The sequence below is a fragment of the Akebia trifoliata genome, chromosome 12, assembly GCF_017979445.1.
Source record: "Akebia trifoliata isolate Shusen 1 chromosome 12, ASM1797944v1, whole genome shotgun sequence".
Lineage (NCBI taxonomy): Eukaryota > Viridiplantae > Streptophyta > Magnoliopsida > Ranunculales > Lardizabalaceae > Akebia > Akebia trifoliata.
Window position 1 is genome coordinate 29,613,994 of NC_141386.1, and position 63,117 is coordinate 29,677,110.

Below are 63,117 nucleotides of genomic sequence, written 5' to 3' on the forward strand. Positions count from 1 at the left end.
CACTAGATGGGCCTGTCTCCCAAGCACAAACCCATCATTAAACATAATAACCAAACCTAACTCAAAAAGGCCAGATAACTAAACGGACCAATTTACATTTATCCATGCTAGGACAATTTTGGCATTGACAGCCCTAACCTGTAGGGTTGTCGATTGATTAGATCCAGATTTTATTAGGGTTGATCTAAGCCCAATCCGATAATTATAATTATCGGATTGGACTTGAAACCAATCTAATAAGAATCGGACTGGACCCTGGGTCGGATTGCAGAACCTCATCAATTCAAGACATGGTTGATCCAAAAACCAGTACAATAGACAATCAAATTGGATCCTTTTAGTTACCATTTCGGGGGGTCTCATCCGATCCATCGACAGCCCTACTTGGCCCAAAAAGTGTTGCTGTGACACAAATAATCAAGTTTGTCTGCTATTAAGGTTATTCCGACACTATGAGAGAGAGATCCATTGTTTAAGAGGTCAATGAGCTAGTAATTTCTCCATGAAATACCTACAAAACCCAATCAGCTCGTAAAGGACTACAAACCACACCAATAATGTCATAAGATGGTAAGTTTGACACACTCATAAGACTCCAAAGCCCTTAAACTATGAGCTAACAAATGCTTTAATAATAATAAATAGCTTACATTAAGCATTTAATCATTATCAAAATGCCTAATCCCAATTATTGGGGACGAGACAACAAATCCCAAAAAAATGGAGCAAGAACTAAAAATTGACAAAGAAATAAATGAATAGATAGAACCCACGCATCAAGTCTAAAAATTATAAGCAGTAACACGACACATTTTTCATCTTTGAGACGACGGACATTCCTACAAGACCCATATATCATTTTCTATTGAAAACAGAATCAGAACCAAAAGCAATTCTTAATAGGTTCAGAAGCAGAAAACTTTGTAGTAAATGCAATACATTTCAAGAAAGCCGAAAAGTAAAGTAATTAAAATGCCCCAACCATCCCTAAGAGTCCTCAACATTTCTACATGTCAAGTCTCTTGAGCTTTCAATTTACTTCCCTCTTTTAGTTGTTGATTTTGATGTGTTGCCCCAAACCATTTCAAGGAAAAAATGGTAGCTCTTTTATACAAAGTGTCGCCGACATTAACAAGTCTCGTGAAATTTCATATGTTTTGAGTAGCACACAAAACACACTTGAGAATATACAAAATGACCATGTAACTCATTTCCTCTATATTAAGGTATTAAATTTCTATTTCTATTTCTATTTTAATCAGTGTGGAAATTAAAACAGTTTCCATGAAAATGATGCAAAAAAAAAAAAAATCACCCAAACCATAAGAAATGATAAAAATGTATTAAAATACACTCAAATTAAATAAATAACCATATAGAGTGTAGAAATATTTGAAATTTCGACAGTAGAAAACAACAATATTCTATATGGAAGTAAGAACAGCAATAACATATTAACTCCATATATCTTAATAGGTAAAACACTTACATAAATAAACTATTACATACCACATTCACATGAATTATTATATTATTTTTAATTTTAAATACATTGTATAATTTCCGTTCTTTCTTCAAGTAATTACATTTTTTTGTAATTTTTATAAGTTTTATTTGAATAATTTTTTCAGTAAATAATATATCAGACATTAATGTTTATTTTGATTCAGATATTCTCACTGAAATCTTGCAATTTTATCCTAACATTTCATAAAATTTGCTGAAAATGTAAATGGAAATAACATGAGAAAGCAATAAATTCAGAACCTGTTTGGATCACCACTTTTTTCTTTATCAATAACTAGCTTTCAAAAAAAATCTATTTGGTATAAGAATGAAGATCCAAACAAACAGCCCCATAGATTCCTCACAAACATAACAATGTTCACTGAAATTCCTTGAAAAAAGAATAAGAGGAGAAGAATCACAAACAAATGTATTTCATCTTAAAGAGATTGTATCAGAATTCTAAACAAAACCCAAAAAAAAAAAAAAAACATCAAAATTGAAATTTACACAATTCAGATTTCAGCTCTTTATCCCTGACCTTCCATCTATCTTCCAAATTCCTCTAGATCAAACCTTTATCCCTGAAAACCCGATTCAGATTTCAGCCCAGATAACTCAAATTAGTATAAAATTTTAAGGAAAAAATGGCAAGAATTAGAGTGGGAAAAAAAACAATTTTAGGGAAAATGGGAGGAATTAGGAAAATTTAAAGGCACAAACTACGTCTGCTTGGAGGGGACACGGTTGATCCGAAACATCATGTATCCGACGGGTAGAACGATTCCAATCATCATGATTGCTGCACCTATAATGTACCTAAGTGGGCTTGGTGGTTCAACCTCTAATTGCATCCTGAGCTGCAATGCACAAAGTGGGGAAAAACAATATGAAATCAATCACGAAACCCTAACCCTAGAATTCTGATTTTGATAAGGGAAACTTACAGGCATCTTTGGCGACAGTTGCTCTGGAGTGTGAGAGAGAGAGTTTCTTCTTTTTGGATGCATTAATATAGGGCTGGACTAATTGCACCCACCTTTAGCTGACCCGCTTACTACTTTAACCCCCCTAAAAGTGGGTGCAGCTAGAAATCCTACCTTTACAAGTACACTTACCTTCCCAACTAGGGCATAAAATGGATCGGATTTTATCTTAAATTCGAGTGATCCGAATTCAAATTTAGCAGGGTTTGATTTTATCAAGTATATCCGAATAAAAAAAATGGGTTAGACATGGTTAGTTATCTCTTGACCCAAGTCGGATCTAGGTTGAATACATATTCATCCTTATATCCGCCTAGATCCAAATTATATATTACTTTGAAAATTATATTTTTATATTTTTCAATATATATATTTCTTCAATAAATAAATATTGGGCATAGTGACTAAGATCTCCCTCCAAGATGAGAAAGGCCTTAAGTTCGAGTCTTATTTTGGTCACACCCTTAGAGATTTTCCTTTAAGGGTATGTTTGATTGCATGGAAAGTCACTTTCCATGGAATTTGAAATCCATGGAAAATTAGTTGTGGAAAAGGGTAGGGTTGGAAAATCAAATTCCATTGTTTGATTTCACTTGGATAAAATCATGGAAAAAATATGAGAAAAAATAAGAAGAGGAGAAGGAGGATGTGGCGACGACGAGGGCGACGGTGGTGGTGGTTGCTACGACGACGATGGTGGAGGCGGTGGCGGCGACGACGACGATGGCGACTGCGACGACGACGACGATGAAGGTAAGTGAGGAAAATGGGGGGAGAACTTGGTGGTGGTGGTGGCGGAGGAGGTGAGGGATGGAGAAGAAGAAAAATAAGAAGAGAGAGAGAAGGTGGTCGGAGACGGAGCCGACGACGACGGCGATGGTGACGAAGGCGATGACGACGATGGCAAGGTTAGTGTAATGGTGGTGGTGGTGGTGGTAGGGAATAATTGATGATGGAAAACATGGGTGGATTTCATTTTCCCACCCATTTGGGTGGGAAAGTGAAATCCATGATTTAGTGGACTTTTTGAATGGGGTGTGTAGACACCCGAATTTGAGCGGGCCCTCGACGTAAGATACCCCCAAAAATCGAAAATTGGAATGGGCCCTGAAACCCAAACCTACACAAAACCCATTGCATTTTCCATTAATAAATGTTCGAGGCCATTTACATAGCCCATGGACCCGCACACCTCACCACTCTCATATATCCTTAAAATCAACCCAAATTATTTTCCTACACCCAATTCAACGTAAACCCAACCCAATCCATTATCTAAGCCCACAACCCTACCCAATCCATTATCTAAGTCCACAACCCTACCCAATCCATCACTAAAGCCCAAAGCCCAATCCACTACCCAAACCCAACCCAACCTATCAATCTCATCAAACCAATCACCAAGAAATGACACAGTCATCATCCCCTTCCACCTCCCTCATCTAATCAACTCAACCCATAACCCTACCCTAACCTAACCTATTCCCCATCCTCTCATCATCAACAACCCATAACTCAACCCATAACCCTACCCTAACCTAACCTATTCCCCATCCTCTCATCATCAACAACCCACAACTCAACCCATACCCTATACACCCTAATCTATCCCTCATTCTTTAACCACCCACATCACAACCCATACCTATCCATCACTTTCCCTTAAAACACTCCCATAAAATCACCTCAACCCATACCTCCCATACTCTTCTCTTTAATCATCTAACCACCATCACCAATCAACTAATCTCTCCATCCCTCCATTTGCCACATGTCATCATCCCTTCAATCCTCTAAAAATCAAACCAATCACCACTCATCTCTCCAATCAAACACCATACTTCTTCAACCATCTCAACACTTCTTCTCCAAACAACTCCCTTACACCACCACTCCTCCCATCAACCATCACTCATCTCACCCCACCAAACACTCTACCCAAATGGATTTGGGTAAGATTCGAACCATTTGGGTTAAAACACAACCCATTTCCATCGTTACAAAAATACCCTCATTTTCATCTCAAATTTCATACCCTTTTCCTCTCAAACCCATGCCATTAACCACTACTCTCATCCTTCACCCCATTATACCCTTAAAAAACCTCTCAACCTCTATAAAAACCCCACCATTCTCCCCATACACCACCTAATGAAAATTTGAGAAAAAAAAATCTTAAAAATACTACAACTCTCTACTTTACTCTCTTCACTACACTCAACCCTCTCTCATCTCATCTCAACACTCTACTCTCAACACCTCACTCTCAACTCCATTCAATCTTCCACAACTTCAAGCAAGTCCAAGTCAACTCAAGGGAAGCACATTTGAAGATCAACTCGAGGACAAGGTGGGTTCAACAAAAGGAACACCCCCTCCACCTCCCCTCTTCTACCTTCCCCTTTCTTACACATTTGCACCCACCACCATGGGCTAGATCACCAAAGGGCCCCTTCTACATAAGGGTGCCCTTAATGATTGAAGTCAACATTGAAAGTCCCTCACACTTGAGGGCACACATCGAACTTTCCTTCGATTCTATTTTTCTTTATTTTAAAAAATGACCGAATCCGAGGTTACCACGTTACGTGGATGGAGTAAGGTGCCTAACACCTTCCCTACTCCATAAATGGACCCCCTTACCTTGAATCAAAGGTTGGACCATGTGCATTATCCTACGAGAGTCATCACATCAAAAATAATTTAATTTTCAAAAAATGAGACATTGGGTGACCATTCACACCCAATTCCATATTTGAATGGTGGCGACTCCAAAACACCCTAAAGTGGAGGGATGTTTGAAAAACATTCAAAATCCCGTGTCCACAGGGTGGAAAATGAATTCCATTTCCATGTGCAATCAAACATTTGAAAAATGTCATTTTCCATGGAAATTGATTTTCCACCTTATTTTCCATGTGCAATCAAACATACCCTAAATAACTTCTCGAATGAGTTGTAGCAACTACTTTAGATGGGTTGGATTTAGATAAAATGATTCAGATATAATTTTAAGTAATAAGATTTGAGTTGGATTCAGATTCAGATAAAATTTTGAATAGGAATATACTCACATCTGGCCCAAACCCGACCCATTTTAAGCCCTAATCCCAACCAATTCTAATTTAGTCACTTTTTCTCTCATTTTTCTTCTTTTGTGTACCTACGAAAGTTTCAACAAGGAATTCGTAGTACAAGAAGTAATACCCTTAGACTTGTAAAGTAAGTTAGAAATGACAGTGGAAACCTCAACTCTTAAATTTAGGTGTTATTCGAAAATCTTGACTACAAAAAAAAATCAAATGATCATTTCAGGTGATTTTGATAGGATCATATTGAGTCACAATGAATGCTGTCATTAGCTTCATACCAAACAAAATGTTAGCCAATTTTTAAGTGGGTGTGATGAGAAATTTCAAATGGATATTATCATCATTTCCTTATTTATTAAGATAGCGTTTAATTAGTTGGGTCGAGTAAAAAGGTAGGTGCAAATAATCCATCCCATAAAAACATATGATAAGTTTATGTCGTTTTAGCTTCACAATCTTCTTAAAACTATGGTTAAAATAAATGTATATCTTTTTATGTAGATTGGTTGATGTAAGATATTTTTCCTTGTTCTTTACTACTCCTCTATCAAATCCATTTCAACATTTTTTTTTAATCTTAATTTCTATTTATTTTTTCTTCCTTCATTTTAGTTTTCTACCTTTATTACTCCCTTCATTTTTTCAAATTAGGAAAAGAAAAAGAAAAACTCCTTTAAAGCAAGAAATGAATTTTCTCCCTCATAAAAAAATTCAATTAAGGTTTGATTTCATTTTCCCGTCACACTTAATGGAAAAATAAAATACATCCCCATAAAAATACTACTTCTTCTTCTTCTTCCCCTTTGCTTTCATATAATCATTGTTGCCATCATCAACGTTGCCGTTAAGGTCTTCTTTTTCTCTCTCTCTCTCTTTTCTTTTTCTCTTCTCCACCTTCACCATGCCCCTCTCTGTCTCTCTCTTCTTTGTTCTTCTTCTTCCTCTTTCTTTTAGATGCAATCAAACACAATTTTTTTTTCTATTTTCTACCCTATTGATTTTCTATCATCAATTTTCCATGGATTTCAATTTCCATGCAATCAAATAGACCCTAAGTGGTCAAAAATTTATTTATATAATAACCAAACGTTGTATCTTTGTTGGTTGGAATCTCGTAAAATCATTGATTACCTTTCAGAAAAAAAATCCATTATTGGTAATGATACCAACGTATGAATGTTCCCCCAATGATTCGAAGCATGTTGAGCTCCGCATATTCTTGTACCCAAATAAAAGGGGATTTTCTTTTTTCAAAGATAAGATTAGTACATGGAAATTCTCTTATATTTCCTCTTTGTAGGATTGTCCATTTATATATCTCAAAACAAGGACAGATCTAACGTTGTAGCCAAACACGACGCAAAATAACTAATTAACTGTCTTAGTTATTACTATTCAGGCGAAGTACTGGAGACAGAACAAGGTACCGTATGTCCGTATCATATTCGATCTTTCTATTAAGATAAACCTATCATATTCTTCCACGTGTCTAGCAGTTAGATTCACTAAAAATTCTACTTCTCTTCGTTAGCTAATAATATATGGCAAGGAACAGAGGAGAGACTAGAGAGAGAGAGAGAAGGTATCCATGACCCTGCTCAGAAGGGCATCTTCCAGATTCCCTCAAGTTTTGGGATTCACAAGCAAGCCCTTCAACTCATGGAAATTCCCTGGGGAGTCCCTCTTCTCCTCTTTGTCCTCCACCACCCCGCTTACCCACGGAGTTCACGTCTTTTATTGCCCTGTACGCTCTCTCTCTCTCTCTCTCTCTCTGTAAACCCTAGATTCATTTTTCATTAAAGGATTTCTAGGGTTTCTTTAGATTCAGTTTTTTGCTAAAATTATCTTATTTTTATTAATTTTCTGAAATGGGGTTTGATTCATTAAATTGGATTTTTACGAATAGGATGGAGTTGGGATCGTTGCGAAGCTATCAGAGTGTATTGCTTCAAGAGGGGGAAATATATCGAGTGTCGACGTCTTTGTCCCTGAAAACAAGCAGGTCTTCTATTCTAGAAGGTCTCCTTCTTGTTCCTTTTAATTGCAAATTAACTAATTTTTATGCTTAATGTTTAAGTTAATTCAATTCTGGTTTGTATTTTATAACTCAATAGTGATTGGAGGATTGAAATGATATTTTATCATTCTAAAATTCCAAATTTAACGCATTTTGGACGAAACAGATTAATGGGACTTCAAAGCATGGAAAAGGGTTCACCAAAATAGTGATAGGCTTATTGCTATTGTTCAACATTTGGGGGTTTGTTATTATCATTTGATAATTCAAGAATAATTCGAGGTTTTGCATGGTATTTAGTCTTGGACTGATTGATTGATTGATTCATCGATTCATCATTATTGCCATCTTAAATTAGAATACATTTTGAGATAAAGACTTAATGGACCTTAGAAATTCCGAAAAGGGTTTCCCCAAATAGTTATAGGTTTAGTGGTCATGTTTGGAAATTGGGTGTTATTTCCTTATCTCTCAAACATAAACGACGTGTGCTATCAAAAATTCCAAAAACCCGTAGCCAAGAAATTGAAGAAATCAATATGTAATAAAATTAGAATCTGTCCTTTGGATAGATTTCACTCCCCACAAAGATATATTTTTGGTGATGCCAGGGATCACAACATCTAACCGCCACGATTTAATAGTCAAGGGATCCAAGAACTTTCTAGGTTTATATACCCTCCTCTTTATACTCAATCAAAATTAGAAGAAAAAAAAATGTAAGAAAGTAGAAAAATATGTTTTCCTTTGTATTTAGATAACACATCTCTAGATTTTTTTGTTGTGTTTAGACTTTAGAGGAGTAAACGAATGTCTTGCATAGACATTGAGACACATTTTCCTTGAGGTTTATGTCTATTCAAATGTGTGTCAAAAAATAGCTTGTAGAGAAAAGTTGCAAACAATAGGCTTCCATTTGTGCCTTTTGAACTTAAAATGATTTGAATAAAAGTCACATATAAAGGCACCAAACAATAAGTGTTCAGCATTTACATTTAGTTACCACAACCATTGATAGATAACATTTAAAAAATCAATCTATGAAAAAATTCAATACAAAGGTTAACAATTTGAACATAAAGTTGTAACTAGGAGCACCACTTCTTGGTGATCCCAATGCACAAAACTTTCAATATTAAAAATATTTATTGCAACTTTGGATTTTGATTTAACATTTGGCCACAGAATGAGAATTGAGGGGTATTAAAATCTGGAAAACTTGGCAGTGAGTTTGTCTTCGACCCCGTGAGATGGCCACGGGTGGAGATGGATGAAGATTTCCTGAAACTGAAGAAATCGTTCAATGCTATGAAATCCGTTGTCCGGGTGCCTAATATGGACCCCAAATATAAGATTGCTGTTCTCGTTTCAAAGCAAGTAAGTCCTTGTTTGCAATTGATGACAAGTTCAAGTTGAATCTTTGCATAGTAAATTTGTTTCACTTAATAAAGATATTATTATGTTGTTGCAGGACCATTGTTTGGTGGATTTGTTACATGGATGGCAAGATGGGAGACTCCCCGTAGATATAACTTGTGTAATAAGGTGGGATTTGAGGGTTGTTCTATTTTCACTAGATTTTTCGGCCTCTTAACATGCTAACACGTTCGCCTCAATATACTCTTACAGTAATCATGAAAGAGGTCCAAATACCCACATAATTCGATTTCTCGAAAGGCATGGCATTCCATACCATTATTTGCGCACGACTAATGGGAATAAAAGAGAAGGAGAGATCCTGAATTTGGTTCAAAATACTGATTTTCTAGTGCTCGCCAGATATATGCAGGTAATTTGATTCTCACTATGTTCACCGTATGTGGTTGTTCTCAGTTTTTTCCTTTTTGAGGTGTCCGTGTTGCCTTATATGGGGAGCTGTGTTACAGGGCGATTGATAAAAATCACTCAAAAATTCAACCATACAATTCCTGGGTCTATAGTCTTATTGTTATGCTTTATAGCTTGATGGACATATCATTGACGTAATAAAATCACATTTTTGATCTGTGAAATCTAAAAACTTGTACTTGTTTGCAGATATTGTCAGGAAAATTTTTAGGGAGCTATGGGAAGGATATTATTAACATTCACCATGGACTTTTACCATCTTTCAAGGGTGGGAATCCTTCTAAACAGGTAAAATATTCCTTCCTTTCTTCCTAAATCATATGAATTTGAACAAATTATCATTATCATTATTGTTAGGTAGTGGAATTGTTCACTATTTTTAATGAAAGTGCATGCTTGTAATTGTAGTTGTTTGATTGCAAAACAATTTTGTCAGGCATTTGATGCTGGTGTGAAGTTGATTGGTGCAACAAGTCACTTCGTAACTGAAGAACTTGATTCGGGGCCGATTATCGAACAGTTGGTATTATTTTCCCTAGTTATTATTGTTTCGAACTTCATTTCTATGTAGTCTATATTGGATTATAGGTTGATGATGCTGTAGTGGTAAAACTTTGTTCTAGGAGATCTCCTAGGACCAGTGAATTAGTGGGTGGGCATACCCCCTTGATCCTATATAACAGATTTCTAACAAACAAGTATAGTTTAAAAGAGATTCAAGCGAAAGTCGGGATAATGAAGAATTTGGAGGGAACTACTTGTTGTGAAAACGAAGATGTTATATGAGATTTTGACAATGCACATTGATATAAATAAGACGGAATAAAGCTAAACACTGAATCGATAGCAAATTTTCTTGTTTTGTGGCAATTTAGGCTTCCAAGAGAACAAGAGTGATTTGTGACTGAAACTCAGGCAGATTGCCGATTTTAGTGTTGTGCGATCAATGGAAATCGTAGCGGCTTCAACTGTTGTAACCCTTTGGATGCCTTATTTCAAAGTTCTTTTCAAGTAATTTAGAGGGACTAATTTTCTTAGTTTAGTTCATCATGTTGTGCTAGTTTTAAGAGGATGAGATGTTGTGGTTGACATACTAGATTTTTTTGGGGGACAAGGCTTCGGCGATGATGACTAGTAATCGCAACCTACTGAAACTTTGGTGGGAACCTTTTTTTTTTCCTTCTTGTGTAATTTGTATATCGAAAAAGGTTGGAATCAAATGTATGCCTTTCCATTACTAGAAGTATGTTTTGGTGAGGGATGGATGCATTCAGTCTGGATTTGGTTGGCCTAGTCCATACTTTTCCTTTGGTGGTACCGACTACCGTCTCAGATTCTTTCACGTTCAATTGTTTACTTATACTATTCATCCTCGAGTTTAAATTAAATTTATGAAAATATAGTCCTAAGTAATGTAATTGTTGCGTTCAATAAAGTGTGTTCTTTTGCATTGTGCAGGTCGAGAGAGTTTCTCACCGAGATAACTTACAGAGTTTTGTGCAGAAATCGGAGAACCTCGAGAAACAATGTTTGGCAAAAGCAATAAAATCATACTGTGAGCTACGAGTGCTACCTTACGAGGAAATGAGGACTGTTGTATTTTGAGGGAAGAAAGCAAATGAGGAAAGAATAAAAAAAGTTTATAATCTTTATGTATTTACTGTCTACAGAGCAATAAATGATCTCATTTCTCAGTGTTTCACCTAAATCACCAATTATATGTGTGCATTTCATTGCCTGGTGTGCTTCTTATATCTCAAATCTCCCTCTGAATTTCAGAAAATTATGGATGCAATAGTAAAACCTTTTATATACCTGGACTTACAATTAAAGAAATAGATTCAAAACCCGACTTCATCTCCTTATCTATCTTTAAAATTATATATGTTTTTTAACCCTTTCAGTACCAACTGGATTATTAACTGTACCCTTTTTGGAGAATGTTAATAAATTCCAAGACCCATTTCATTGTTCAATAGAGAAACGGGATTTATTTAGCCAACCTCAAATCTTTGGGATAAGGCATTGTTGCCAAGAAAATAAACAAAACTGTTTTTCGTTGTGTAAATAAACCCATATCAGGGATAATTTGGCTGCAAGTTTAATATTGTTCTAATCAAACCCAACACAGTTATAGACCAAATACTCATTTTTCTGCATCCTGGGACAGGTTTCTATTATTAAAAATCTTGCAGCCAAGCATGCCCATTGCATGTATTCCACCACCAATAGAGATTTTGTCATCTACAACAGAAATCTCAAACTCAAAAGCTTAGAAAAACAAACATATATCTACACTTCTTATTCAATTTAAGAACAAACCAAAGCTTACAACAACATGAAAAGGATCCTATCTTAAGCATAATCTTCAGAGGCTGGGAGAGGAGCATAGCACGTAATGAAAACCCCACCATAGACTAATCCAGCTAACCCACCTCCAATGAGTGGGCCAACCCAATAGATCCAATTGTCAGAAAAGTCACCACTAGCAACGGCCGGTCCAAATGAGCGAGCCGGGTTCATTGAACCACCACTGAATGGACCAGCAGCCAAGATGTTTGCACCCACAATGAACCCAATTGCAATTGGAGCAATGGTTCCCAATGCTTTTCTTTCGGGATCTACTGCGGTGGCATAGACCGTGTACACTAGAGCAAAGGTGATGATGATCTCCATGACCACTCCCTCGAGAGCTGACATGCCCGCAGCGACACCATGAGTCGGGATGGCCTGTCAAAACCCGGGTCAAGAAAACCCATTTTTTTTTTAAGTAACAACCAATGATAGGATAAAAAAATTTCAAATTGATCAAACCATGGTTCGGAACCTGATTTGATTTGGTTGGACCAATTTACATTTATTAGAAAAAAAAAATAGAAGTATAATGTGATTTTTAGACCAAATCAACTTGATTGATGATTCCTAGTTATTTGATTTGATGCCTCAATGTTTTGTACCCACTTTTGATGATTTGTAATGTAGGCTCCATTTGAAAATTTGAAATTCAGGTTTTAAATAAATATATTTGAATTTTTTTTTCAAAAATATGTAGTTTAAAAGAAGATTTGCTAAATAATATGGTACTACTATTAAATGTTATTACCAGGCCATTAGTAACAAACTTGAGGAGCAGACATGCTACAATGGAGCCGAGCAATTGAGCCACCCAGTAGAAGATGCCAGTTAGGATGGTGATCTGTCCACCGAGGGCCAATCCAAAGGTGACAGCTGGATTCAAGTGGCCACCTGAGATGTTGGCAGCCATTGAGACTCCAACAAATAGTGCAAATGCATGTGCTACCGCCACAGCAACGAGTCCCGCAGGGTCCAAAGGGGCATCCGTTGTAAGCTTATCTGCACATAAAGCAATTATGTTGCCACTTCAGGGAAATGTTTAATTTCAAAATTCTTTTTTAATTTAAGTAATTATGTTTCTTTTCTTATTACAAGGTAAATTACTAATGCTAAGCCACAAAATCTTATTTTCTAGGTAACAAACATTTAAATCACTGAAAAAAAATCATTTTAAATAAAAAACCCAAAAATTAATTTGACTTGGCCGAGTTTTAATTAACTCAATCGATATTTTCAAAATAAGGGACTAATCATCTCAGTCTCGACCGAGTTTTAAAATCATGTTCATATCTACTCTTATTGTCTCAATCTACAAATAAAGGATATCTTAACCCAAATCCTAAAGGTCACGTAAAGTAAAATGCTCCATTGCACCGTAATACTATTGGTATTAGGCAAGAAAGATTAGTGATCAATAATTAGTAGGTGAAGATGGATTTTAAACCTAATAACTTCAAAAGATATGCTACCTTCACCACGGGTCCAAATAAACAACCATACCCCTTTAAAACAAAAATATACTTAGCAATCCCTTCGACGCCTTTTTTATTCTAAGGCAGGAGAGATTAGTGATCAATAATTAGTAGGTGAAAGCGGGTTTTGAACTAAAATGATCTGCTAAGCCTCACAAAATTTAACCAAATTAACAAACTGACACTTTCAAGTTTCATGTTAACTTGACAACTCAAGACTAGACAAATGATATAAATTTATATATTTTACATATTTAAAAATAATTATTTTCAAAAATTTTAAAATATTTTTCAAACAAGTTCAATTAGTACTATATATGTATGTATATATACTTACTGAATGCTATTGCAGATCCTACACCAGCAAAAACAAAAAGAAGGGTTGCGATGAACTCAGCCAAATAGGCCTTGAGGGACACAACACTGAAAGAATCACCAAGACTTCCAAATGTTATCTTCACCATTTTTTATCACTTAGAGAGAGAGAGAGTGAGAGAGATGACAAGAAACTTTGAACGTCAGCTCGTGAGTGTTGGAAGAACAAGGCCCATGTAGCATGGCTTATATAGAGAGAGACCCTATAAGCTTAAGAAGAGTGAGCTAATAAGGGCCATAGCCGGCACCGCCCATGGGACCCACTAGAGAATACAAAGTGCGTGATTAGAACATGTGTGTATGGTGACCGTCCAATTGGCTGCCGACCCACCGCCCATCATTTGATTTAATATACATTATGATCATCAATATAACCAATTATTAGTAATTAACGGTCGACAAACAAACCAAAAACCCTAATAGTATTTTTTTTTTTTTTTTTTTAATTTTATAAAATGTAATTGGGTTGATCATATCCATTGTTTGACTCATATTTGGTTAAGGGGTTTGGAAGAACTTCATCGATTCGTCATCACCATCGTATTATCTATCTAATATGCCTTGTAATATACATCAATGGTAAGGTGACTTGACCCCAAAACTCAATAGAACCAATTCAACTTGACCAAGTAAGCCTAAAATGCATTGTGTCAGATCAAAACTTGATTGAGTTATTAGACTATGTATGATATTTTTGTTGGAGGTCGAAAAGTAAATATTTTTATTCATTTTAAAATATTTAAAAAATATACTTTTTTTTTTTATTTGACTCGTCTTGTTCGGGTGAGTTTTGACTTGGTTCAACTCGTGGAGTTTAAAAAGCTATGATTTGTATTAGTCGGTAATAGAAAATCATTTTATCGCTATGCATCAGTACCATTGATTGGATGATAATGGTAATGATAGGTTATTTTATTCCAATTAAAGGTCATCAGATTGGATTGTTTAAACATTAATCTCTATACAGCTTAGGTATCCACTAAGAATTATTCAAAAGTATTATATTTTTGATTCCTTTGAGATTGATGAAAGAAGTATAGCTTATCTATAGATGAGATGACAAACTCATTATAAATTATTTGATTAGTTTAGACATATAGATAATTATTGTTACAATTAAGCGATAAATACATATGGCTATGCTGGATTGCTGGTATGTCTGCCTCATTAAAAATGTTAGAGAAACATGATCATTTGGATTACACTTGTAGTGGACTAGTGGTGGGGGAGGTGGCCAGTTTGGTTGATCCATATAATGTAATTTGTTGGATTTTGTCCCGGATAGGTCGATCTCGATCCAAAAACAACAACAACATGGAAGTTTATCCTGAAAATTTTGGGTTGGTTGGATGAATTTTGTTCCACTGAACAATTTTGCACAAAGTTGTCACTCGCTAGGTTTAGTGTTTTGGGTGAATTACTATTTTGTGAGCTGAAAATGAGTTATCTACGATTTCGTTAACTAGTCATTTTAATTACTAAGATGTGAATGATCTAGTTTTCGCTAAAAAAAATTCAGAATGATAATGAATTCGATGGTTTTAAAATGCCTATTTCGTAGGTTTAAAGTGACTATTTCCAATTAGTCACTTTAAATCTGCAAAATTGTCACTTTATATATGTGAATTCTTATCGTTCGCGTTTTGGTAATTAAAATGAAGAGTGAACTAGAATCGTAAATTCGTCAAAAGTTGATCACTTTTTCTCTTATTTTTCCAGGTATACGAATTTTGAAGTCCAAGTCGATTAAGCCACAATTATTTATGCAGTCCACAAAGCCACATGATTGAGATGGTGAGTACATGTGCCAGCGTTCTTTTCTATTGAGCATGTGATTGCATTGAAGTCGCCAATCAGCATCCATGGTCCTTGTCATTGGTTTGTCACTTGCTGAAGTTTATTCCTAAGTCTACGTCTTTGGAATGCTTGAGAATAATGTGTTTCATATCTACTCTTACGAATTCAATTCATGTTTTTTTTTACTTATTACACCCCAATTAAAAATAAAGAAAATAAGTAAATTGGTAATAAGTAAAATTTGGAGTGCCAATAGAAATACTCTCATTTTTTTTCTCTTTTATATATATATTTATATATGGGTGGGGTTCCGTAGACACATAAAGCTACTCATAAAACTATAACGTTTTTGTCTCATATTGTTAAAAAGATTCGGAATGGGCTGATTTTTTGTGAGGATGATCTTTGTGGTGAGGGGATCATCCTTGCAAAAAATCATTTCATTCCAAAACTTCTAACCCCATCAAAAGTGATTTACAAAAATTGGACAGTCTAAAATTTTTCAACTTGTAAACATAGAGCTAGAAGTTTCATAATGAGCTGATTTTTTGTGAGGATGATCTCTGGTGAGGAGATCATCCTCACAAAAAATCAGCTCATTCCAAATATTTTTGTCCATATAAGACAAAATACGTTGTAGCTTTATGAGTAGCTTTGTGTGTATACGGATCCTAATCCTATATATATATATATAATTGTATATGAGCATAATCATAATTGTAAACAACTACTAAAATTGTTTGAACAAGTGTCCTAATTTTTTGTAATGTTGAAACTATAATTTGAGTTAAACCTTTGTAGTGTTTGAAGAGTATGGTGATCTTTAATGGGGGGAGGGAAGAAATTGAAGTGTAATAAGTAAAATTTGGAGTGCAAATAGCAACTCTCTTCCTTCTAGAGAGAAGTTGAACAAAAGAAAAGAAGAGATATGAAGCATGAGAGAGAATTAGGGGGCTTATAGAGATAAAGAGAAATGTTGGACTTTATTTAAAAATTAAGAAAAAAAAATGTTAGGTACAAGATGGTGATGGCATCCTCATTTGGAGAGGAGCATACCAAATCATACTCATTAAGCCTTTTAGGATTTGGTGCATGTGATATTTTCAAAGAAAGGTTTGAATAAATGGTGAAAAGAGGTTTAGTTCCAATAAAAATGGAGGAAGAATAAAAATGAAACGCTAATGATTTTTTGACTCAAAAATTTTCACTCGGTCTGTACTTGATTGACGTGGCAAGGGCATAGAACCGTTGTTCTTTTTCCTTGTGTATCCCGAAGAAAAATATCTATGGTTATGTTCCATTGCCATGTCAATTACGTATATACTTAGTGAAAATTTTCGAGTAAAAAAATCATGACTCAAAACAAAAAGGTCAAATGGGATCAACGACACCTCTTATCAGACAACTCCAAGATCTTCAGGATAAATCAGAAAATCAATAGCTTTGATACGATGTTGGAGAAGTAATTTCTACTAAATTAATTAATTATTACTTGAGCTCGAATAAGATTTTATAGACCTAAATCAACTAAAAGTATAGAAATCATAATTGAAAAGATCCTAATTAATTAACTAGTTCGTATTTTTAAATAGATGATCCTAAATATGATCTTAATTTGATCGTGAAATATAACTTTCTAATTCTAATAACATATATCATAATGATCGATGTATTTTATGCACATTCATTCAATATATCTCATAATCTAATACCATGTATACGTTGGGTTTGCATCATTTGTTTTCTATATATTATTTAAAGAGAAGTTGGGTTAGGTAGGAAAATGGTTGTTTTAGTGGTTGAAGCTTTCTTTTTCTATTTTCAAGTATGCACTTACTCCGTTATAAAAATCATATAAACGCGCGCGATGACATAAAATATTTCCAAAGGTAGATCCTCTTTTTAATATTTTTAATTCTTACAAAATAAATAATTGTTTTCCTCTTCATAACTTTTAATGTTCATAACTTTTCATCATAAATCAATTTATTAAAAAAAGAAACAATCATTAGAGAACCCTTTTTAGTCCTTCGACAAGACCATGGTCTATGGATTGGACAAAGCCCAGAAAGAGGTCTAATCCATGGTCCACAGGGACACTGGTTATCAAAAAAAAAAAAAAGTTTAACCATTAATGTATTTTTGAGAAAAGTAGCACACTATTGAAAATATATATAACATTAAGCATTATCATCAAATCCTTCATTAAACAATGAATCAAAGCACAAACAATCATAAGGTTCTAGAAATTAACCATAGACATGCAAAAAAAAAAGGATTATTTTTGTTTTTAATTTTTTTAAAATAACGTATTTAAAATGTAAAAAAACAAAGTCATGTTTAAAATGATATGTTTGGGGTCCAATTCAAAATCAATTGACAATAAGTGGAAAGGCCCAAGAACTTACAAAGAGAGAGACAAGACAATGAGTGTCCGATGTGGGACTAAACTTAACATGCCTCCTTACATATAAGCCAGACTAGACAGAAGCAAATGAAAATATGAATTAAATAACGTGGAGGAGAGAAAAGTCAATTCTGATACCATGATAAATTTAGGGTCTAACTCAAAACCAATTAACGAGCGAAGAGGCTTAAGAACTTATAAGGAGAGAGATAAGGCAATGAGTGTTTAACGAGGGACTAAACTCAACATAAAACATTAAAACACATTTTTTTTAGGTTAATTTTTTTTTATTGTTAGAGGTACTGGACGCGTTTTAAATGAAACTTTAAATAATAAAAAAAACAAATTTTTTTTAGTTACTATGATCACACGTGCCAAGGTTCCTATTCCCTGGTGAGACATGTGTGAGGGGAATGGTGAGAAAAAAATATTTTTTTTTTCTCAAATACTTAGTATTTTATTCAGCAGCCAAAAGAACGTGATTGGTCAGGTAGACAATCAATAGCACACCAAATCATTCCAATATTCGCACACAACTCCCCCAGAGTATAGGATCTTCATACACCATAACATTGGACAACAATCAATTATTAATAGAAAATGACTTATATACCCTCACCTTCAACCTCTCCCTTCAAACTAGTTATTTTCGAGCTCATTTTTCTTCCCAAACCCAATCATTTTCAATGTAGAATTTTTCATCATTTTTAAAAGCCAATCATCTTCAAGGATGAGGTTTTCATCTCAAAAATCAGTTATCTCCAATGTTCACACTTACAAAAATTGACAATTTTCTACAAAGGGTTAACATTATTTTGATAAAAATGGATTCAACATAATGTCGAATGGGGGTTTTGATTAGAGATAGATGATGAGGGTATTTAAGTCATTTGACATTAATAGATAAGAGAAGAAAGAAGTAGATTCGAGAACATGGGTGACGACGATAACAACTCAATTTCATCATTAAGTGATAATGATCGATAATGACATTATAATTTTCATATGTAAAAAAGGCATTTAAGATGCTTAAGAATCACTACATTTTTCAAGTCAATGGTCGAATAAATAGACAATGTCGAGGTCAACTAGTTTATACACTATGATTTATGTCACAAATTATTTACTAATTTTGACATTCAAATTAAAGGTTGCGAATACTTTGTAGTATTTTTATCCTACAATTATCTGTAGTGAATTTTGACGAATGAGAAATTGCCACATCATACAAAAAGAATAATCCACTCGTCAAAAACTGGAAGTTCAGGAACTGTCCATTTCAAAACCTTAGATCATGCTTAAAAAATGTTATTTTTTTCTCATATATATATTTTTTTAAAGATTTGATCTACCTAACATGGTTGTGATGCTAGATCTCATTTTTAACACCTCATTCTCTATTATTTTAAATTCATTACAAACAAATGCAAGAAAAAGTACTGCAAAGGGTCCCTTTCGAAATTAAAATTCGATTTTAGAGGAGAAATATGAAAATAAGAAATCAACACATCAAGTGAGGACACAAGGAAAACGATCACTATTTAATTCACACAAGTTTCTCTGAGTTGCTCATTTTAATTAAGAGCCTAGTGTGCCTCAACATTGTATAATTTAACTTCAAGAATTTGGGATTACATTTATCTAGTCATATTAGATAAGAATCTCGAATTATACTTATTTCAAGGTGACACATGTTGTTCACGGAAAAATTGATCTTTTACCCGCAAATACTATAAAAAGCATTTATGGAGACTAAAGTGAGTTATTCGTAACAAGCATTCTTCTTAGATCACACGGAAATTTTGGGGTTGAGACTTGAGCATAATAAATTTTACTTCACCTGGGCGAAAAAAGTTTCTCTTAATAAACTCTCTTTTTGTCAAGTGTGAAAAAAATCAAAATAGTAGAGATAACACAATCGCACAAAACTAAAAGATTTACATGATTCTTCAATGTGCCTACGTCCACAAAATAAAGCAAGAACGATCATTATTTTCTCATTTGTTTTACAGTCTCAGAGATCTCTATTTATAATACTGAAAGTTATCAAAATATGTAAACCCCCCCTCAAAAAAAAAAAAAAAAAAAACCTTTAAGAAAATCTTATACGATTACCCTTTTTGTATCCCTTGCCCCCTGCATCCCGTAACTCTACATAGCACAACAGAATACCAGATATGCTCTTCAAGGAATTGTTGTGTGATTTTGCGATGATGATTAATAAAACTTTAGGTTGGCTATTCAGTTAGATTTTTTCTAATTCAATTAATCCTTTTTCTTATGATTTTATATTCTCCCTCCTCATAGCCTCTCTTTTAGCTGCAAGTCTAGTAAAAGTGTGCAAACCAAATTGATTTACTAAAGTGGGAAATTGATCAAATTCTCTATGAAAAATGTAAAAAAAACTAAGTCATTGTGGTTGTGAGTTTCTTTTGAAACCGACTGACTGTTGATTTATGTACACTATGGGGTGTTGGGTACCAACTATTTAATGACACTGGGCCTCTTTCCAATTATATAAAAAAATTCCTAGTTTTGTCCCAAATTAATTTCTAATTATTTTCAACAGGGCGTCAATGGATCGGATCAACTCCGAAATCTGATATGTTCCAATACAATAACTACAGGTCCAAATCAAGGATTTTGATTCCAATAAGAACCTAACCTAATCAGTTTTGGATCAGTCATCTTCTATTTCAATAGGGACCCAATCTCATAATTTGTTTGAAGTATATAAATGATGTATATTTATATTTTATTTGAAAACGCGGGAGGTATCTCAAATTTTCACCAAAACTTGAAGGGTACCTCTAAAGGATTTTTTATTTTATTTTATTTTTTCCTTGGGGAATTTAAAAAAAAAAAAAATTGTGATGTATAATTTACATTAAATTAGATTGGTAATATAACAGCCAAAAAATTTTAAAAAGAAAACAAGAAAGGACAAGATATGTTTAGAAATTGAGTGTGGATCTATTTCTAGCTTTTACTGTGCTTCCAAGAAGCTTCAATCATTCATGTCTACTGGGAAACTAACAAGGTGGCGGATCATCTTGTCTCTTTTATTAGTATTGTGAATTGTTTAAAAATTAGTGTGGGTCTATTCTAGCTCTCTAGTTTCTTTTATTTTTCAGGATTAAAAAGATTTCCTCTTCCCTGGGTTGTAATTAGTCTAGGTCTAACTTAACTTTGTTGACCTTTCAAAAAAGAAAAAAAAAAAAGAACAAGATTTGAAAATTTGGTGATTTTGATTTGTATACAAATTTTATACAATAAGAGAACTTGTTAACAATAATACTGATGGGATAGGAGGGTTCTGCTGAGCTGTAAATTTTTATTATAAAAAAAATAATAATAATAATTTATTATAATGGGGGTGTCTAGACGTAAACTAGAGGGACCGGATGAACCAGAGCCAGAACCAAAACATTGGGGACCCTCCCTTGGGCACATGCAACGCCTGCACATAACATGCACCGAGTGAGGGAACGCCCTTACGGATGGCCCTGAAGAAATATTGTTAATATTGGGTATCGAACACACAACCTACGGACTCTCACCGCTTATTGGATTCGAAATTGCCATTGAGATTTGAGCCAACCCCCCTTGGTGTTCCAATGAACCGTAATTGAACTCGAATTCATCTATAAGCATCAACCATCGGATTCACATTGAACATTTATTCCAAATATGTTTCTTCTACCTTTTCATTAAAAGATATGGTCCCTCCATTGCAACATGTGTGGACAAAATTAGGCAAGAAGTGAGAGGGGATGGGAATGTAGTAAAAAATGAAAGAAATTACCATTACATAATTCAAATAATGGAATTAAATTTAATGCATATAATGCAGTTGTGGTCGTTTAATCTTTTTAATTACTTCTCTTAAAAGTTTTACAATTTGGATTTCTACAAACGCTAACATAACTATTAATAAGATTGAACTTAATCATCTAAGAAGTAGAAAGCGTGCAATTGATGTTGTTATATTTTGTGAAGCCCAGTGGTCCTAGTCTATAGGGATGCATTATTAATCAAGCCACAACTTCCTTCTATCGAATTTTTGATGTCTATGTCCCCATTTGGTGTATTATGTATCTAATTTCTTGAAGTGGTGTCTCATTGAGAGAGAGATTCCATTGCTACACCAACTTTTGCTAATGCCACCCCAATTCATAGGTAAATCATTAGCATACATCTTGAGGTGGCATTAGCAAAAGTTGGGGTGGCAATAGATCTTAAAAAATAATGTAGGGAAAGAGGGATTATATTGCCACATCATCTTTTACTAACAGCACCTCAATTCATATAACACCGAAAAAGAAAGAATTAAGACTATTTTGTGGAGTCCTCTAAGTAAAAAAAGTTGGTGCAGCAATGGCCTGGTTGCTTGAACCAGGATTGGTGTGTTATAAGTAAAAATGGGGTGCCAATAGAATCTCTCTAAAAACCTCTTCCTAGTTCCAACTGCAAAATGTGAAATTCAATTCAAATTTCTTTCATCTTGGACTTATAAACCGTTTTTTTTTTTTTTTTTCCAGAGAGAGAGAGGCTGTCAGGTGGATTAAATTCTCTCATTTAATGTTCTCAACGACACAGTGGACCTCAAATTCAATTCTTGCAGCAACCTGGTTATTTTGGGTGAATGTAGTAATTACTTTCATCACATTCTGTCTTTTATAATTCTCTCTTAAATTCGAATTCATCTTTATTTTTTATTTAATTTTTTTTTTCCAGAGAAAGCAAACCCATTAAAGAAATCTGATCTTACATCAAATTCCTTTTTTTTTTTTTTCTGATACCCATCACTTAATAATCTGTCTGTTTATCTCTCAAGTTGATAATGTTCTAAAAGAAGAATATGAGATTTTTTCCATCTTGAAGAGATTGAGAAATGGATGGTTTCACTGTAGATGATGATGAAGACATAGCTATCAAGAGAGATTATGGGGAATCTCGGTCTTGTGCACATGTTCATTCCCAACATAAACGCTCTAAGAGGTGCAAACTTTAAGCCTTTTTTCTTTTCTTCTTTCTGTCTTTTTTTTAAAAATCTGTTTTTGTTGACTTTATTTAATTTGGGTTGGTGTTCATGGAAAGAGATGTAATATAAAATGTTGGGTTTTTTTTTTTTTAATTATTATTTTCAGCATTTTGTGGGTTTAGAGTGGTATTTATCTGTGACTAGTGTTGTATTATGAAATGGGTATGAGTTTTTTTTTTTTTTTTTAATTATTATTATTTTCACATGTTCGAGGTTTTATGGGAGTTCAAAACTCAATTCCCTTTAATATGAATGAAATAACATTATGGCTTTGTTGAATTTGGGTTTGGTGCTCATGGAAAGAAATGTAATATAGAATGTGGGTGTTTTTTTTATTTATTATTATTTTCAGCATTTGTGAGTTTAGAGTGATCTGTGTGTTTTTTTCCTTTTTAAATTTCAATTGGATCTCAAATAGTATTTGGGATTTTGATTCACAAATTAAAAAAAAAAAAAAAAAATCTTCATAAGAGTAATTGAGTGTGATTAACGAAGATTTCACGATGTAGGTTAAATCCACCTGTGTTGTTCATTAGATTTTCAGCTAGGTTCTTGTCTTTTTTTCAGTTGTGGGTTTTCATTAACTCCCTCGTCGTTTGACATTTGGTCCTTATAAATTATTTTGGCCATGTTTTGTCTACTCCTAATAGTGAACATGGATTATGAATGTGGCTTACTGATCTTATTATTCTCTTTATATAAGTCGACCAATTGTCAATAAAATGTTGCACACAATTCCTACATCGTAGATTAGTACAAATTTTGTAGGCCTTGGGGTAATATATGTTTGAGAGATGGAATGGTTTATATTACGATAGAGTACCATGGCACCTCTATCACTGCCAATTGGTCAAAGAACCTACAACTCAATGCATGTCACAACCAATCAACAGCAACAGAGGTGCCACAGTAAAATTTTAAAAAAAATGTGGCTTACTGATCTGATTATTCTCTTTATATAAGTCGACCAATTGTCACTAAAATGTTGCACACAATTCCTACATCATGGATTAGTACAAATTTTGTAATATATGTTTGAGAGATGGAATGGTTTATATTACGATAGAGTACCGTGGCACCTCTATCACTGCCAATTGGTCAAGAACATATAACTCGATGCATGTCACAACCAATCAACAGCAATAGAGGTGCCACAGTAAAATTTTAAAAAATATCCTGAATTTAAAATTGATCTCTCTTTCCTTCCAGTGCTTCTGAGAGGAACTTGGACGTCGCAAAACATGGAGTGTCACATTCCATGGGGAAGGACCCAAATGTCTCAAGTGTGAGTCCATCGGTAACTTTTATCTATCTCATGTACTATTTTGTGTTCACGTACGAAGACCACGCTAAGAATACGATTTACCCAACTTTTTGAAAATATAAACTATGTTCAAAGAAATTGAACTTAAGAAAGTGAAAGACAATTACTTCTTACACTTTTTTTCTGAATCCATCAGGATTTACAACCTAAGGAGAGGACTCACAAAGCAAAAAGTCCTTTTCATCAAGATGTTTGTGGTACTAGGGTCAACACTTCCTTAAGCCATCAAGCTTCCTTGGAGAAAGATGTAAGCATCTGATCAGCCTTACTTTTATGCTAAATCTGCTTTTATGTGAATACATATCTGCGTGCTTGTTTATTTATATGTTTTTCAACATTAAAATATATAATGCATATATATACATCTAAACCAATATTATTTTAACAACGTGTACACTGCAAAATTTTCATGGAAGAAATCCTAGAATGGGGTGTTTCTTATGTTAAGAAAACAAGGGCAATCAAACCAAGGAATGAATCGAAAAAAACCAAATGCAAATCGCACAAAGAACATAGAGGTTTTATGTGGTTCCCTCAAGATTGAGGTACGTCCACGGATCACAGTCGATTCCACTATGAAGAAAAAACTCGCAGTTACAGATTACACCCTTTCACCATAAAGAGAAATATATGTACCCCATGAAACGTAACTAGGGCTAGGCATAATACTAGTGAAATTACGAAAATACCCTTGGGAAAATTTCTACAAGTAGTGGTTCTTCTCCATCTGAATGATATAAGAAAGACATGTAGGTGTGAGGAACAACTTCTTTGAAGTCAAATTACAACAGCTCCTATATTCTGGCTTATTACTTTCAGCGTTACTTTTTATTAGAATACTATCATATTCCTGCACTTAATGATGTATAACCTGTCAGATCGAGCAGATGCAATTGCAGTTACAGAAGGAAAAGAGTATGCGCATTATGCTTGAGAGGGCAATGGGTCGAGCTTCTAGTACTTTGTCTCCCGGACACAGACATGTTGCTGCTCAGGTATGCATAGTTTTGACTTTTAAATACTGAAATTAGACAAATTTAGGTCTACTTCTCACTTAACCACTAGTGCATCATTTAATTGTTGGGACACCTATTCAATTGGCCATTTTTCGAAGTTCACACAAGTTGGATGATCTTTGTTCATGAAGATGCAGCCTATCAAGTTGGTAAGACGTGTGGAAAGTGTTCCCATGGCGTAGGTTCGACTCCCTTAAAACCCAACTTCACAATTACCTTCCAAAAAATAAAATGATCTTTGTTCATAACTGTCTGAGAATATAAAATTTATGGATTGTATAGTAGACATTCTAGAAGATTGCAAATGATCTTAAATTGTTCGTAAGTGTGGGTGTAACCTCAGGTGCATGAGGTTAGTTGTATTTCCTCCCCTGTTACTCCCTCATATGTAGGGGACATTTCAAGAGTCTCACTTGGCTGATGAGGCTCCATCACATTCAAAGTGGACTTAAGAATCCTACCTACATAGGGTTTTCTATACTCCTTGAAATGAAGATGCCATCTTGGTGAGGTTAGCCAATAGTTTAGTCTATTATTTATATCTAAAATTTGTTTATTTAAGTTCAAATAAAATCATTTATATTTCAGTTTGGAAAACTTATATCTACACAGGTTTCCTTCCATATGTACCATGTGAAAAGGACATATAACAGAGTGAGGAAGCATGAAATTTAATGTCATCATAAAATATTAATATTTTCTCGGAAAAAACTTTGAAGCATTCATCCCGCTTCAAAATTTCGGTAGAACCCTTTCCCTTAGATTACACATGGTGTCTCTAAGGAGGTATCCCAAATATTGACGAAAAAGAAGGGGGGTGACATAAATCCAAAAAGCCACGTGACATGTTATGAAGAGGGTTCCTCCAAAATTTTGAAGCCGCCTGATAACTTCAAAGTCGGACTCTATTGTCTCACTGTCGTGTATGATGACTGTTCTGTTATACTCAGCTCCATTTAGAGTAGGACTTTTGCCTGACTTAGTAAGGAAAAAAGGCCCCACTAAGGCTCATCCACTGTCAAAACAAAACCTTGATATTGTTTTGACTGGATGAGCCTTAGTAAGGCCTTTTTTCCTTACTAAGTTAGTCAGGAAAGGGTTTTTGCTCCATTTATAAGTTTAGTTGGATATAACATTATGATTCATGACAGACAAAGGAGTTGATAGCAGAGATTGAGTTACTTGAGGAGGAGGTTGCAAGCCGTGAACAACATGTTCTTTCTCTGTACAGAAACATTTTTGATCATTGTGTTAGTGGGGCACCTTCTATGCAAAGCTCAGGCATGGTTTCTCCAGCCCATACGAAGACTGAAGCACGTAAACACCCGAGCATAATTTCAAGGTCATTTTGCTCCTCCTCAATGAAACTACCTTTGCAACCTTTCCAAGTTCTTTCTTCTATTAAGGATCCAAGGAAAAAGAACGAATCGTTGCAATCAAAGACAAGACGTGCTTTACTTTTGAGTGGCCAAACCAACATTCATACTGAGAACAAATTTTCAGATCCTATTAAGGTATGTTAAGAAGCGAATTTTTTTATTATTCTAGAATCTTTTAATCTATGGCTTATGTGAAGAAAAACATAAAAAATCTATGCCTTTGGCCTACGAATCCAATCAAATATGTTTGGTTTAAATTTCCACTTCGCTGACTTGGCTTGCACATCTCTATTTTGTCTTCAGGTTCATGAAAAGATACCAACTATGGAGAAAACTTCTTTAGCGCGTACACTTAAAGATCACCTGTACGAGTGCCCAAGTAAGTTGTCCGAGGAGTTGGTCAGGTATATGGCTTCAATATATTGCTGGCTACAGAGTGGAACAGTATCTACAAAACAAGAAAAGAACCGTTCGCCTTTATTGTCAAGGTCATCTACTAATGTGATCATCCCCCGACGTGGCACTGGAGAGGATAAGGAGTGGTCTTGCAGATCTACGGTGGAAATATCGTGGATATCAACTGACAAAAACCAATTCTCTCGTGCATCTTATGCCATTAACAACTATAGGTGGGATCCTACATCCACAATTATTAGAAATAGAGTGAATATTAAGCGTTCTTTCTTTCATTTTTGAGGAATTAAGGTGCCTGTTATATAGACTACAAGCATAGTCCAACAAATTCATAATGGTTCATGTGATGTACATGCAAGCGGTAACCCATCATTCAATGGGTGCATGCAATGTACATGCAAGTGGTAACCCATCATTCAATGGGTACCATACAAAAAAAAAAAAAAACCCATCAGAGTTCAGAACCATTCAATCTATCACCATTCACAATCTTCTGGAGAGTCATCCAGAAAAACTCTAAATGACAATATCATCCTGTCAGTCCGAATTTTGTAGAGTGTATATTTTCCTCCACTCTTGGTCTTTCATACCCCAGTTAAGCCCTGTGACCCTCTTATATTCATAGGTTCTCCCCTTCTCCAATAAATCGATCTTTTGGAGTAGTTGGTTGGTTAACATGGCATCAGAGCGCTAGGTTCATATAGGTCACATCATGGGGTTCAATTATGGGTGAGGGGGGGAGTGTTGAATGTAAATTTTCCTCCACTCTGGGGTATGTCATACCCGATTTATGGCTCGTGTCCCTCTTATATTCGTAGTTCCACTAGTTTTCAGTTAACACCAACAAATGCATTAGATTAGATCCGGTTTCTCCTATGCGGGAGTGATAACATGATTCTCATGTTATTTGATTTCAGAGTTCTAGTGGAACAATTGGAAAAGGTGAATGCAAATCAAATGGGAAGCGATGCCCAAATGGCGTTTTGGATCAACGTGTACAATGCTCTTGTTATGCATGTAAAGATTGTATAACTGAAAACTAGTTTTCCTTTTTATCATTTTGCTTTTATATAAATCTTTCTTTTATGACACATGCAGGCATATTTAGCATATGGGATCCCCCAAGGATCCCTGAGAAGGTTGGCTTTGTTTCACAAGGTAGTGCACTTCTTTTAAATTAAGTATACTCTATTTGGTAACCAAGCTAGTGAGATCTGATTATAATAATTTTGTGTATCTCTGAATTTTTAAAAACATTGATGGGTTTCTCTGTTTAGTGCAGGCTGCTTACAACATTGGGGGTTATGTCATAAGTGCAAATTCCATAGAGCAGTCCATATTCTGCATTCGTACTCCCCGAATTGGCCGGGTATTATTAACCTATCCCCTATTTCTATGTCAAGCACACATTCATACAAGGGAATGGCATCTGAGCATTGTAAAAAAATGTTGTAACAAATAGTTGTCCCCCAATCCCGAGTCCTGGCTCATATATATAAGGTTGGGTTCCATGGATTCGAGAAATATGACTCAAGAAATAACACATGATCTTGACCGTACAAACACAAAATACAACTAATGGAAATTATCCTCGAGATACATATTATCAGGATACACATAAAATTCTGACCGTTGTATGTTGTAATACAGTCATGATCATGTCTGCTGTTCATTTATTGAATTTTTGTGACTCTATTTACTTGTTTCAATTTACTTAACAGTGGTTCGAAACTATTATTTCAACTGCAATGAGAAAGAAATCCGGGGAAGATCGGCAAGTCCTTGGTTCGAGATTTGCTCTCCAAAATTCCCAACCACTTGTTTGCTTTGCACTTTGTACAGGAGCTTCTTCGGATCCTGTGGTAAGTTCTTTCTTCTATTCAACCTCTTTTATCACTGAATCTCAGCTTCGATCATGTTTTATGAACACTTCCAAGATTGATACCAATCATAGGTTTGATTGGATCAAACCTTATTGATTTTTCGTTCATATGGGCCAAGCCAGCTTCGATCTATGTTACCAAATTCGTCCGTACTAGTCCGAACCACAGACCAGTTCATGGTACGGTTCGGTCTGGGTTTGCAAAATCAAGCGACTCATGAACCCAACGAATTTTTATTGGGTTCAACGAACAAAAGCACATTGGTTCGGTGAACCAAACATTCTTTTTCATTGTTTATATTTAAAATCTGGATTATTGTATTAATTTATTTTCATTTAACTTAGAATTTTTCAACAATATAATTTTACTTGTAACTTGTATGCTTGAATTATATATAGGGTAGCATTCGGCATATAACATTAGGAAGACAACGTTGGGAGACAAAATTTGTCCCATATGACTTAAAAGTTTCATGTTATCTCCCTAACGTTGTCTGCCGAATGGGATCCATATACATACAAGCAAACCAAGCTAATGGACCGATCTAAGGAACCAAAGTGAACCAATAAACAAATTATCTCCCGGTTTCGTTCTTGAATTCAAACCGAGCGAACCGACAAACCAGGTAACATAGGCCTATATCCAGTGGTTCTCAATTCACAATGACTTGACTTCATCAAACATACATTGCTGAATTATAGTAGGCTCTTGTTGATTTCAGTTGAATATGAATGGTCACTGATTAATGGCACCTTATCTTGTACAACCTTTGTAGCTAAAGGTCTACACATCCACAAATATTATAGAGGAGTTAGAAGTAGCTAAGAAAGAGTTCCTTCAAGCCAATGTGGTGGTTAAGAAGTCAAGGAAAGTGTTTCTACCAAAGGTACTCGAGAGGTTTGCAAAAGAGGCAAGCATAGGTTCTGACAATCTTCTCAAGTGGGTATCTGAGAATGTTGACAAGAAGCTTCATGACTCAATTCGGAAATGCGTGGAATGTAAAGTCAAGAGGAAGGCATCGCATATTATCGAATGGTTACCTTACAATACAAGGTTTCGCTACATTTTCACGAAGGACTTAACGGAAAAACCATGGTGGGTGTGAGTTTATTGTGCTAAGAGTCTCATAGGAGTCTTTATTGTTGAAGGAGCAATGACTTTGAATATTAGAACTTGAAATGTACTCGTGATCACTCTCATTGTACAAAATGCACATTATCTTGTTGACACTTTGTTCTTCTATGATGCAAAGTGTTGTTGATCTGTTTGTGGGTTCGATGGTTTAAATGATTTATCTTGATTACATGAAATGGTGAAACTGTTTAGTAAATTGCAACCATTGGATTGTAGTAATTCCAATGATCAATGATTGTGATGCGATACACCTTACGAATCTAAACTAGCATAAAGTTGTCTTAAATTACACCAAAACAATGGTAAATGAAGAGAATGTAGAGGAGAACCAACTACAAGTTATCAAGGCAGGGCCAACGGAGTATCCTGACCACCAAGGAGGTGTCAGCTAAAGGAATCTTGTACCTCCATTCCACCACATACAAAGCCAAACAAAAAAAAAAAGGCAAATCATCATTATCTCGAAGAATTGATTAGAAGCTATCATTTCCCCGGGTACATAGATCTTCTCTTGTTTCTCAACCGAAAGATTGTTTACGACACTCTCCATAATTTCCATTGTGTATTTCTAGTTTAATTTTATCACAACTTTTGATCTCATTCACAAGCACCAATAAATATTGGGGTATTTTAGAAAACATCCCCCGTAAAATTGGTAATATTAGGTTTACCCCCTTTTCAAAATGCAAGATTAGGCTTACCCCCCTCGACCGTCAATGTGGCGTTTTCTTGATGATTTAATGGTGAAAATTTGAATTTCTCTTCTATGCTCTTTAAATACTTAAATTACTAAATCAAAATTCGGAAAATACAAAATTTTACTCTTAAATCAGTAAGAAAAAACAGCATTGACTTACAGTCAAAGGGGTTAACCTAATCTTGCATTTTGCAAAGGCGTAAATCTAATATCACCAATTTTACAGGGGGGTGTTTCTAAAATACCCTAAATATTGTTACCATCAATGCCTTTTGATTGGTCAAAGCATTTATCTTCATATATTTTCTAACAATGTTGTTAAATCATTTTCAACCTTTCTATTGTCCTTTGAAAGAATTCAACTTCCATCAATAGGGCCTTTCTTACCTTTTGCCACCATTAGAAATAGTTGCGTGAAAAATGACTTCAAGGAATCTACTTGTAGACATGGTTTCAAAACTCGTCCGAGACCGATACGTATCGCCTGAATCATCTTGGTATTAGACATGGATGAGACAAATAGACAAGTCAATATTTCAAATGATATTTAAAATCCAAAGTTCATTTTTTTTCATTTTTGAACGAGACGTCTCAAACGTATCAAAAAACTCATTCGAGACGACTCGGTATCTAGCTTGGACAAGACAAGATGAGACACCAAAACCCAATTTTAAAACCATGCTTGTAGATGAGGTTGAGATTGACCATATATACCCCACCTTCGGATTCCTTTATTTCTCTCTTCTCTTTCTATATTTCTTTTTAGGATTTGAAGGCAACGACATATATAAACAACCTGACACATTTTGACTCTGCATTTTACTTATGGATTTTATCATGTGACTCATAAAAAAACACATATCCCTACCATTAAACACATGAAATTCAAATATTATGCTTTATTTATAGGGTAAATTATCATTTCGTGCGACGGAATTTTGATTCCGTTTCACTATTCATTTTTATTCTTAAAACAAGAAAAGTGAGATCACAAGTTTTTCAAAGTGACGATATCTTGATTTCAAGTAGTCAGATCAAAGCGAACTTGTAACATCGTCACTTTTATAACCAACGAGATTGTCACCTTGAACCAACCAAATCATCACTTTGAAAAATCAAAGATCTCGTCGTTCATGTTTTGGGATTTAAAATGAATAGTTATTTAGAATGGAAATTTCATCGAAAGTTGGTTAAATTTTGGAAAATTTGTTCTACATTTGTACTTTCTTTTCTTTCTTCAAACACACACTAACACAAAGAAAAGACCAAAAATCCAACTTCCAAACTTTGACTCTCGAGTAAGAACTTTATCGAAATGCATTAATATCTAATGCGTGTAACCGTGTAACTTTACGAATAGATTTAATTGGTCCACGTATCCTACTTTAATTGGCAATTGGTGGACACTGAATCATTTTTCTCGCACTTTGAGACTTCATGAGACACGAGGCCGAAAGCAACACAACTTCAAGGGTTTGGAGTTTGGACACACCCTTCCACATTTGGTTAATATTTGAGATGCCCCTCTGTGTTCTAACTGATGAAAAGCGTCCTTTGACCCTGGTTATCTTTAAGAGATCAATTAAAATGACCTAAATGCCCTCATTTTCAACCTCTAATAGAAAAAGGAAAAAAAAAAAAAAAAATCTCCAAAGATTTGTCATCTTCAAGTTAAAGATTCTATCTACTCCAACCTTCAAACTTCATAAATAATATCAGATTTTTTAAGAAGAAAAAAATAATAGAATTTTGGATAATAAAAATTAAAGTTTTTCTACATAGTGGTTGAGGATGAAAGTAATTTTCCCAAAAGATTGAAGAGCATTAAGTTAACATATCTTTGGGAGAAAAATCAAGGGTTTTGCCTGGAGTTCGAAGATGATAACATTTAGGCTGTTTTTTGTGATTCTTTTTCCATAGTAGATTGAAATCGAGAAGCATATCATCACTTTGAAAACTTAGTGGTGTCTTGATAATTCACCAAAAAATGGAGGGTTATGTTTAAAATCTAAATCACCCACAAAAATTATGGAAAATGCTAGCCTCAATTTGTGAATTTGACCATGAAGATGTTATGGATTCTTAAGAAAAATGTATTCGTAGGAGGAAAAAATGTTAAATTAACTTCCTACTACACTGCGCGCAACATTGCGTTGGCGTGTGGTGTGCACAAAACTATAGATGTATTTCCTTGAGATATAAGTATTATATAATTGAAAAAAATTGATGATTCTATGCAAAGTGTTGAAGGTAGTGTTGGAGGAAGTTAGTGTAGCATGGTCTACCACTAAAAAAAGTGTAATGATTTTCTCATGCCCCCCTCTAACACAAGCCCCCTATCATACAACCGTAGATCATTTGTCTTAGGATACACATAATCATAAATCTTTTTCTTATGTATCCCGAGGCAAAATAATCTACAGTTCTGTGATGGGGGCGTCGTATTATCACGACTCTTAGGAAAATGCTTTTTAATCTCTTGAAGATTGAAGTTGATCTCTATGGGATGGGCATTTTCCCTCAAATCCTATTTGGGCCTTACATGTTTTTATGTTCAAGGTCTTTTAAGGAGTTTATAGATGTAGTCATTGAGTAATTATATTTATATGGAAGTTAATCTATAATTGAGTTTTTATTATTTGTCTTCTTTGCTTACATAGGCCTTGCTTGTTTGCTTTGTAGGTAATTCTCAACACCATTTATATTATTATTTTTTAATAATTTTATTTTATCTACATAATAAGTGAAACACTTTCCTTACTAACATAGTAAACTTTTAAGCCTTACTAAGGGTTGTTTTGCTAAAATGGATTACCACATCGGCAATCCAACACCACAACCATCTAAGTTTCATTGAAAAATTCACATCCATTTATTTTTTCTTTCAAAAAACAATTTCTTATGAGCTTGATCCAAGGTTTTGAAAATTGACAGTTTTCGACCTTCCACTTAACTCCCAAACCTAAAATTAAAATTCAACGATGAAAAATGACCTAATAAGGCTAGTCAAACTCATGTAATAAAACATAAAGCCGTACTACACCACTTGTGTTGGACATTGGGTCGAGCATTGAGTTGATTTCTTTCCAATAAAACCTTCCCAAATTTATTACAAACTCTGATATCTATATAAAAAAGGTACTAATTTTTTTTTGTGTGTGTGCAAAACACCAGATTTATTATGAGAGTTATTAATGCCACACCAATTTTTACTAATGTCACACTAATTCCTATATAAACCACCAAAGCATTGCACATAGTTAGTGTGACATTAGTAAAAGTTGATGAAGCAATAGCAACTCTCTTTATTACATAGTGTCAAATTCACTCAAGCTTAGGTCAATGAGAACCACTACATTGTCTTCTTTTTCTTTTTTCCTTTATCTCATGATATCTTCAATTTCAAGATAAAAATAGATATAATTAATGAAATAATTAAGGCAAAACAGTTTAGACAATTGATTCAACTACCTTGTTTGCACTTGCAACCCCAAGTGTTAGGGTATATTTCAGGTGAAAATCAAGGGGTTTCTGCTAAAGATTGTAGATGAGAGAGCATTTAAATAATTTAAGTTAATATGAGAGAAGGAGAGGCCTAGGTAAAGGGGGTCATATCATATGTTCAAACTCAAGGGGGTATCTCTTATAGAGAGCAAATGCGAGGAGGTATATCTAAATCACCCTAATAAAAAAGTTATGGCGGAATATGAATGGATGGGAGTACGTGCAGCGCACGTGCATATTCGGACTTCGGTTGTGATTATAAGCGAGGTACAATCGTAAATATGTCAAAGAACAGGGGCATCTGATTCAACAAACGTACCCCTTTTTTAAATTTGGACGCCAATCACACGTACCTCTCCTGAGTAGCTATACCAAGAAAGTTTGCGAAGCGTGTCTGCGAGTGAGAGCGCGAGAGAGAGAGAGAGAGTTGTTCGATTTTCGTACTTCTTCGTTTATTCAGCAGAAATACCCTTTGATTCACCTTGGAATTACCAACTCCAGGCACTGTAGTTCTTCTTCAACGTCGAAGAATACATGTAAGTAGGTCACCAAATTAGGGTTTCTTCTCTAGACTAGATACTTTCTTCACTATCTAAGGCGTGTCGCACTTTTGGAAAATGAGTCCGCGGATGCCGTAGGATTTAGGGTTTGGTGATCAACGGCCACGATTTTCGTCTCCTGATGGAGGTACCCCTGCTTCTTCTTGTTTCGTTTACATTCCTTGCCGTATTGTTACATTTCCACTTCAAATGTTGAAACAATTGAAACTTAAAAGCAGAAAATAAAATAAAAATAAAAATAAAAATTAGGGCTTCTGTTAGTTTCTTGTTTTAACTTGTGATTATTATTTTTTGGTTGGTAGGTAGAAGGTTAGGTTTGTTTGCGCAGTTGATCTGTGAAGAATTAGGGTTTTTGAGTAAAAAAAATTGTTTTTGAGATATTTGAAAAGTGGGGTTTGGTACATAGTAAAAAAACGATTTTTTAGGACATCTGAGGAGTAGTTTTGTGGGGCAAAAGCGCAAATTTTAATATATTATTTTAGGACATCTCAGAGGTTTCGTTGTGCGTCATGGTTTTCCAACTCGGACAAGTCAGAGTAGAATTGGTAAAAGGTTTTAGAGGCCACCCAGCAAGTAATTGTGCCGTCCAAAAACTGAGTCAATAAGAAATGGAGTCTCTAGGTTTTGTATGAACGATTTTTAATAATTAAATGTTTGTGATTAAAATGATATTTTGAAATTGGTTTGAACTTTGTTTGGGAGGCTTTGACTCGTGCGAGTCTGATTGGCCAAGTCAAACTGGACTTGGTGGGTACTGTTCCAATCTGATCTGGTTTGTAAAACCATGTTGTGTGTATACTTGACAAGATAGCTTTTAGTGTTTTTGAGAAGTAATTTATGGATGAAATTCAAACATTTTTATTTATTAATTTATTCTAATGCTGTTTTGGTAGTATGGGCTTATTAAGGCAAAATGGGAAATTTTTTATTTTTATTTTTGGAGGGGAGTTCTGAAAATTTGATGTTATTTTTGTGTTCATAAGTTCAATTTGTGCCTGTATTAATGTTACTTTTATTTGGAGGAAATACTTTGAATTGCTTTATTTATTTTTTAAATAAAAACTAATTAAAAAAAGAAATGAAAATGAAATGCCACGGTTTGTTTTTATTAGGTCCTTGTTTTCACAGTGACACCTCATGCTTCATTATATTATTGGCTCTTCATTGTTTGAAATACCAATTTGCAAACATAACTTTTGTGAAAAAGGTGCGACAATAATATTGTGGTTGGATACTGGACACCGGAGTTACCTATACTCATGGCATGGGTGCTTAGTGTCAAGGTGTTGACGTGTGTTCAACACACCAACTTTTGAAAATTTGAATACGGCGACACAATCATACGGAAAAATAAAATTCAAATGACTACATTCCAAAGAGTATTTTAGAGATCATGCTTATATTCCTTTAAAATAGAGAAATCATAATAGTAGAAGAAAAATTAATAAGATATACAAATTGTTTGATATGTCAAATTGAAACATGTCTTAATGAAGCAAAACTACATGGAAATCTTAGAGAAATGATTGGAAAACCTACTTGACTAAAACACAAAATTTGAACTGTTTGTTGGCACCTAACTTAATTTATTGGGTAATTTAGATATACCCTCCATGTTTTGTTCAATATTAGAGTTATCTTTGTGTTTTCAAATTGATGACATGCCCTTTGACCTAGGCCTTCCGTGAGAGACTAGCATGAATGATCTAAATGCTCTAATCTTCAACCTCTTTCTGAAAACCCATGATTTTGTCCACAAAATCAATTATCTATTTTTTTAATAAATAAAAAAATAATTAATAAGAGGATGAGATGAACTCAAGAAAGACGATACAAGGGCTAATTCCTTCCCATAGTAACAAAAAATGTCTTTCAATTTTTTGAAAAAAATGCGTCTTGTATCTTTGACGATTAAAATGATAAAAACGTCACTTTCAAGAAGTAGCGTTTTTTTGTTTTGTTGTTGTTGAAAAAGTAACGTTTTTTTTAAAACGTTTTGAACAAGTTTTTTTTCAAAAAAAGAAAAAGAAAAAGAGAGCTAAACACTTTTTTTTTTATATTTAAAATGTGTGATTTGATACCCAAGTGGCAAGGCGAGCGCCTTGGTGCGCTTCAAGTCGGGGCGGACCGCAGGCGTCTTAATAAATCTGAGCGGGGCAGTGTAAGTGAGGCGAACCAAGGCGCACGCCTTGGCTGTGCCTTAATCAAGGTGCACTAGGTGCATGCCTCACTTAAAATCGAATTATATATATATATATACACACACACACAAAAAAAGTACATTTTTTACTATTAAAAATATTTAGATTTACATTTTTTCATTTGTATTAGGCTCACTAGGGGTATAGGACTGACCCAAGGTACAGCCCGACTCTTTAGGGGTGGTTAGGGCTCAACCAAGCCTGAATCGGACCCACCCATTGACAATCCCAATTGTTCTTATGTTGTAGGTGCAATGGTACATGTTGTTTGGCCTGTTTATACTCACATTTTTCTTGTTCGTTCTCTCTAATTTTTCTGCTACTACTAGCACTTCTTCTTTTTGAAATATTGAATGAATACTTTACTATATTTTCAAAACTCATATTTATACATGTTATAATTGAACAATATTTGAAACCCATCTTTCACTTTTTTTTTTTTTTGAATATTATAACCTATAATTTTGTAATTTTATGGTGCCTTGCTTCACTTAGGCGTGCGCCTTAGGCACTAAGAGACCTTTGCATCTTTCGCCCTTAACTACACTGTTTAATAGAATTTGGTGATTCATAAATGTAAAAAAATGGGATTTGATGATAGTATCTTGATATTATGATTTTTCATTTTTTTCAATAGTATATTATTTTTAACAAAAGATATGTTGATGAGTAAACTTTTTTCTGTCATCATAACATGTATAATTATGTTTGAGAACATGTTATATTGGAAACATAGAATGAATTAAAATAATTTTCTTCTGTATTATTAAGTATATGCATTTTTCATAATTTTAAATATATTTGTTTTTCTCTTTTATGTTTCATCATTTTTTCCCGTTTCTTTCTATTTTTTGCCCGATTTCTACTTTTTTTCCCCAAAGTTTTCCCTTACCGTTTTAAACCCGTACTCCGACTTTGTGACTATGCTCCCTTCACAAACCAAAGCCCATTCTAAAGAGGAGTTTCTCAAAGAAAAAGCATTTAAATTCGGAAAACTGTTTACACCAATAAAAGATAGAACCCAGAATACTTGAAATAAATTTCTGCAAAGACTGTTTATTCCCTTTGAAGATTCACTTGTTACTTTCTTTCTATAAGCCCCAGCAATTGGTAAACAAATCAAGTTTCTAAAGAATTCTCTTTCTACCAGATAAAGTCTCTTTCTACCAGATAAAGTCGTGGACTTTTTGATGCAAGACAAAGAGGGAACAAAGGGGCATGTGAACTTTGTTTGGGATTACAACATTTTGCAATCATGATTAGGGGTTTAGGTTTATATGGTGAAGGAGAGGGTTAAAAGTCGAGGCTTGTAGGTTAAGGATTAAGGGTTAAGAAAAATGAAAAATGAAAAATGATTAAGAGTTGAATGAAAGGGGTTTCAAGAATCAAGAAAATTAAAAGAAAATCAAGGAAAGAAAATAATATTTGGAAAAAAAATGGGATAGAAGGATAAAACCTTGGGGAATCACACTAAGGATTTCTTGGAATTACACCAAGAATGATGGAGAATCACACCAAGAAATTTCATTGGAAGAAACATTCTTTATTTATAAACTCTCTTTGTCAAAATAAATCCTAATACAACCTATATATAAAGAAAAATTATCCTAATAAAACTAAAATACCAAATAAAGAAATTAATAAAAATCTAATTTTCACAACTTAATCTTTCCTAAATTTTCGACCCTTGTAAAGTTAAATAAAAGACATACTAAAGTTACCAAACTACATTATATTTAGACCATGGTGTCAATTGGGAGAGTTGGTAAAGTCTGTGAGTGGTAGTACCATAGACGTGGGATCAAAGCTGCTCCTGCTTTACCCACGTACCTATCAAAAATAAAAATGAAGATAAAATACTTCTGCATAGAAACACAATTATTAATGTAAATGTCTTACTAGTTCAGTGTTGGAACAAAATCTTATACTTTCTTGATGTTAAACATGCACGAACTCTAGGTTCTCAACTATTCAGTGAGTTGAAATGATTTGGTACTAGGTGCCCTTAAAAGTTAAAATCCCTTCTAAATCTTGTTTAAATTACTGTATACATATTGTGATCGATCTCTTTAAGTGAAAGAAATCAACAAATTGTCAATTTAGAACATGACTTTGATGTTTGTATCATTTTTTTAATTCATCAAGTAATCCTTCTTTTTCTTTTTCTAGGGATACACCCATGGATTATGATGACAATGAGTTTCAAAGCCAGACATTTCAGTTAGCTGATGAAGAGAACATCAAATTTTCTTCAGGCTTACGTTCATATTCACTTCCTAAATTTGATCTAGATGACAATCTTCAGGTCCACCTGAGGTACGATAGTTTAGTTGAATCAGACGTTTTACTTGGCATCCACAATCAAGACGAGAACCAGTGGATAGAAGATTTCTCAGGGGGAAGTAGTGGGATAGAGTTTGGTTCAAGTGCTACTGAATCCTGCACTCTTTCAAAGCGTAACAATGTTTGGTCCGAGGCCACTTCCTCGGAATCTGTTGAGATGCTGTTGAAATCAGTTGGGCAGGATGAGATGATCATGGAAAAAACTATTATTGAGCGATCAGATGGCTGTGATGATAGCATAGCCAACCAAATGGAACCTGATTCAAATCAAGATGGTTCTGCTCCGTCCAAGATGGATGATGCTGTAGATGTTGGGTTCACATTACCACCCGACAAATGTCTGGAGAACTTTTCCGGGTTAATTAAGGATGCTGGGGATCGGTCCCTTCAGCTTGTAGCTACCCCTCAAAATGATGAGGGTGGAAAATCTGGGAGTGCAAGCGAATTGGATCCAAGTATGGTTGATGATACCGATAAAAAAAAAAGTATGGTTACTGATGAAAACTGCAGTGAAGCAAAACAAAAGGAAGACAACCCGTTGTTTGGTGGATCTGAAGGGAATAAGAGACGGGACGATTTCACTGCTTCCGTGAGTATGCAAGTTGATTCAAATTCTGTGCAGAATTTTGCTGTAGGTCTGCAGAAAGACGAAGCTGATAAAGTAAGAGAGCATCAGGTTTTGAGCGGTGAGGCTAAGATGGGCAGTCAAATTATTGAAGAAAATAGAGTTGAACTTAGTGACAATAATTCCAGGAAACCATTCAATTCAGCACCGAAGGCTGATTCTATGGTGCAGATGAAAGAAGCGAGCAGTGTGACTATATTTTCCGAGAATTATGTTGAGTTCAATAATTGGGAAGGTGGTGTGTTGTCCAAAGACGTTGATATGGGTCCCTTGTTAACAGAAAACACACAAGAGGCATCTTTTATGGTGGATGATGGAGATGATAGTTCTGAAGTGCATTCAGTGTTGGAGTTGGACCCTTCAAGGCAGATAACACAAGGACACTGTAATGTTGAATCTTCTGAAAAACGTGGGGATTTGTTAGAAAATGATGATCAACAAATGGATTGTGAGATTTCTGTAAGTAATGCTGAAGCATTACCAGTGGAAGAAAGTACACTTCACTTTTTTGCAGATGCTCACGTCTCATCATACATGCAGGTAGAATCCATGCAAAAATGTGATAAAATTTTAAGTGAAACTGAGGGCAGTGATGTTCATATCAGCCATCTAGATGTTTCTGTTCCTGGAAAGGAGAATGGAAAGTTAGCTACTGATCCAGGTAATGAGAAAATTGAAACCTATGGTTCTCCTACCATGGATAAGAGGGCATCTTCCTCATCTCCAGGTCCAAGTACTGCTACAATGGAGGCAATGGTTCATGAGTTACCATCTTGTCAGATTTTTGGCAATGAAACAGGTATATTTATTACATAAAGAGAGCTGCCATTGGCCCCCAACCTTTACTTATTACACCCCCAATTAAAAATAAAGAAAAGAAGTGAATGGTTGAGAATAAGTAAAAGTTGGGGTGCCAATAGAAGCTCTCTCGTTTTTTTTGGGTGTAGGATTTTATGAGCGTACTGAATTTGTTTGAACGAGTGTGTTATAATGTTTTGTAATGTTGAGATTTTGAGTCAAATCTTTGTTATGTTTGAAGAGTGTTTTAATCGTAAATTGGGGTGTGATAAATAATTTAGAAATTGAAGGTGTAATAAGTAAAAGTTGGGGTGCCAATAACAGCTCTCTACCTAAATTCTATTTTGAATGTCAAACTCTAGTAACTACTTAACTCCCGACTATTGCTCCATTTCTTGGCAGTTTCAACTGAGGTTGTCTCAGAAGTCACCAACTTGGCATCCAAAAACGAATTGAATGGCGTTCACCACTTACTTTTGGGAAGTGGTGGTGCTGAAGGTGAAGTTATTGAGCGCAACGAGGTGGCTGACTCGCTTTTACCCGTAGAGGATTCTACTCATTTGGTCAAAACGGAAGAAACATTAACCAAAATCTCCATGGAACCAAGTTCATTAATTGTGAAAGAGAGCTCCCAAGCGGACAATGACTTGGTCTCTAATTCTGTATTTGAGAAAGGTGTAGATTGTGATGATGGCGGAGAGATGATATCCAAGATTGTTTGTCAGCCTTCATCCTCAATGATGATTGATAGTACGACATGCCAGAATGAACCTCAAGCATCGGTAGCTAACAAACCCACTCAACAATGCTCCACAGTGTTAGAAGAGCATCCTGTTGTACATGATTCCTCTGAGAAAGAAAAAGATGGCGCTGAAGTACTTGAAAAGTGTGAAAAATCTTCTATAAAAATTACAGGTGATTATTTGATATAAATATATTTCATTGTGCCCTTTATCTTTTGTCCAGCATTGTAGAATATATATATTTTTTAATTATTTCTCTCAATGTGTCCAAAAATATTGTTGTGGACTTTTTTTCATTTTTATGCACAAAGAAAGTGGGGGAAAATGTCAACCACCTTTACGTTGGCATGTGGCTAAAAGGGACTGGTCTCTCTTTCTCTTCCATGTGTACTGGATCCTTCTTTTCTCAGTTTTGGAACTTTTTAGCAGTTGGGTTTTTCATGCTTTTAATGCTCGAAGTATGATTTTTCGAAGAAAGTTTCCATTTGCAATCTCTTGTGGCGTTTGAAGGCGCGACATAGAAGAATCTTTTGAAGGAGGATCAGGATGTATGGTATCTTTCTGGCTGGTAAAGCTAATCTATTCCTGCTTATAAAAAGGGAGGTTGGGGGGGGGGGTGTTTAATCTGTTCCTCTGGTCTAAGATTCATGTGGAATTTAAGGAGATATATTTTGAGGTTTTTGTTTTTAGGTGGAAATTGCAATATATGGCGAGTAGTAGCTTGTTGTATCTTCAGAGGTTGGTCCTTGTTAGGTCACTTCGATCACTGGGGATGGCTTCTTTATTGTTAACTTTTTTTTAATGGAGACTTTTATTATAAAAACGGAACTTTTGAAAATTGGTCAATATCGAAATCCAATATCAATGTGTTCTACACTGACAGATTTCAGTCTTCCACATTCTAATGGTTACGCTTTTCTTTGCAGGTGATTCCTTGAATGGTCGTGAGGTTTCCTTAAGACCTGAAACTGTGTCTGTTGAGGAAGCTGAATTTCATGCCTTGGAAGCGGGAAGTAACAGTCCAAATATTAATGAACTTAATTGTGGTTCTCCTACTGTCATTAGTTGTGTTCAGGTCTCTCAAACTGAAAAAGAGCACCAAGAGGGAGACAAAAGTTCCTTGGATGAGAAAGCTCCCATTTCTGAAGACATAGATAGGGAGTCCAATGAAGTTAGGTCCACTGCCCATGTTCCGAAAGATAACGATGCCGCTGAAGATGACAAAAGTTTTTCTTTTGAGGTTAGTTCACTGTCAGCGCTCTCCGAAAGAGAAACTATCAATGGATGGAAACCTTTTCCTAGTATTCAGTCTTATGAACTTCCTCAGGTACTCTATTCATGGATTGGCATATTTTTTTGAAAGGTCATGGATTTGTAGTTTATTATTATTAAAAGAGTTTTTTTTTTTTTTATAGGTATATTAATTAAATCAGGGCTTTTGTAGACATGTGCTCCAAGGGCACACATTAAGATGCATTAAATACACCTTGAAAATTTAATTTCCTACCAAAAATGCCCTAAAAAAATTGTTTTTCATACTAAAAATACCCTCAAATGCTCATTTTCCAAGGTGTATTTAATGCGCCTTAACGTGTGCCCCTGGGGCACATGTTAACAAAACCCTTAAAGCAATTAATTTTTTTATAATGTTTCCCATTTTACCGATAATATCTTTTTTTTCCTAATGTTCTATATGTTCTTATTTTCTGTCTGTTTTTCAAAGACTGTAGGGAGTTCTTCCACAACCTCTGGCTTAAATCAATCAGAACGCAAGACGCTACAAGAAATTTCTCTTGAGAATCCCGACAAGGCTTGTGGAAAGAATCTATGTCAAAGTTCCAAGGGTGATGCTGAGTGCAAAACAATGCCAGTGTCTGGCAAGGCAGCTGACGATGAAAATACTAAAGGGAAGTCTCTTAAAGATGATCGCCCTCAACGTGGAAAAGAGCTCAAAGAGAGAGGCAGTGGATTCGTAGATCGAAAGACCCATGTTTCTGATGACATAGATGGAAAGGGTAATATAGCTAAATGCGTAGCTCATGATCCCAAAGAAAATGTTGTCGAAGTGGGGAAAAGTTCCACTTTTGAGGTCTGTCCATTGGCTGGTCTGTCTGAAAGAGAAACTAGCAATGGATGGAAACCATTTCCCAGTACCCAACCTAGTGAAATTCCTCAGGTACCTTTTCTTGTTGTTTGTAGTTCATTATAATTTAGGCAATGTTTTTTTTTGCTCTTTTTCCTGATACTCTGCTTACACTTATTTCTTTACTCTTTTTTGAAGACTGTAGGCATGTCCCAAACAACATCAGTCTTACCTCATGAAAGTCCTCGAACCTATGGTGGAAAGAATGTACATCGAAGTTCCAAGGGTAACGTTGAGGATAAAACAAGACCGTTGTCTGGTAAGGCAACTAACAAGGAAACTGCTAAGGATGGGATACCTCTTAAAGAAACTCTCCCCACCAAGCAGAAAAAAGTAAGAGGGAGCAATTCACTTAGTGCATCCCCTAGTTCACTTGGGGATATGAGTCAGGTTGTGCAAGAGGAAGGGTTGCGGCCAATTGGATACTTTGAAGGCTTTGTTCAGACTTCCAATCTGCCAGATTTGAATACTTCGGTTTCTCCATCTGCATCATTTCAACAGCCTTTCACGGATTTCCAACAAGTGCAACTGCGTGCACAGATCTTAGTTTATGGATCTTTACTGTGAGTCTTGGTACCTACGATTCAAAGATATCACAGCCGCACTTGGTTCACTAACAAGGAACATAACTAATGAAAATCTATGCTTGTAGATCTCTAATAGGAGCCCCTGTAAGTTTGTCTGTATGTATCACATCCACACTTATGGCAAGAATACAGGGGCTCAGTGTGCCACCTTGGAGATCTGCGTACTTAAAGAAAGAGATTATTAGATATTATTTATGATTCAATCTATGGGCTATCTTTTTTTGTATTGTTTGTTATTATTCTCAACAATCCAAAATTAATATGATGGATGGAGTGCTTCCTATCAGCTAATTTGTTTCAATATTGGCATAGAATATCTCCTACATACACCCAACAGTCGACTTTTGTCCTTGTTTTTTTCTTGTTGTTTTTTGGTTGGGGTTCATCCTTGCATGAGTCCCATGTGAAATTCAATATTTATGATACGTAGGTGATCAATATGACCTAGGACTTTAAAATTTCCCGTCAGTTTTTTTGTTTTCCTGCCAAGAATGTTTACTAAAGGGTAATGGAAATTTTGTTGCAGTCAAGGAACTGCACCCGATGAGGCATGTATGTTTTCAGCCTTTGGAGGATCTGGTCAGTGTTTATAAAATACATATATTATCTATTTACATTTCATATATTTATGCATCACTACTGCATGCCTGACAGTTCCTAATTGTGTTAAAAAAAAACCAGATAGTGGAAGGAGCTCATGGGAGAACGTATGGCGTGTTGCAGTTGAAAGGCTTCGCAATCAGAAATCCCCAATAAGTAACAATGAGACTCCCCTACATTTGCATTCAGGTACATCTTCTAGCTTGAAACCTATTTAGATTTCGTTGAAATTTTAAAAGCTCTAATTGCATTTGCAAACTGAGCGTCGCAGGTGCCAGAGTTCCTGAATCAGCAACCAGACAAAGTGTCCACAAAAGTGAAGCTCCTTCCACACCTGTTCGAGCTGGCAACAAAGGCCCCCCTTCAACAATTATAAATCCTGTTATGCCCCTATCATCCCCATTGTGGACTATTTCGACTCCTTCCCGTGATGGATTACAGCCCAACAGCATACCAAGGGGGTCACCTGTGGATTCTCATCAAATGCTTTTTCCATTACATGCTTATCAGTCTCCACATGTGAGGCATTACGTGGGAAATACCACTCCTTGGCTGCCTCAGCCCCCTTCTTCTGGAACCTGGGTTGCCACTCCACAACCTGCATTACCCATTTCTGAAACAGTTCATGTAACTTCTGTTCGAGAGTCATCAGTACCTCTTAATCCTTTTAGTCATACCGGGGCTCCTCCGAGTGTTCCTGCAGGAACCCCTTTGCCAATGGAGTCGAAAATGGCTAAAGTGTCACCCGGAAAGCGCCCTTCTGCTGATTCGAAGCCTAGAAAAAGGAAAAAGATTTCAGCTTCTGAGGAACCTGGCCAGATCACTTTGTGTGTTCAACCTCAGAAAAATTCAAGTTCCACTGTTGCCCAGTTACCTACATCCGTTATCACCACAACTCCAGCAATCTCTGCAAAGAAAGTTACTTCGGGCAGTTCTGTTTTAGCCAATTCACCACCCATGTCTTCCACACATTACCAGATAATAGGGAGTTCGGGTCAGACCACAGAGCGGAGGGTTATCTTCTCAGAGGAGACGAGTAGTAAGATCGAGCAGGCTAGGCAACAGGCAGAAGACGCCTCTGCCCTTGCTGCCTCTGCAGTCAAGCACAGCCAAAGCATTTGGAGTCAGCTAGCCACTCAGAAGAATTCAAGATTGGCTTCAGATATTGAAGCTACACTAGCATCTTCCGCAGTTGCAATTGCCGCAGCCGCCTCGGTTGCAAAGGCAGCAGCGGCGGCTGCTAAGGTTGCATCTAATGCTGCATTGCAAGCTAAACTGATGGCCGAAGAGGTTTTGTTTGCAAGTAAATCTGGGAATCCTACTCCAGAAGCTTCTTTCGACGATGGTTTGAAGAATTTGGGAAAGGTCACACCTGCATCTATCTTGAAAGGCAAGGACAAAACTAACAACTCCGATTCGATTCTTGTTGCCACAAGGGAGGCTGCTAGGAGGAGGGTTGAAGCTGCTTCAGCTGCCACAAAACGAGCTGAGAATTTAGATGCTCTAGTCAAAGCTGCGGGAATGGCGGCTGAAGCTGTATCACAAGCAGGGACAATTATTGCAATGGGTGAACCTATACCTGTAACACTCAGTGAATTAGTCGAAGCTGGTCCAGATGGTTATTGGAAAGTACAACAGACCTCTACAAGTAGAGAACTGGCGAATATAGATGGTGTTAATAGATCTGTCGAACATTTTAATGTCTGGCCCTCAAATAAGAAAGAAACATTAAGAACCACAGAGCAAGGAAAGGTGCTTCCTCTGAAAGAGATATCAAGACCATCGGGTGAGAATAACATGTGGTTGGTAAATGACATGCAAAGGGAGCCTGTAACAAGTTGTGAGAAGGGATTGGTTCAAAATGGCAGTAAAATGCCCAGTTTAGCTAAAACAATTGGGGTTGTTCCTGAATCTCAGACTGGATCAACAAATGCTTCCATCTCTGCTCAAAGTGAGGAGTATGGACATCAACTTATTGGAACTTCAAAAGAGATAAGCATTAAGGAGGGTTCCCTTGCAGAGGTTTGTGATCCAAATGTGATAATACATTAGTAATTTATTTAGATCCATTGTTCTACTGAAATGATCTCATCATCCTGCTGTTAAGCAAATATGATGCCACTTAAGTGCAAAGCTTAAGTATTATTATTTTGGAAAACTTTATGTTCATTTTCTTGGTGCTCCCAAATTTTATTTTTACTTACTGATGCCATTTGAAACTTTTAGGTTCTTTCCGACAAGGAAGGTCTCAGAGGAGCTTGGTTTTCAGCTAAGGTACTGAGTTTGAAGGATGGGAAAGCCTGTGTAACATACACTGACCTTATGCGAGATGAAGGTATGCCAATGAGATGCTAATGGCAGCATATTATTTTAACTGAGAGTGGCTATAAAATCTTTAGTTAGTTCCCTTGTAGTTCATACTAATTAAATGCTGACTGTACCTAACCGGTTGTCCATTCTATTTTCTTTCCTCTCCTCCACGTTCTAAAATAGGTGATAATCTCATTTTCTCATCTCCTTCCAAATACACCACATTCTTTATCTATCTATCTACTAGTCTATTGCATATGCCGCCCTTTGTAGTGGAGAGGAAAGAAGCCTAGGAGTCCCATATGATCTAATACATCTTAGACCTTGAGAATTAGATGGCCAAGAGTCTAGAAGGTTGCTATGATACGATAATGGGAAAATGGTTGTGCCATAGGATTGAATTTCTGTTATGTTATTGAGCCCTAAGATATAAAAAACACCTTCTGACCATCACAAAATTAATTGTGTGTTTAAAAGTTGATAAGGGATCAACTCTGAGATGCTAAAGTGTGTGTTTCATATTGGGGAAAATGCTAATACACCTTTTGGATTTAATGAGAGGGTTGTCTAAACTTCTACCTAAAACTTGTGGTTCTCACAATAGGTAGTGGGCTACAAATTCTCTTAGCTTGAACATTGCTTGGGAAGATCAGTGGTTCAACGACCTAGGTTTGCTCTCCAGGGTCTTGAGACCGAGTCTCCCCACCCTTGACTTTACCTGATATGCCTGTTTGTGGTGGTAGGGCATATCCGCATGGATTACTCCCACTTCCAATTGGGGGGGGGGGGGGGGGACACCCTGTCTTATACAAAAAATTGTATGTTGCACGAATAAAATGATACTACGAACTGCCACTTCCTTTTCTTCTCTCTGCTAATGGTAAAAAAGATGGTGTTGTTTTGCCTGCACTCCTTGTTGACGGTAAAAAATGTTGGTATTTGTTGGTAGTGATGAATTATGATGTTGAAGCGCTTTTACAATTAGGGTAGGGAGGGATCCCTTGTAGAAGTTCCAATAAGCTCATCTCCATGTGGGACATACATGCCAATTCATACGCCTGGTGGTGGTTCTCACATCGTGATTACGTTGACAATCTAACGCACAATATGTTATCCAAACTATGGACACCTCCTATATGATTGTTCAACATGATTTAGTCAGTCATCATCGTTGTCATGTGAGTAAACCTAAGAATTTTCCAATAGGAGTCGAATAAAGAAAAGTTTTTAGAGATGTTTTTGGCATGTATAAAAAAGATTGATAACACCACCAATGAGAATAAGCTGTTGGTGCAAGTAGGGGTATTAAAAGTACAATAGGAAGTCTGAAATTGACTTGGATGGAGGTTGTAATAAAAGTTAAGAAGACATGCCTTGACAAATGAAATGGCCTAATATAGAGTGAAATGGCAACATATGATTCATGGTGCTGACACCAATGTTTGGGATGAAGTGCAAGATGATGATATATATGATTTAGGTATACTTAATCTTGGTACTTACTACCATAGTCTCGCCAAATTCAGTAACTTCTAGAAAATGTTTCAATTAAATTGTGATTTTTTTCCTTCACTGATTTAATTGTGACATTGAAAATTTACGTGATTACTTTGCGAATTTCATGATTAAATCACAAATGTGATGGTTAAATCGGGGAAAATGAAAGATGGCTTGATGCACTTGATGATCTTGGTGAAAATGATGGCGACCATTTTACCAATAAAACTTCATAAAACGAAAATGCAAATGAGGTGACATTGAATTTGATGACTTTGATCGTGTTATAAATCCCAACATGGATTCATGATTCTATTCTTTTTATATTTTAAATAATATAAACCTTTAATGTGTTATGGATCTATGATTACTTTTTGTTGATGTATGGATGGTATCAATATGGGGTTTGGTGATTTACTATTATAGTATAGTAGGGAATATTCTGTTGTGAGCATGTCAAGGACTGTTATCCATTCTTTCTGCTTACCTTTTTCATGTTAAATTTTCAGGTTCTGGTCAGCCTACTGAGTGGGTACCACTTGGTGGTGGAGATAAAACTCCCAGAATACGCATTGCCCATCCTATGACCTCCATCAAATATGGTGGAGGAAAAAAGCGTTCCAGAGCAGCTAGGGGAGATTGTGCATGGTCTGTTGGAGATAAAGTTGATGCATTGATCAGTGATGGGTAAGCATGTGATCATCGGATATTATTGAGTTTTTTGGTTATTTAAGTGAATGCATTTCGTTTTTACACTTCAATTTCATATCTGCGTGTTTAGTTAAATTTCTTAAGGATGGAACCAATAGTTAATTAGCCCCATCCCTTTGTTGCTAATTCCAATATATGAAGTAAGTAAATAATTTATTTTATTTTTTTAGTGGGTTAGCGGGACTTGAACCCACAACCTCAAAGTTGCATTGCAATATGTCAACCAACTGAAAGCGCATTACTAACTATTACAATTTGCCATATTTTATATTATCATGCATTCATATTATTTAATGTTTGCGAGCTTGCTTCATTTGCACAAGTACATACTACTTTTTCAGTTGGTGGGAAGGAGTTATCAAAGAGAAGAGCAGGGAAGATGAAACAAATTTGATTGTTCATATTCCAGGTATGCACATAGAATCTTTTTTACATTATTCACTTTCTCGTATAAGCATCACAAATTTCTCCTTGAATTTTGTATGCAGCTCAAGGAGATGTGTCGGTCAGAGCTTGGAATCTTAGGTTCTCTCTCATTTGGGAGGATGGAAAATGGGTGGAATGGTCCCGTTCAAGGGATAATGGTAGCTATTCCCATGAGGTCAGAACATTTATTTGTGTCTGGTGTTCTTTGTATTTGGTATTATTTACGAGAACTGCTATTGGCACCCCAACTTTTACTTATTACAACCCCAATTTCTTAAATTATTTATCACACCCTAGGGGTGTACAAAATACCTGTTACCAGCCCGAAACCGACTAGAACCCGACTCGGTTTGATTACAATTTCTATGATCTAGAACCAACCCGAACCTCTAACCGAGCCGTAAAATACCCGATACCTGTAAAATATTTAGATTTTTAAGTTAAAAATATTTGGAAATGTCTTATATAAGTTGCATATACTCTATTTTTTATAATATTTTCTAATGTAGTAAGATTTATATGTTTAAAAATTTGAACTCTAGTTTAGATTTAAACTAACCTATATAAATAAATCAAATTTTAAATTAAAATATTTAAAATTTTGAATTTTAATTTATGTCCGTACCTGTAAAATCGGGTTTGAGTAGGGTACGGGTATACCCTTTTGATCTTTACCTGTACCCGAAAAATCGGGTCTGGTTTGGTTCTGGGTAGTCAAATGTACACCCCTATCACATCCCGATTATATAGATTATGACACACTCTTCAAATATTGCAAAGTTTTGGCTTAAATTATAATCTCAACATTACAAACACTCGCACAAACAATTTCAGTAGTTGCTTACAATTATGATTAGGCTCATAAAAATTCCTAAACCCAAAAAATAGCTCCAAAAAAAAAAAAACAAGAGAGAGTCTATTGTTACCCCCAACTTTACTTACTCTCAACCGCTTGCTTATTTTCATTTTTTAATTGAAGTGTAACAAGTAAAAGTTGGGGTGCCAGCAGCAGCTCTCTTATTTACGCTGAATGTTTAGTTTTTAGAACTTTTTCTTTGATCATGTCTTATGTCTGTTACATTCTCAGGGTGGTACTCCGCAGGAACAGCCACCAAAGAAGAGCAGGCATGGTCCTAAAATTGATCCTCCAGTTGAGGCCAGAGGGAAGGATCAGATGTCAACACACATGGGTATGGAGGAATCAGGAAAGACTGAGGCATCAAGGCCGCTGCCATTGTCTGATAAGGACAAAATATTCACTTTAGGGAAGAAAATCAAAGAAGACAATAAGTCTGATGCACTCATAACAAAGCGGGTTGGTCTGCAGAAGGAAGGTTCTAGAGTGATTTTTGGTGTTCCTAAGCCCGGGAAGACGAAGAAATATATTGAAGTTAGCAAACATTATGATGCTGATAGGGGTGCTAATATAAGTGAAGTTAATGATTCGGTTAAATTTGCGAAGTACTTGATACCTCAAGCTTCGGCTTCCCTTGGATGGAAGAATAGTTCTAAAGTTGTTACTAAGGGAAAACAAGTAGTTGATTCTAAGCCTAAGGTGTCTAAGTCGGGAGTGACGAAAAACTTTCCGAGTGTCAGAACCCCTATTGGCCATGATGAAAACATGTCAGAAAAGCAGAACCCACAAGAAAGTGCCTCTAACACCCGCAAAATCACTGAGGGCACACCATTATTTTCTTCACTAAATCTTCCATCAAATGCTCCTCCTGCCTCCAAGAGGAAGCCTCCCCCAGCTGTTGGCACTGACTTAGGCAGTAAACGAAACTCTGCACCTTCAGGTGAGAAGTTGGTTAGAAAAGGTGAAAGTGGCAGTGGCCATAATGATAATCATGGAAAATCAATACCTGATGCAGTTGAACCCAGAAGATCTAACCGAAGAATTCAGCCAACGTCAAGAGTAAATCCTCATACTTTGAATGTTTTCCATTTCAGTACATATCCTTACTTAGCTCCCAAAATTATCAGTTAAACAAGTTAATTGCCAACCAGATATTATCAGTTTTAAACCATTAAGAAATGGTTTTGAAATAACTAATACGATTTTACAAACTTGTGTGCAATTTCTCACCCCACCCCACCAGGACCCACAACAAAAATAAAAATATTATTTATAATTAAAATTAAAACGTTATGATGGATCAAGCAGATGGCTATTATCATCCATTCAGATGGAGACGGAGATACCTCAGTTTTACCCATTGAACAGTGGCTCCCATTTACCTACTTGCATGTGCACTATGTGTATTTCTTGCTGTTTATGTACAATTATCTACATACCTTCTTATATATTAGTTCTTTTATTTCTTGTAACCAACAGAAAAAATGTGCCTTTGTGCTGCACTGTTAAGCGTGTTTGCATGATCTCTTCTACATGTTTGAGTGAAGTAATGAGTGCGTGTTGCTTTTCTACAGCTATTAGAAGGACTACAAAGCTCCCTTACCATCTCGAAGATCCCTGCTGCTTCACATGACAAGAGTACAAAAGCCCAACAAAGGAGTGCATTTTCCAGGGGTATCTCTCTTAAACTCTCAGAATTTCGTTTGAATTTTCCTCAAGAGGGATGGTGTTTGGTATTGTGCTTCGACTCATGAAAAATGATCTTTAAAAACACATGATCCCAACCATGTAAGCACAAAATCCAATGGTCGGCCGAGAATTGTTCCCGGGATAATTATCCCAAGATATTTGTTAAGACACTCATAAAATCCCAACTTTTGGATTTTGTGTTCACACGACTGGGTTCATGTATTCTTACACCAAGTGATTTTGTATGAGTCGCGGGAACCCAACCCTCTATATAAATATATCCCCAATTTGTACTCCTGCCTGTGGGGGCCTAATATGATAACATTTTAGACCATCCAACCATCCATTATCTGGACCGCTCATTTAAACCTTTGATTTATGATAATGATCTTCATGTTGTGAAAGATACCATCCAAAATGTTATCCATATGGACCCCCAAGAGTGTTAGTACAAGTTTAGGAGTAAGTATAGCTCGACTTGTATGTATTTATTTGTTCTTGTTTTTGCAAATGTTTGAATCTGACAGTTAATTGAAACAGGGAGTAACCGTGGTGGTTGAGAGAACTCGCAATGCTGTGATTTAGTGCTCGTATCCGCTTGCAGCTGTGTAAATATTAATTGTAGGATTTGTAGGAGAGAATAATTTCTTGTTTTATTGGGCTTCAGATGTATGTTCTCATATACAGTTAAATATTAAATATAAGTTTCTTCTCCATTGTGAACTCTAGGATTTGGGCTATGAACATGACTTGAACTTGCTCAACTTGTTGGGCCATACATTGCTAGAATTCTTTCCAGGAGATTGATAGGGCACACCAATCAAGTTTACCAAAATTCTGCAGTTAGTTTTCATCTTTTTCTAGTTTTTTATTAGAGCTGCTATTGCCACACCAATTCCTATGTAAATCACCAAAGAATTGCACAATTGGTGTGGCAATAGTAACTCTCATATGTAAATGATATTTTTTTTTGGGTTTCTTACAAAAAAAAGAAAAAGAAAAAAACCCAATCTTGTTCTTGACATTTGATGGATGAAAATAAAAATATGAGAGTGAAGGTGAACGTGTTTCACAAGTGGGTTCAACGGGGGCCCCTCCTAGGGAGACTTAATCTCACCAATGTGAGGATACTCAACAGAGGATTTTGTGATACAAGACTTCTAAATAATGAAGCCATTAAATTACAATGAAAACCTCAACTTTGATCTAGGGGTAATTAGGAAATCTTGACGACTAAAGAAAAAAAATTAACCAAACGAAGTTTTACAAAGAAAACCAAATACCACAACAAAGATATAGTAGATTCCTATTGATTTAATTCAGAAATTTTAGATCCAATTATGTCAAAATTTTACGGGGATTCTACCAAATGAAAAGTTAAATCGTTTTTTAGAGGGCTATTTTTGACACTCCCAAACTTTTACTTATAGCACTCCAATTTAAAATAAAGAGTCATGCTGGTGTAACATTAGAATATACATCGATTCTCACATTACTGATGTCAAGGTGCACACATAAACATAAATGCTTTTCATCAAGAGAACAAGTAAAAGTTGAGGTGCCAATTCCCTTAAATTTCTATTCTTTTTCAGTTTATGATGTTATATGGGTCTAATCCTAATTGCAAACAACTACTGAAATTGTTTGCACGAGTGTTGTAATGTTGAGATTATAATTCGAGCCAAACTTTTGTAATGTTTGAATGATGTGTTTTAATCTTTAATTGGGGTGTGATAAATAATTTATAAAATTAAAGTGTAATAAGTAAAAGTTGGGTTGCTAATATCAGTTCTTGTTTTTTTTTTTTAAAGTGAGGGCAGCGAGTTTTTTAAGTCTCTGAGTCGGGAGCAGAAGCCGTCACGAAGCTCTATCCAAACGCATTACAAGTTTCTTGAGCGTAACCCCCAAATCCCCATCTCTACAATTCCTCTCTCAGAATACTTCAATTAATAAACCCTAGATCTTAAATCCAAATTTAAATCAACTTGAACAGAGAAAATCAAATCCTCATTCGAGTAGAGGATTATTTTTGTAGAAATTTCAAATGGACGAATCAATGAAACATCTTCAACAAAGTGTGATCGAGATTGAAATCGAAGCGGAGAATCTCCTTTTGGCTCGACATCAGGTGATAAAAAAATCCATAATTTTCTGTTTTAAATCCCCTTCAAAAAAATAAAAAAAGCACCTTTTCACACCCATTATGTATTTGTTTAAATGTTTCAATGAGCTTTGAAATGGAAATGTAGCTTGTTGAAAACGATAAGGTGAGAAATGGGAATAGGGAAGCATTAACAGCGTTACGGAAGAGAGCTCGTACGACAAAAACTAGTGTTCCGTCTCCATTTGAATCGATCATGAGAGAGATTGAGGGGATTGAATCGAAGTCGTTGATTAAAGAGGTTTGTTCCACTTGTGGGAATCATGATTCAAAGGAGAAGACATGGATGATGTTCCCAGGTGCAGATGTATTCGCTCGAATTCCATTCCACGCCGCTCATACCATCTTAGAAAAAGGTGCTTTTCTTTTTTTGAAATTTTAAATTTCAAGTTTGGTTAGGAATTTGAATGATTTATTTTATAATACCACATTGTATATTATGATAATTCTCAATTCATTGTATGGTTAGGATTTATTTATGTTCAATTAGAGTCTGATAGATGTATGGAATGTTGAATTTGACAAATATGATTCATGGCGTATGCATTATAAGTTAAATAATTTAATGTATAGTAATTATAATTATTTAATAACTATATGGTGGCATGCTTTTGCACACATGTATCAAAAGGGCTTATTTTGGTAATTTAAAATATTGATTAAAGGGTTTTTGAAGATATTTTTGTAATTTTGAAAACTAAGCAGCGCAATTATAAAATCGTGGGTTGCAATTTTCTTGGTTTTCAACCAAAATGACCCTGATTATATTAAGTTTAAATATAAAAGTGGGGGCATTTATGAGCACTCAAATTTTGGTGTCGAACCACTTCTATTCCGCCTTCTCTCATTATAATAGTAAAGATATTGATAATAGTGGATTATGTGATGCGATATATATATCAAATAAACAAAGATAATTTCAAGTGCAAAGGGTAGAACTTGCAATCCATGATAATTGTTGATCAATGTATTGTAATAGGGAAAAAAAGACTAAAAGATTTAGGATTGTCACACCAGAGTATGATAGAAATTTCATGTTGTGGTTACATAGTGCATAACTTAATCTTAATTGATGACTGTAGGGAAAAAAAAAAGATTTAAAAAAAATCATCATCAAAGCCTTGTCCCAAAAATTTGGGCAACAATACAAAACAAACCAAAAACATATGATATCTTCAATGTTGATCTCTTAAGAGTTGAAAATTCTGTGGCTACATTCCTCCCATAAACACTAGCATATTGCAAAAGAGGATAGATGGCATAGTTACCGTCCATAACTGGAGAATGTATCTAATGTTGGCTGTTCTCCTGCTGAACAAGGACTTTTTTAGTAAATATATTTGTTCACATAAATGGTTTCTCATGCCAACTTTCAATTATATCTTAGATGTTAAGCAACAAGAATCTAGCATTAAATTTTATTCTGTGTCATCTTGTGCTAAGGGTATAGGAATGGTGTTAGAGAACATATATTGTTGTAGTCATGAGCTTGTACTAATTCCAAGTACCGTAGGTTATGGGCCCAATTCTTAGGCTCAAGTCCATGCAAATGATTCTTCAGGTCTTGGGTCTGTGCTGCATCGTTTTTCTTGCTTGAAAGACCTCAAACTTTTTGAGTTAGAGGTCTTATTATCAAGTTTCGGATTTTGCCATCCTACTTTTCAAATAAAAGAGGTATTTAAAGTATCACCTTGGTACTCAATTTCTTCTTCCTTATCATACAACGAGAAGTAGCAATCTATATTGTGATCGGTCCAATTTTCAAATGATCAATCAAGCCAAGAGCAATGATCACTGATCAGATATGTTTGATCAACTCTAGTAAAATTGAATTATGAGGCATTGTAAGGGCATTCGTTAAAATACTTCAGCTTGTCATGTTACGGAAAAAAATATCTATGGGGAACTTGCCTAATTTTAGTTATACTGACTAGATCTTATTAGATATCATGGATTGTAATTATTTATTATTTTATCGATATCTGTTGAAGTGCCAACTTAGCTAAGTGGTAAGATTTGTGGAGTGTTGTTCCTACATCCTAGGTTCAAAACCCCTTGAACCCAATTTCATTTGCTAATCAGTAATGAGTAACCCTATACGATCAATTTTTATTATTATTGATGTCTATTATGATTTTGTCTAATCCCAAGCTTTCCCACCTAAAAAGATTTAAGAAATACAGAATAATCAGACTTCGAAATAATTGAACTTGTCATTCCTTGATATCATGCTTCAATTTTACATGTAAGTTTATAGTGATTAAGTTGTTTCTTTTCTATATATAAAACATTTCTTAGTTTGTCTAATTTAAATGTTAATATTTTCTTATTGCATACCATGTAATTCCCTATAATATCCACTTGTTTGTGCACTAGGCAGAAAGCCAACTTCAAAACTAAGTAGGCAGTTAAAAATACCACTAAAAATGTTGGAAGAATATTAATGGGTAACGTTTGGCTAAACCATTTATTAATATTTTTAGAATCCCCTCCAATGTGCAAGGCATGTGAATGTGCCATGTATGGCTCTAAAATCCTCCCTGAATGTCAGTTTTTTCTTTTCTTTTACATTTTATATATTTATTTTTTATAATATCAATTCAACAACTCTTTTCCTGATTGATTATAATGAATTTTCGTTACTCACTACTTATTACCCTTCTCTCCAGTAACTGATTTTGGCAAGGTTATGAGGTTTCTGATGCAAAATTACTCTCTTTTACATTATTTTCTTTATTTTCCATTTTTTGTTTGTTTGTAATGGATCTGATTTACTAATTCTGCTTATGTGGAGAAATGAAGATCAAGCACAACTCGACTATGATTCAAAGAAACTACAGAGCTATGTGAAGGAGAAATCTTTTTGGATTTCGGAAAAAGGGGTTCTTGCCGACAAGATCAATCCAGGTGTTCTCAGATCTCTCGTGACCTTAACTGACAAGGCGAAATAATTTCTGTATGGCAAAATATACTTCGCTTCGTATACATAATGTCCCTTCTCTACTTGAGAGTTTCCTTGGTATTTGCTACTAAGGGTTAGGAAAAAGACTGTAATTTTATGTTCTACATTCAGACCTAGTTTTGAAAATGATGAAGAATGAATAGAGTCGAAGGAATTTGTGTTTGGCATCTTTTACCTCTCTTTGGAACAATTAAACTTAATAATTGATAATGTTCTTATATTGGGGCCCATCCAAGTCATTTTTCTTTCAATAATTCTCTAATGCAACTAAGTTTAAAAAAAAAAAAAAAACCTAATTTGGGATAAGGCTTTGACAATTATAATGGGTTTCATGATTATTACAGATATGCCAAGGGTATAAATGGGTCGGATTGTATCCAAAAATCGAGTGATCCGAAATCCAAATTTAGCACAGGTTGGACCTTTGGAGTAGATCCTAATAAAAAATGGGTTGAATATGATTTGATGTCCCTTGATTCGAGTCCGATCTTGGTTGGTTTGGATTCATCCCTATATCCGTCTATATCCAAAATAATATATTGCTTTGAAAATTAAAATTTTCAGGCGTTTGAAAATATCCTTTGTTTACTGTTTTAATATAATATGAATTATTATAAAATAAAATGATTATAATGATAAAATGAAGTAGAATAGCAATTTATCAAAGAAGTATAGTAGAAAAATATTTAACAGTTTGGACTTATCTGACCCGACCTGAATCAAGCAATTCGGACAGGTCAGATTTGAATACAGATTAAGTGAAAGTAAAATGATTCGGGTATGATTTTATAGTAGGATCCCGAGTTCGATTTGGATTTGGATTCAGATTGGATAAAAAAATTGGATTTGGATTCAGATTGGATAAAAAAATTGGATCTGAATATGGACATACTCAGATCCAGTCCAGCTCCAACCCATTTTAAGCCCTAGATATGCCACTCATGAGGGTAAATCAATATATATTGCTCATTTCCCTTGTGGATGTATCTTTTGGGAGAGGCTGTTTATCTTTCTTTTAATAGTATGGGTTTGGGTATTTTTCTATCTAATTTTAGAGAGCTTCTATTGCCACACCGACTTTTTCTAATGCCACCCCAAGATGTGTGCTAATTCTCTGTTTGCAACTTCCCATTAATAACAATGATGTCTTTTATGAAGGGCGACACAAAGACATCACAAGGTTAGGCTAATATCTTAGGCAGGCTTTAATCAAACATGCTTTTTTACACCCTAAAACGAATCTTTGATCGAAAAGCTACCTATGCCCTAACTTAAAATAATGGATTTTTCACTGAAAATGATCATCCCTAAACAAGTCCTTAGAAACAAAGAATCTTATTGTGGGTTTATTTAGAAGGAAAAAAAAAAGGCTATAAATGGGAAGCAATTTGAAGTCTACTATTATTGTGCATGAAACCAACCTATAGATGACAAATGTTTGGGAAAATTTTGAGTTGACAACATGAATTAAGGTACATAAAACTCATATGGAATGTGGGGCATATTATCCATGCATGTATGGATGCATTACATGTATGTATGTATGCATCAACACCATCATCTCTTCAATTATCATGAATTTAAGGATGTGGGCCTTGGCAAAATGATTCCTTATTTGATGTCACCTCACTGTTGTTAGGCATTTGTACATTAATTGAAAAAGTTAGAATTTCTCATGGGAAAGCGGGAACACCACACTTCCTCACATGTTATTACATAGAATGATTGAACTTTGATGATTAGGAGACATTTTTTTTTTGGTTGCTTATACTATCAATCGAGCTAAGGATGTCTATAGGTATTTCGTTTATCTGAATTAAACTGTTTCTTTTAATTATCCAAAGAATATCTAGAATAAGAAATAGTACGTATTTAGACTTGAGGCTTATAATTACGCGCATTTAAAATGTAGCACCCAAATGCATGATTAGGTGTCACAAGAACGTAGAGCATAAAATTTTATGAACTCGCCAAGTGGCATACTCAATAGACTCTCTGACGTGGATAAGTTCGAGAATCGTACATTTATATGCCTCGAAATACACTTTTTATGACGAAGTGCAATTGTGTATCTCGAGACATACAGATCTACGGTTCCTCAAGCTAGTCACGTCAGGAAGTCGATTGAGTATGCCACCTGGTGAGTCATAATATTATCACGACTCTTTTATGTATTATGAATGAGTAATGATTTCTGACTCTCCCACATGGCATACTCAAAATACTTTCTTGATGTGGTATGTGCTAAAACCATAGATCTTTTTATCTCAGAATACATAATTGCACATATTTATGGGGATGTGCATATGTATATCCCAAGGCAAAAATCTATGGTTCTACCACATACCACGTCAAGAGAGTATTTTGAGTATGCCACGTGGGGGAGTCAAATTATCACAATCCATTATGAAATGACGGTTTTTCAATGTGAATTTCAATTTTAAATTTGGATGTGACTAATTTTTATTTTTCGGACCTAACTATATCATTACTTTAGAGGGTTGAGGTGTCATTTGGACCAACATGACAGTTCACATGACCCAAATGAGGACTTCGATCCAGACTAATATGGTCCTTCGATCCATGCAACCTTTTCCATCTATATGTATATGTTTGTATCTACCTATTTAATTTCTTTTTGCCATCATCTTTGTTTTTGGGATGTTGACCAAAGGAAAAAAATAAAAAAAAGATGCTAAGTTCATATATTAATTCCAGCCAACTAACGCATGGGCTATGATGCATTTATTGAAAAAGTTAAGTTTGATGTAGAAAAGAAGGAACACAATACTACCTTAGATGGCAAACATGAACTGGTTGAGCTGTGATGGACATGTAGGAGGAAGGCAGAACACATGTGGTCTCCCAAAGGTTCTTTTAAAAAAAAACATGGGTGTGCTTAATGCCACTACTCCACTCATTTTTTTTCATGTGGGGCCCATGACTAAGTTATTTAACTCTTTGGAGTGATTTTTTTTTTTATACTGATTGATCCATTTTATTATTTGGTGTGTAGGCCTAAATCTTAGTATTTATCATTTCGACATGTTGAATTTGAAAAAAGGTTTTTATCTATAAAAAAAACATGCTTGACCATGGGAAATCAATCTGAAATCTATGAACCCAATTTAGATGTTTACACAAATAAGAGATATTTTTTACTAACAGAAAAGTCAATCCAAGATTTCACATAATCCTAGTTGACCAATAGTATGAAACGTAATATAGTAATTTTGTGAAGTGGGAATGCCCTCAATACATGTAGGTTTGTGTAATTGGTCAATTCATTTATGAGGAAATTTTTTTTCCAACACAACAAAACCTTATCTCAAAGATTTGGGTTGGCTAAATGAACTATGTTCTTCTATTTCATTGTCAAAAGTCAAGTCTCCTATTATAGATAAGTATGACTCCATGCACAGTCAGGTGGGGAGAATTTTTTTTTGTTTTTGTTTTTGTTCGGGGAAGGGCGAGTTAGAAAACCACAACTCTATATGTGTGTGTGTGTGTGTGGAAGGAGAGAAAAATATGTATCCCATTTGACCAAAGCTAAGGAAACGTGAGGGAAATGCCTACGAAAAACATTCTTAAAAGCAAATTTCTAACTTCCGTAGAAACATATCAAACACGTTTTGGATTATTTCAACATCTTTACACCATTTGTACTCCCAAGCTCTCTAAAGTTCTAATTTTTGAAGTTGACATAATATATTAATTAATAATTACAATTCCAGCGTTTGATTGCCAGTTAAGAATTCACCTTGTAGTTGCAGAGAACCCTAACCTAAGTATTAATCAATTTATATTGTGCTTGGATTGGATGGTGTTGATCCTTTATTAGGCCCCGTGGTCCAACTTAGCCAAACAAAAAATATATATATTCGTGGTCCAAAAAAACGAGTGGTGCTGATCTATGGGCCACTAGTCGGATTTCTCTATTTATTTTTAGTTGAATTAAAGATTTTTTTGGTAGAACTTGATTTGGGTTTCCACCAATATCAGATAGATGATGATCATGTAGACATTCCAATTGTAATTTGCCTACTTTCACTCTAATCAGGGGTGGAGCTAGTAAGGAGCCAGTAGGAGCAATTGCCCTCTACAAAATCTTTTTGAATATTTTAGACACCCTTACTTTCATGCTTTAATTTGAGATTCCCTTGTATTTTGAACTAATTACATATCCCATTTGCCCCCACTCCCTCACCTCCCTCCAATTATTGCCCCCCTCCCCTCTATGTTTGGAGGATGACATTGCCTCTTATTTGGGCCTTTTCTCATTAGATTAATTGGAAATGATCTATATATCCTTTTCTTCAATTTTTGACAAAGGCTGTCAATTTCTACCCAAATCATTCATCTTCAAACTCTTCAACCGTATCTTTAAATATAATTTGCCCCCACTACAGGAATAGGACACCATATATACTTGATCTTGATTTGGGTTCGTCTAGTCAACTCGTGAGTTTTTTATTTGATTAGACTAGTTGGCTATTCGGGTTAAGTCGAGTTCTTGAATTTTAAAACCATGGTTGATACATGATCCTCCCAAGAAGTAGGATAATGTTCATCATTGTCAATCAGAATTATTTCAAATAAGTGGTCCATTTAAAAGATATCTAACCCCACATTTACTTGGACAAAATAGAGTAGATTCATAGAATTTGAATTAGTAGTATTATTATCTTTCGAGTTCCCACCGATTTCTCGTTTGTATTCTTCCTTTCTCTTTTGTTTTATACCATTTTGCACTCATTTCCATCTTTGGTAACTATGGTTAAGAATCTTAATTAATATGGTCGGTCCTCAGAGACAGGTTTTTTGTTGAAGACAAAATGGGATATGAAAGGGAAAGGGAAAAAATTAAGACATAATTCTTATTTGGATTGATTGCAAACCAATTATAGATATGGATAAATAAAATTGGTGAAATTAGGTCGATTTAAAATATTTACGTACCCAAATAACTTTAATCGTATGTAAAAAAAATTGTATTGATTTTACCCTAAAAGCCCCCATGATTTTAAAATATTGAGATATGTAACCGTTGAAAAATCTTTGGGGTATAAAAGAAAATTTATTATAAATGTTCGCACCATGTAGATAAATTTATTCAGATATGTAAATATTTTAAAATCATATACAATTACATAATTTTTGAAAACTTTCATCCAATTGTGTAAATGTCAAGTATTGTAGTAGTATTATATGATGGACTTACAATCATTAAGTTAAAAACAACTTTGCTGATGACAACAAAGTGTTATTTGGGGTTAGCTAAATGAATTGTGTTCCTCTATTCAATCATGTTTCATTAATAAAGTTATATCTTATTTGGTTATTAAAAGTGAGTTCATGTCTACTTCCACTATCTCACTTACATTCTTTTCGTGTTTTCCCTCTCTTTTTAAAGATTTTTAACTTGAATATTTCTTTTATTTGAGACTATAATTGGTTTGTGTTAAACATACCCAATATATATAGATATATCAATTGACTTTCTTCCTATTTATTGTATGTTGGATCCCTTGTTAGTAATCTCTCGTTTAATTCTTGAAAAATTCACGAAACTTTCGTTTATTTCAATGAAAATATTATTTTCCGAATTATTGAACTATTTTGAATAATTCAAGCATTTTAAGTTAAAAAAGAATA

General features: G+C 35.1%; 5 protein-coding genes and 1 long non-coding RNA gene across 15 annotated transcripts in view; 4 read left to right on the forward strand and 2 right to left on the reverse strand.

Annotated features, from left to right (window-relative positions):
- LOC147389367 (uncharacterized) overlaps positions 1-2,564 on the reverse strand; it is a 3,305-nt gene extending 741 nt beyond the window's left edge. Inside the window, exons 1-3 of one of the 3 annotated variants that reach the window (XR_015170884.1) lie at positions 2,454-2,564; positions 2,048-2,366; positions 1-511 (exon numbers count right to left, since the gene is read on the reverse strand). The exon at positions 1-511 is cut by the window's left edge and continues 293 nt beyond it. This is a non-coding gene — a long non-coding RNA (uncharacterized LOC147389367). Of the gene's footprint in view, positions 512-1,913; positions 2,367-2,453 lie in introns of those variants that run through there. The other 2 variants (XR_015170885.1, XR_015170883.1) reach the window with 2 other exon arrangements.
- Positions 2,565-7,116: 4,552 nt separating this feature from the next.
- On the forward strand, positions 7,117-11,198 carry LOC147389368 (formyltetrahydrofolate deformylase). 2 transcript variants are annotated; one of them, XM_086418528.1, is made up of 8 exons: positions 7,117-7,328; positions 7,491-7,603; positions 8,828-8,978; positions 9,073-9,146; positions 9,231-9,390; positions 9,639-9,737; positions 9,886-9,972; positions 10,908-11,198. In XM_086418528.1, exons 1-8 carry the CDS (start codon positions 7,173-7,175, stop codon positions 11,052-11,054), a joined length of 987 nt encoding a protein of 328 aa, XP_086274654.1. In that variant the 5' UTR covers positions 7,117-7,172; the 3' UTR covers positions 11,055-11,198. The 2 variants fall into 2 exon arrangements, with proteins under 2 accessions (XP_086274654.1, XP_086274656.1); XM_086418530.1 differs by having other exon boundaries at positions 9,886-9,968; positions 10,908-11,195.
- A 400-nt stretch (positions 11,199-11,598) lies between these two features.
- On the reverse strand, positions 11,599-13,816 carry LOC147389369 (putative aquaporin TIP-type). Its single transcript, XM_086418531.1, has 3 exons — positions 13,614-13,816; positions 12,553-12,803; positions 11,599-12,179 (listed from the first exon to the last, which is right to left on the reverse strand). Exons 1-3 carry the CDS (start codon positions 13,738-13,740, stop codon positions 11,805-11,807), a joined length of 753 nt encoding a protein of 250 aa, XP_086274657.1. The 5' UTR covers positions 13,741-13,816; the 3' UTR covers positions 11,599-11,804.
- An 8,539-nt stretch (positions 13,817-22,355) lies between these two features.
- Positions 22,356-30,178, forward strand: LOC147389370 (electron transporter, putative (Protein of unknown function, DUF547)). 4 transcript variants are annotated; one of them, XM_086419260.1, is made up of 12 exons: positions 22,356-22,505; positions 22,769-22,856; positions 24,109-24,196; positions 24,360-24,470; positions 25,102-25,218; positions 26,391-26,753; positions 26,922-27,247; positions 27,950-28,049; positions 28,131-28,190; positions 28,315-28,401; positions 28,754-28,894; positions 29,691-30,178. In XM_086419260.1, exons 3-12 carry the CDS (start codon positions 24,158-24,160, stop codon positions 30,018-30,020), a joined length of 1,674 nt encoding a protein of 557 aa, XP_086275386.1. In that variant the 5' UTR covers positions 22,356-22,505; positions 22,769-22,856; positions 24,109-24,157; the 3' UTR covers positions 30,021-30,178. The 4 variants fall into 4 exon arrangements, with proteins under 4 accessions (XP_086275386.1, XP_086275387.1, XP_086275384.1 ...); XM_086419261.1 differs by having other exon boundaries at positions 22,374-22,502; XM_086419258.1 differs by lacking the exon at positions 22,356-22,505 and having other exon boundaries at positions 22,570-22,856.
- Positions 30,179-34,604: 4,426 nt separating this feature from the next.
- On the forward strand, positions 34,605-53,067 carry LOC147389371 (protein SWOLLEN 1-like). Of its 3 annotated transcripts, none has more exons than XM_086417930.1 (16): positions 34,605-34,937; positions 39,181-40,778; positions 41,180-41,692; positions 42,447-42,847; positions 43,244-43,696; positions 43,802-44,226; positions 44,777-44,829; positions 44,932-45,039; positions 45,122-46,872; positions 47,077-47,185; positions 49,167-49,344; positions 49,710-49,777; positions 49,857-49,969; positions 50,882-51,709; positions 52,225-52,324; positions 52,880-53,067. In XM_086417930.1, exons 2-16 carry the CDS (start codon positions 39,191-39,193, stop codon positions 52,897-52,899), a joined length of 6,708 nt encoding a protein of 2,235 aa, XP_086274056.1. In that variant the 5' UTR covers positions 34,605-34,937; positions 39,181-39,190; the 3' UTR covers positions 52,900-53,067. The 3 variants fall into 3 exon arrangements, with proteins under 3 accessions (XP_086274056.1, XP_086274057.1, XP_086274058.1); XM_086417931.1 differs by having other exon boundaries at positions 50,897-51,709; XM_086417932.1 differs by having other exon boundaries at positions 42,447-42,760.
- A 1,091-nt stretch (positions 53,068-54,158) lies between these two features.
- On the forward strand, positions 54,159-57,692 carry LOC147389372 (P53/DNA damage-regulated protein). Of its 2 annotated transcripts, none has more exons than XM_086417934.1 (3): positions 54,159-54,467; positions 54,589-54,856; positions 57,295-57,692. In XM_086417934.1, exons 1-3 carry the CDS (start codon positions 54,384-54,386, stop codon positions 57,348-57,350), a joined length of 408 nt encoding a protein of 135 aa, XP_086274060.1. In that variant the 5' UTR covers positions 54,159-54,383; the 3' UTR covers positions 57,351-57,692. The 2 variants fall into 2 exon arrangements, with proteins under 2 accessions (XP_086274060.1, XP_086274059.1); XM_086417933.1 differs by having other exon boundaries at positions 57,303-57,692.
- Positions 57,693-63,117: the final 5,425 nt, after the last annotated feature.

What these genes read in the sequence shown, in the direction of transcription:
- LOC147389372 (XM_086417933.1), top strand. Translation starts at nt 54,384, where the DNA reads ATGGACGAATCAATGAAACATCTTCAACAAAGTGTGATCGAGATTGAA. An exon ending in TCCTTTTGGCTCGACATCAG is followed by an intron (nt 54,468 to 54,588) that starts GTGATAAAAAAA and finishes ATGGAAATGTAG; the next exon opens with CTTGTTGAAAACGATAAGGT. An exon ending in TCATACCATCTTAGAAAAAG is followed by an intron (nt 54,857 to 57,302) that starts GTGCTTTTCTTT and finishes GGAGAAATGAAG; the next exon opens with ATCAAGCACAACTCGACTAT.
- LOC147389368 (XM_086418528.1), top strand. Translation starts at nt 7,173, where the DNA reads ATGACCCTGCTCAGAAGGGCATCTTCCAGATTCCCTCAAGTTTTGGGA. An exon ending in TTCACGTCTTTTATTGCCCT is followed by an intron (nt 7,329 to 7,490) that starts GTACGCTCTCTC and finishes TTTTACGAATAG; the next exon opens with GATGGAGTTGGGATCGTTGC. An exon ending in CTGTTCTCGTTTCAAAGCAA is followed by an intron (nt 8,979 to 9,072) that starts GTAAGTCCTTGT and finishes ATGTTGTTGCAG; the next exon opens with GACCATTGTTTGGTGGATTT.
- LOC147389370 (XM_086419258.1), top strand. Translation starts at nt 22,750, where the DNA reads ATGGATGGTTTCACTGTAGATGATGATGAAGACATAGCTATCAAGAGA. An exon ending in ACAATGCTCTTGTTATGCAT is followed by an intron (nt 28,050 to 28,130) that starts GTAAAGATTGTA and finishes TGACACATGCAG; the next exon opens with GCATATTTAGCATATGGGAT. An exon ending in GTACTCCCCGAATTGGCCGG is followed by an intron (nt 28,402 to 28,753) that starts GTATTATTAACC and finishes TTTACTTAACAG; the next exon opens with TGGTTCGAAACTATTATTTC.
- LOC147389369 (XM_086418531.1), bottom strand. Translation starts at nt 13,740, where the DNA reads ATGGTGAAGATAACATTTGGAAGTCTTGGTGATTCTTTCAGTGTTGTG. An exon ending in AGGATCTGCAATAGCATTCA is followed by an intron (nt 12,804 to 13,613) that starts GTAAGTATATAT and finishes CTTTATGTGCAG; the next exon opens with ATAAGCTTACAACGGATGCC. An exon ending in AGTTTGTTACTAATGGCCTG is followed by an intron (nt 12,180 to 12,552) that starts GTAATAACATTT and finishes GGGTTTTGACAG; the next exon opens with GCCATCCCGACTCATGGTGT.
- LOC147389371 (XM_086417930.1), top strand. Translation starts at nt 39,191, where the DNA reads ATGGATTATGATGACAATGAGTTTCAAAGCCAGACATTTCAGTTAGCT. An exon ending in ATCTTCTATAAAAATTACAG is followed by an intron (nt 41,693 to 42,446) that starts GTGATTATTTGA and finishes TTTTCTTTGCAG; the next exon opens with GTGATTCCTTGAATGGTCGT. An exon ending in ATGGTAGCTATTCCCATGAG is followed by an intron (nt 49,970 to 50,881) that starts GTCAGAACATTT and finishes TTACATTCTCAG; the next exon opens with GGTGGTACTCCGCAGGAACA.